General features: G+C 39.2%; 4 protein-coding genes, 1 long non-coding RNA gene and 1 pseudogene across 9 annotated transcripts; 1 reads left to right on the top strand and 5 right to left on the bottom strand.

The window, feature by feature from the left end:
- Nucleotides 1-26,007: 26,007 nt before the first annotated feature.
- LOC133739989 (probable flavin-containing monooxygenase 1) lies at nt 26,008-30,947 on the top strand (annotated as a pseudogene).
- A 1,283-nt stretch (nt 30,948-32,230) lies between these two features.
- LOC133735663 (uncharacterized) lies at nt 32,231-41,527 on the bottom strand. Of its 4 annotated transcripts, XR_009859200.1 has the most exons (9): nt 41,234-41,527; nt 40,880-40,997; nt 40,433-40,572; nt 39,424-40,328; nt 38,227-38,944; nt 37,639-37,809; nt 37,226-37,317; nt 36,546-36,638; nt 36,179-36,302 (listed from the first exon to the last, which is right to left on the bottom strand). It is a non-coding gene; the product is annotated as an uncharacterized LOC133735663 (long non-coding RNA). The 4 variants fall into 4 exon arrangements; XR_009859201.1 differs by lacking the exon at nt 37,639-37,809; XR_009859203.1 differs by lacking the exons at nt 36,179-36,302; nt 36,546-36,638; nt 37,226-37,317; nt 37,639-37,809 and adding an exon at nt 32,231-32,924 and having other exon boundaries at nt 38,543-38,944.
- Nucleotides 41,528-45,827: 4,300 nt separating this feature from the next.
- On the bottom strand, nt 45,828-48,599 carry LOC133735217 (cytochrome P450 CYP736A12-like). The gene is made up of 2 exons (XM_062162627.1): nt 47,871-48,599; nt 45,828-46,956 (listed from the first exon to the last, which is right to left on the bottom strand). Exons 1-2 carry the CDS (start codon nt 48,561-48,563, stop codon nt 46,126-46,128), a joined length of 1,524 nt encoding a protein of 507 aa, XP_062018611.1. The 5' UTR covers nt 48,564-48,599; the 3' UTR covers nt 45,828-46,125.
- Nucleotides 48,600-49,254: 655 nt separating this feature from the next.
- On the bottom strand, nt 49,255-55,860 carry LOC133740177 (protein DETOXIFICATION 45, chloroplastic). Of its 2 annotated transcripts, none has more exons than XM_062168092.1 (15): nt 55,635-55,860; nt 54,855-55,231; nt 54,077-54,219; nt 53,817-53,960; nt 53,557-53,723; nt 53,119-53,254; nt 52,442-52,538; nt 52,253-52,353; nt 51,344-51,507; nt 50,903-50,974; nt 50,676-50,792; nt 50,493-50,588; nt 50,261-50,382; nt 49,890-49,979; nt 49,255-49,658 (listed from the first exon to the last, which is right to left on the bottom strand). In XM_062168092.1, exons 2-15 carry the CDS (start codon nt 55,214-55,216, stop codon nt 49,652-49,654), a joined length of 1,818 nt encoding a protein of 605 aa, XP_062024076.1. In that variant the 5' UTR covers nt 55,217-55,231; nt 55,635-55,860; the 3' UTR covers nt 49,255-49,651. The 2 variants fall into 2 exon arrangements, with proteins under 2 accessions (XP_062024076.1, XP_062024077.1); XM_062168093.1 differs by having other exon boundaries at nt 49,922-49,979; nt 55,635-55,859.
- A 735-nt stretch (nt 55,861-56,595) lies between these two features.
- LOC133736232 (lysM domain-containing GPI-anchored protein 2) lies at nt 56,596-59,997 on the bottom strand. The gene is made up of 4 exons (XM_062163672.1): nt 58,888-59,997; nt 57,781-57,901; nt 57,486-57,679; nt 56,596-56,954 (listed from the first exon to the last, which is right to left on the bottom strand). Exons 1-4 carry the CDS (start codon nt 59,546-59,548, stop codon nt 56,857-56,859), a joined length of 1,074 nt encoding a protein of 357 aa, XP_062019656.1. The 5' UTR covers nt 59,549-59,997; the 3' UTR covers nt 56,596-56,856.
- Nucleotides 59,998-61,052: 1,055 nt separating this feature from the next.
- On the bottom strand, nt 61,053-64,838 carry LOC133736231 (glycerol-3-phosphate acyltransferase 9). The gene is made up of 12 exons (XM_062163671.1): nt 64,557-64,838; nt 64,404-64,461; nt 64,092-64,210; nt 63,802-63,901; nt 63,286-63,381; nt 63,105-63,201; nt 62,503-62,590; nt 62,311-62,407; nt 62,072-62,157; nt 61,615-61,734; nt 61,414-61,512; nt 61,053-61,291 (listed from the first exon to the last, which is right to left on the bottom strand). Exons 1-12 carry the CDS (start codon nt 64,676-64,678, stop codon nt 61,243-61,245), a joined length of 1,131 nt encoding a protein of 376 aa, XP_062019655.1. The 5' UTR covers nt 64,679-64,838; the 3' UTR covers nt 61,053-61,242.
- Nucleotides 64,839-71,169: the final 6,331 nt, after the last annotated feature.

Raw genomic sequence — 71,169 nt, 5'->3', positions numbered from 1 at the left:
GCCTCTAACCTCACAGCATTTGTATATAATGTTTATAATTTATAAATGATTAAATATTGTTTAGTCATTGAGCTTTTGACCGAAAAACACTTCAGTCCCTGACCTTCTAATTTCACACGTTTAGTCCTTATACTCTCAGAATTTGGACCAATAGGTCCATTTCATTAATCTTTGTCCAAAAACTCTGTTATTTTGCTGACGTGGCGATCCATCCGCATCAAAAAGTCTATTATACCTTCACATTCCTTTTTTTTCCTTAATTTCTTTTTTCTCTTTTTTTTTTTTAATTTTTATCTCATTTTAATTTTCTGCTTACCCTCTCTCCAAAACCCCCAATCTCTTCTCTCCACCAACCACCACCTCCCAACCCTCAAAACCCAGAAATTTTTCATCCCCACCGCCACTGCTCCGCCACCCAAAACCATATTCGAAATGAAAATCCCCCATTCCCCCAATGGCAACCTACAAAACCCTAGTCCATATTTCAAATTAAACTTCCAAAATCAACGAACAAAAATTCTAATTCCAGAATTGATAAAAAAACCCAACTTCTAACCAAGATCAAAATTTGATCAATTAAATCACAATCAAACAACTAAACCAAATTACACATTGCACAAGTAGACACCTCTATGAATCTGTTCATTCTAACGAGCGAGTAGCCATATCGGACGAACAGCAGCCGCGAATTAGCCAGCGAAACTATCCTGTCCACAAATGGAAGCTTGGATTTCACGCCCAAAGTCTTGAATATAAATTTTTCCCCATCCTAAATTCCAAAACCCTCAAAGTCATCCGACTGACTGTTGACGGTGAGGTTCAACAACTTGGTGTAGTTCATGGCGTGGAAGTTCTTGGGGTGGATAATTGAGGTGTTGGCCTCGAAGAACTCGCCTGAGATGTTGCTGCAAATCGGGAAGCAAAATACCGCCGTATTTCTAGACCCGATCTAAGCACAAGCCATCAAGTCCCAGCTGGCTGGGTTTCAATCTGGGTTTTTGATCAAGAAGATCGATATGGGTCTCGATCTTCGAGTGCTTATGCAAAAACACCAAATCTACAAATTCCTAAAATCTGGCAATCTCCTGGTAATTTTTTGACTTCTCTGACCTTTCCTTGCATCCATGTTCTTCATCTCACCAATTCGAAATTGTCGGCGTCGAGGAGCCCGAGGTTGAGCTTGAAGGAGGTGGGATCGATGGTGATAAGGTCGAAGCTAGGTAGGTTCCTTGGGCTTCGAGGGGAGGTGAGATCGATGGAGATAAGGTCCAGCTCCATTTCACCTCCCTAATGCCCATGGTGGCTCAGAGTTTGGGGTGGCGAGGTTTGAGGGTGGAGAGATTTGAGGGGCTGGGAGAAAAGTCCAACTTATCGAGTAAGTGAAAGAAAAAAAAATTAAAGATTAAAAAAAAAGAAAAGAAAAGAAATTAAGGAAAAAAGAAAATAATGTGAGGCATAATAGACTTATTGATGCGGAATGATTGTCACATCAGCAACATAACGGATTTTTTGGACGGAGAATAATGGAATTGACCTATTGGTCTAAATTTTGAGAGTATAAAGACTAAACGTGTGAAATTAGGAGGTCAGGGATTAAAGTATTTTTTTAGTCAAAAACTCAAGGACTAAACATTATCTAATCCATTTACAAACGTCAATATGTTAAACAAAAGTGAAGTAGCATGCTTGGTTAGGGGGTGATATTGTGGTTTTGTGTTTGCTCCTTGGCAACCTTTTAATTTTTGTTTATTTTATCTTTTTTTTACCGAGATTTACACCTTTTTTTTTTCGTTTTATCTTCTTCTTTTTTTCCTAGAGTCACGCCTTTTCATTCCTTGGCAAATTTTCTTATTATTTTGGTGATTACAGAATTGTAGTTTTATTTATACAATAGTTTTTTCTCCTTGTTAAACAAGGATAGTTTACAAGGAAAAACCGCTCGGAGATTAGGGAAAGCGATAGCATTCGAATGCAGTAGGCTTCGTTTTTACCTCTAGTTTGCTAGCGGTTTCGGCGGGCGAAGTAGTTGGCTTTCGTAGCAGATGTCTTGGTCGGATCTCTAGAGTTGGGTTGATTTGTTAGGATCGGTGCTTGTAGTTGTTCGGGGTGGTCTTGGGCTATGGAGCTCAGGGTCGGCTCTTGGTTGATTGGTGCTGGAAGGGTTCTTGGCCTTTGATTTGGATACCGCTGTCTAGGTAGTGAAGCTCGGGATCAGCGTGTTAGGGAGGCAGATCGATCGAAGTGCGTCGGGGACAACTCACCATCGGTTTCTGCCAGTTTCATTATGGTGGTGGAGGTGGGTTTTCCGACCTTGGTGGAGAGTTGTTGGATCATGTGGTGCTGGAGAGGGCGCCCGTCGAAGGTGGCGGTAGTGCCAATCTGGCAAATAGTGCGGGATAGCTGTGTTCCTGCTAGCTCGGCTCATGCTTGGGCTTGGGCTTTTGTGCCTAGGCTCAAATTTGATCTATTTGCGCCTCTCTTAGGGGCTTTCAAGGAGCGTGCATTGCCACTCTCACATATCACTTAGTGCTTGGGGTGGCCTGGCTCGCGAGTTGGACCTACTTGGGTAAATTGGTATGATGCCCCGGAAATTCGTATTTATATTCCGAGGATTTTCCGAAATTTAAATTGTGGTTGTTGGAAGGTTTCGTGGCTCGTGGATGGAGCGGAAGTGTTTCGGATGAATTTGTATTCGAAAAGTATGACTTTAGGGGGGTTGCTAAGGTTGACTTTTGATACGTTGAAATTCTTCGAAAACTTCCTTCACGAAAGTTGTAGAGCGCGTCGATACGAGTTCGTGGACATGCGGAACGCGAGAATCGGAGTTCGTATGAAGAAGTTATGGGCTTCGGAAAAACTTTCCATTTTGGTATAAAAGGACAAAGATTCCGGAAATTGCAAAAATGGCCAGGTTTCCATTTTGGGAAACCCAACTCTGTTTTCTCTCTCCCCGAGCCCGAGTCGCCTCTCCATTTTCGCCGGCTTCGGTCTCCCTCCTCCGGCCACCATAGGACGCGATTCAAAGTGGGTTCTCTTCGCCTCAATCCCCTCTTGAGGTCTGTGCAAGAATTGGAGCATGAAACGAGCTGTGGAGGGCGATGCAAGGCCGAGAAGTTTGGTGGCGGAGCTGCGTCGGACCCAGGTGTGAACTTCCGATTCCGGCCACCTTTGCCGGTGATTCTTGAGGGCTTTTGAAGCCCATAGGACGTTGATGCTTCTCCCAAAGCGGCTTGGGACGATTTCACTTGTGGAGGACGAATCGAAGCTTTGAAATTCTAGGGTTTCAATCGGTCCGGTTTGTTCTAAGGTAAAATTAGATCGATTGGTTTATAATTGGACTTTGTTGTAGTTATGAAAGTTGAAATTGGAGTTGAGATGAAGAACTTTGGTGTTGGAAGTTTTGTCAAATTTCGAGTTTGGTTTGGCGGCGGTGCCGCCACTGTGGTGGTGTTTTCCGGCGGTTTCCGGCCACCTCAGGGATAGTTTCTGTTCCTGAGTTCGATCTACTCGTCGATACGAGCATTTCGATATATTGTTTGTAATTTTTGGAGATCGTATGAGCATGTTGTGATTTTTACGGTTTCGGACCGTTCGATGTTTCGATCCGTGAGGATTCGAGCTTCCAATCGACTTGTGGTTTTGGCATATCGATCGTAGAAGTATTCTGGAGACATTGGGTGGTCTCGGATGTGGTTTCGCCTTGATTGGCGTCACCTTGGGAATTTTGGTTCGATTTAGGGTTTCGAACGTTATTCCTTGTGATTCGTTAACTGAATCAGAGTTGTGTTTCCTTAGGTACTTGACGAAGTATTCTTTGGACGGCTATTGTGATTGGCTGCTTTGTTCTGTATTGAAGACGCAGCGGGAGTTTCGATGTGAGTAATCTCACAATGTTCATTTACGAACGGGCTTACCATTATCGTTTTGGCGTTAATTATTTAACTGCAAACTATAGTTGGTATTAGTAGGCATTCCTGAGCGAATAACTACGTATATATATATTTACGTGAAATATATATATATTCTTGTGGATGGTATTTGATGAATAATATGCATGATGATGCTTATATTATTGTTGAATGTGACTTTTCATGGAAACAATATTGTGGAAAAAGATGTTTTCTATTGTTGAAATGTATTGAGTTTGATGTTACATTTTTGAGTCAAGCGTGACTCATTTAAATGTATTGGTCTTTGTACCAAGGGTCACAGATGGTGAGCAGGGATAGGAAAGTCGAAATTAGATATTTGTAACGTTTTAGGTCAGGTGTGACTTACTTAACGTCTGACTTTGAGACCAGACGGGGTCTAAAGATCATATGTCACAGATGGTGACAGGTTGCAGATGGCGACCTTGATGTTGATTTCATGATCAGACGGGGTCTGAAATCATATGTCACAGATGGTGACAGGTTGCAGATGGTGACCAAGGCAGGAAATAGGTAATCACGTCCTTGGTAGGACGAGTGATTACGATTTCAATAGAGCTCTAGTCTGTCCGTCGTGCATTGTTTTCTTGATTGAAACGTGATTTGTGTGGGTTTATCCCGTGATTTGTTTATTGATTTAAACGTGATTTGAGTGAGTTTATCTCGTGATTTGTGTGGGTTTATCCCGTGATTTGTTTATTGATTTAAACGTGATTTGAGTAAGTTTATCTCGTGACTTGTGCGGGCTTTTATCCCATGATTTTGCGTGAGTTGTTTTGAGTTACTCATACGGGTTTGCAAAAGCTTACCGAGTTTGTTGTGTGACAACCCGGTGCACTATTCAAACAGTGTAGGGGTTAACCTTGCAGGTCAGGGTGATCGTGGTTGAAGCTGAGGCGGCTTGTTGGCAGCAGAACGGGTAGGAAGCATATTTGGTTGGCCTTACCATTTTTATGACTTCCGTTGTGTAGTAAACTCTGAGGAGCAGTTACGTTTTATATTGTGTTGGCAATTTAATTCGTAAGCTTATGTAATATATGACTATGTGGTCGGGTCAATATTGACATTGTGGGTTCAGGGCATCAATGTGTATGTAGTTTGAAAAGGAAAAAGTTTTCAGGTATTTTGTATTGATGGCTGAACGATCACGCATGTATAATTATGGGGTTATATATCGATTTTTAATTGTGTTAAAAATCAGGGGCGTGACAATTGGGTCTTTCGGTGGTCTTCCAAGTTCTAGTCTATTCGGATCATGGTTTCTGTGGGAGCTGATAACTATCTTAAATGTGAATGGCGTTTTTCCAAGTCTAATGTGCGTAGGGATAGCATATAGGATCTTTCTGAGATGCTTTAACTAGAACCTAATCTGTCTAATCTAAATCGTTCATGCTTTAATGCAATTTGGCTAAAAAATTTCAGAGATGATCTACTCATATAGACCTAAAAACTAAACGGTTGAGATGTAGAAATGTGATCGAAAAGTTTGTCAAATAAGCAATCCCTTAAAATGGCCAAAAAAAAAAAAATGAATCCCTCATTAGAAGAACCCTACACACACACAAGTTAATTATACACCTTTGATCTCTTCATTAATTATACACCTTTGGCCAGATTAAATGATCGTTGTTTTCAAATTTCAAAACTGAGCCAACGGCTACCTTGCACGTGTACCATCTCGTTCCCTTTACTATCGCTAAGCGACAAAACATGGTCCAGCACGCGTCAGACCTATTTTGGCGATACGCGACAAGCAGATGGCCTCCACGCGCGACGCTACTCTCGTCTGTCAACCCAGACAATTGCTTAACGTCAGCCACGTCTTGGATTGGGCCGAGCTGCCAACCAGTAACCGTGGTTCAGTTTTTTAGTCAAGAATTTGACCTACCAACTGACCTAGGTCAAGGTATGTCAAGATGAGACCGGCTTTGTTTTTGTGGGTGGAAGCAGCAAATGACCCAAGGTTGCTGATATGGCAACCTATCCTTGTTGGAGACTGGCCAAGTTCATTGTCGCTGAACTTGCTCTTAGAGCAGCTGCTTTGTGAGACGCATGTAAGGAGACCGCCTCTTTAACATGTCAGTGGCAATTCAGTAAAACGCCGAACATGCAGGGGTAAAAGCGTCACCACACCGTTCATAAAGAATGTTACTAAGAAATTGGAGCTTTAGAGTTTAGAGTAGAGAATTATCAGAAAGTTAGGGACCAACTCTGATATAGATGCGCATCACCTTCCAAACTTGACCGAAGCCATTTCACTATTCTATCTTGTTATCATTATCAAACTTGTTATGCAGCTTACGCCAGCGCATGCTCTTTAAACCTGAAATTACGGACATGATCATCCATTCATCATTTCTTATATGTGAACGCTGAACCCAAAGAATTGAATACTTGTTATAAAGCTTATATTCAATTGCTAATTATCAGGGGCATAATTATTGATCGATCGAGCTATTTAACACTTTAAATATCAACTTCATTGTTTTTTATTGTGCAAAAAGAAAACATGATTGCTTGTTTTTGGCATTATTATGTTAATTAATACTTATCTACAAAACAAATCTACACGTACCCAACACTAAAGATCGAAATAAACAGAATCTTGTTTAGTTGTTTTGATGTTTTGGTTGCTGATGGTAATTTTTTGCGGGTTGATTTTCTCAGTTCGTCAAGGCTACTGTCTAATATATTGATACATTAAGTATAGTTAGTTTGATATAAAAGTTCGTGGAATCATTTTCCGAATAATCAAACTAATATATTTGATGTATTAGATACATTAATGTACCTATAGAACCCGGTTTTGCTTTGGCTCCCGAAAAGTCGGAGCGAAACCAAAACCTAAACTTAGTTTTCCAAGTAGTGCGGCAGCGTCTCTTGGCTCCAATCTGCAGTAGGACGCTTCGGCGTCGTTTCGATCTCGGGGGAGACGGTGGTGAGTTGGCCGGAAATGAGTCCAGTTTTTGTTCTTTCGGGCTGAGTCGATAGCCGTGGGTTGGTATCAGGCTTGCGAAGGAGGATTTTCCTACGTAAGCGGTGTTTAAATCGGAGTGAATCGGCGTCTTCGGGCTTTGAAGCGGGTCGTGTTTTAGCGGCGACGTCTCCTCCGTAGGCTTAGACCAAAGGTAACTGTTGAGTAAAAATTGCACACAGTGAGCGAAAATGTCACCCAACATAATTTCACTCATATTCATTTAGTGAATAGAGTTTTTATTATTTTTGGTTCAACCCATTCAAAACAGAATGTGTCTCTTAATTACAATCCCTTGTTACAGGGAAACACACTTTGATTCCATTTATGAAGAAACCAATTGATGGGATGTGTGTTTGTTTGTTTTTGCGGCTGCACCCAGATATTTGGATGGGTTGCCTACGTACCCTTGGAGAGGGATCAAGCCACTCGTAGTTCAAGAGTTCCAATGAGTGGATGACTCATTGGAGGGCTTTGATTTTGGAATTAGAGTAGTGTTTGGGACGAATTTGGTTTAAGTGGACCAGGGATTCGATTTTGTGTTTACGACGCGGTTGTATCTAGATTAGTTTGTTTCTAGATTGCCTACATACCCTTTGCGGGATCAAACTACATGTAGTTCCGGCTTTTGAGATTTAAATGGGTAGATGACCCATTTATTTTGAATTTGTGTTTGGGGAAGGGTTTAAAGCCCTTGAATTTGGTTTGGACTTTATTTGTGTGATTTGGAATGGATTTGATTTTTGTGGTATTGGGAGAATTTGACTGGAGTCAGTGATTCATTTGGGTCTGGTTGAATTTGACTGGTGGAGTCAGGGATTCTGTTTGAAGTTGCGGTTGCATCTAGGGGGTCACTAGACTGCCTACATACCCTGTGAAGGGATCAAACCATTATAGTTCATAAAATTTGAATTTTCGGTTTTGTACCGACTTTTTGTTTGACGGATGTGTATACATTTTTTGAACCCGCCAAATGCATTTCTTTTGGATGCCAAATTTGGTAGCGTCCGCTGATTTGATTTGGGCACCTTGTCATACTGAGCTTTGTGATTAGAGATTTGGAGTAGACCTCTATCGACGGGCTTGCTTCCATTTTTTATGGGAGGGCCAGTGATTCCTTTCATTTCGAATGGACACCCATTTTTGGTGAAGCGTTCGACATGTTTTGGAGTCAAACTTGTATCACTTGACGATGAATATTTAATCTGGACACCCATCAAGACGAGCTTTGAGATTGGAGCCGACGATTGACATTCCGCTCCATTTTTTGTAGGAAGACCAGTTTTGTTCGAGAAATGTCTGGCCACCTTAAGTTTTCATGGGAAACTCTTAAATAATGGATATATTTATTCAATCAACAATCCATTGATTTGTTTATTTTTGTCCTCTCTCACCAGTTTTTTTTTCTTTTGGTGTCAATTGGCGAGCAAACTTAAATATACATGTATATGGCTTCAGACTTGTTGTCGTGTTCAAATGAAGACCAACACTGTAATTCAAGTGGCCTATTTTTATATGGGATTCATAATTCCCATTAATTCTTTTTTTTTTTTTTTTTTTGAGAATGTAGAATTACCATTGATAACAAACAATCAACATACAACAGAAGTTACAGTATGAGATAGCCATGAGGATTATCATTGACCCAAACATGAAAGTCAGGAGCCATAAGCGCATTCCTTGCTAGAAAGTATGCTGCCCGAATACAATCACGTGGGACATAAGTATAAATTAAGAACTGACCAAAAGATGCACCAAAACGACACAAACAGAATTTGGTACTAACTGTCCTTCTTAACCACCCGCAAACCAGATAACAACTTGGAAACAAGTTACCAACAATTTTGGGTAACTGCTCAGAAGTTGTAACCGCTACTGCACTACCACTCGAACACGTGTCACACCCACCCCCAGCGCCATGGAGAGCAGAAGCACCCACGCTAGCCAAACCAGTAACCGCTCCGGCGAAGCATGCAGACCACCGGTAGAGGATGAAAAAGGCGTTTCGTCAGTTCAAAATTCCCATCAATGCTGCTAGGAAGAGAAAATCACTGAGCATAAATGCAAAAACAAAGAGATACAACCAAGAAATATAAATATATAATGAAAACGTTGGTTACTTCCCCTTAAATCCAGACGAGAAGGAAGGCGGCCAGAGGCATTGAACAGTCCATACTGATCTTTGTATGTGCAGACAGATCTCAAACACTCAAATAACAACACACAGGAAACAAAACTGTCTAGTGGAACTAGACACTATCTCTCTGGATCTAGCGATCCATAAAGGAGAGAACATGGGGAGGGGGAAAACATCACCATGACGACATGGAGGGAGCAGGAAGAGAGAGAGAGAGGAGAGGAATAACAGTTGCGTTCTTTAAAACACTTGATCTTCATTCACCGATTTACTGTTCAATCCAAGATCCCCAAACTTCATTTGCCATTGTTGAGAATGAAGAGCAGATTTTGGTCAGAACAGCAAATTTCTACAGTGGAGTCTTGCACGCCGGCGGTGGTGTAGTAGAATCCAAAATCACGTGTGGCGTTAGATTTCAATTCAGTTGCTTCGCAAGATTCAGACGACATGGCGAGAGTCTTCGGCAGATCGACGGCGTCGATGAAGTGAAAATAGGCGAGGAGGCTGATGTGAAACCGGGCGAGGAGGTCGATTGTTGCTCCGTTTTGCGTGCTAGTTGCTTTTTGGGATTCTTTTCCAAACTATTAACAGAATTTAAATATTGATCCCATTAATTCATATTTGACACATGTTTTGAAGCGGTGGAGTTTGTCTCTAATTTGCATCCTCCCTTCTTCAATTTGTTTCCACTTTAGCTAAAGAATTCATCCTTCTTTCTTGGTGGAGCGGTGGAGCTTCCGTATTAAGGGTCCGTGTCCCATCATTTAGGTGGTGGAGCAGTGGAGCGTCGCTATTAAGAGATGGGTTGCCACACAACCATGTAGTGCAATAGTTTATTTTTCATTTGCAGGCCTCTCACTCATTGATACAAAAGATGGCTTTGTACTTCTTAGCTGGCTTCACGGTTTCACCAAAACATAGAAGATGACAACTTGTGGTGTGTCTTTGGGCAGCATGTATTGACTTCTGATCTGCAGAGCCCGATTATAATAATCATCCAAGTCATTCTTGCATAATGATTATGATCGGTTGTTCACAGAGACACATTCATGATCATCCAAGCCAACCTTGCATAATGATCATGCCCGATGTCTGAAGAACAAAAAGGGAGCCATCAACTGCAAGCAGGTTTACAGCTCGTCGATATTAGAGGGTGTCGAAAACGAGTTTTTGATACAGAGCCACACCAACTTTGTTGCAGCGACATTCATCTTGTGGCTGATCATGAATTATCAAGCCCCTGAGCTTGCAGACCACCATGTTGCTCATGTGATTTGACGTGCTTGGAAGAATGACACAACCATGTTTGTCTTGACTCACTTTGTTTTCGCCGCCTATACGCAGGACGCACCGCTTTGACATAGGCCAGAAGGACTACTATGGGCAGCAACTTGACTCCTCCATTGTTGCTGATGTGGTAATTGCCTTGGTCACTAGCAGGAAATTATGAGGGTGAGAGCAACAACAAACGCTCCAGTGACGACGTTAAAGAAACACCTTAGTAACGTCTGCACCATGAAAGAGAAAGCTCAATAATTTTAGGTGATAACTTTAATTATATACCTGTGATTTATGAAGCTTCTTCTACAGCAACGTGATTCTCCGTCTCCTCTCTCTTGAGTGCCTAGTGTTGCAGGCTTTTGTTCTTTAATGTTTGCAGAGCCTTCCTCTTTTTTTTTTGCTCTGTAGTCTTTCTACTTTCCTCCCTCTGGTGCCTCCTCGTCTGTTGCTTATGTTCTCTAGCCTTTTCTGCTGCCCCCCGTTTGATGTAGAGAATGTGCCTTTTTATAGGCAACAGTACTGGATCAGCTGAGATTAGAATTGTTATCAATTCAAATTCAAATTGCGGTTATAATCGCATCCGTGAATTTGAATTGAAATGATATTTGCAGCAACCAACTTCCACGTTTGAAGCCTCTGGTGGGTTTTGTAAATTCAAACCTCATTTGCCTTGACCAGATCTTTCGTCTGTAGGAGGTGAAGAGTATCTAAAACTCTTGTTTTGAATTTGAACTCCACGTGAAGCATGAGAAATATGATTGCCTGAAGTAACTAGGGAACTAATATCACTCTTTTGCATGTATTTGAAACTGCATATTAATTCCCCTAGGGCTGATCACCTTATAGATAATCCAAGGCTTTTTTTTGAAACTTTTAAATGACTTGATCACTTTTGGAATTGCATGGTCAGTAAGTCCCCATGCAAGAAGAAGTCTATCCAAGCTTGGGGTCTTTTTTTCTAACAACGCAGCAATCTTTTTTATTGTTTTCTTTAGGAGTTTTGTACTTCCTTTTGGATAAACACCATGCCTTCTAGATGAAATACCTTCAAGGAGAAAAAGTCTGAATATTTATGCTTCAACAGTAACACTACAACAAAATTAGTCTTTTACGGCACACATTTTACGGCACACGTCAATCATTTACGGCGCACATTTCATGTGTGCCGTCAGAATGTCTTTATTCGGGTCATTTACGGCATGCATCTTATGTGTGCCGTAAATTTAGAAGGTTATTAACGGCATGCACAATACGTGTGCCGTAAATGAGTTATTTCTTAGATCTGGGGAAGTTAGAGAGTTGGTCATGTGGATTAAAGTCTTATATCTTTTAAATTCACCTTGAAATTTGGATTATTTGTTTTGACTTTTATGGATTATTCATTTGAACTTATTCATTTGAACTTATTGAAGGGCCAACTTCACTAATGCTTGTCATTGCTTGTCTTTGTAGGCTCTATGATGTACGATTTCTTTATGGGAAATGGTTGGCATGTGACATCATATCAAGCTATCATCAGCCCCTTCAAGTACGTATGTAATCAATCTGAAGACAATTCTAATATAGCTAGCATGTTCTATATTTGAAAACTATTTTAATTAATTATACTATGATTTTGTAATATGAAGTTATTTAATTGATATAATTTACTACATGAATGCTTTTGTTTATGCTTGAATGAAAGGGTTTAATTGAAAGTATTGTCTATTAAGAGAGTGAATGAAGACATTTTTTACTACATGCAAAATGATCTTTTACGGCACACAATCAAAGTTGTAAAACATCTTTCACGACGCACAAAATAGTGTTTTACGACGCGCAAAAAATGTTTTTTACGGCGCACATTTTGTGTGCCACAAGAGAAATTTGTCTTTTACGACACGCTTCTTTGTGCCGTAAAGTTGTCTTTTATGGCGAGCATTGTGTGTTGTAAAAGACCAGTTTTGTTGTAGTGTAAGGTCTTTTCTAACTCTCCTAATGGGGGAAGGCCACTGGCGGCCACTTGAGCGATGATGGGCGGAGGCTGCCTCTCAGAAGGGTCAGAACTTGGTCAATTTGGGTGTGGGAGATGAAGGGTTAGGTAGTGGGCTTATGGGCCTCTGTCGATCTGGCCGGCAGATGCAATTTGGAGAACTGGGCCAGCTGGTTCAGTCCCCTTTTCTTTAACATTTGGGGTGGGCTCGGGTTTGGGCTTTTTGGGATGTGACATGTCTTGCTCTTTACCCTGTACTTGTTCCTGCAATGTTGCTATGGCTGGATTGAGTGTGGCGCGTACACTAAGAATGTCTTAGGCGTCAAGAAGTTCAAACCAGTGGTTCCATTTTAGGACAGTGTAGGGCTAGGGAGTTTTTTCAATTTTGTATTTTGTTTTCTGCAATTTCTTTAGGATTTCAGTCTTTTGGGAGTTTTCGTTTTGGATTTTAGTCGTTGCATTCGAGCATCGATCTGTAATATGAGGGGTCTTTGGACCTCTCAAGCTTCCACATCGAATAAAATAAAATCATGCTCCCCCAAATTCATTACATAAGGATAATCTCCAACAACCAAAAGATGTAACTGTTTACTATCGCTTTCCATTATCTTTATCTTATAACGACACTGACTTAGGTATCGGAGCGTCGAAGGTCGGCACACCCGGTCTTCCCTCTGACATTTGCTTATTTTACAGATAAACGAGACCGATAGCGATAGTGACATAACAAGACATCCCGTGATTCGGCTGGCTTAGACATCTCTCTACATAGCTTAAACATATAGAAATTTATTTTTTCCTGAGTGCTTAATTGGAAGGTTTTTTTTTTTTTTTTTTCGATCGAAGGTGGTTCAAAACTAGTAATTAATTGCATCAATGCATGTTTGGATTGTGGCTTGACATATGAAAATAATGACCATTCGTGATAGTCAAATGGTAGTTTTAAGGTGTTTTTTTTTTTTCGAAGTTGTGTTGCTAAATACAGACTAAAGATTGACATGTCTAATTAGCCAGATATGCCACCTGACAGTATGACCAAAAACAGATTCGCAAGTCTAGCTTATCTCATCAGAGGAAATTACCCCGATCTCATCCTTTATCGTGCCTCTTTATTCTTCATGGTAGAGTGCAGGCCTCTAAACGAAACACCTCCAACTGTTATAGGAAACCTCCTTAATGACATGTGCTTTGGTTATCATACTCTTGCAAGAGAAACACTTTGTTTCTTGCTGGTTATGAGTTATATCATTAGGTCGTGTCGAAAATGACAACTGTAATTAACTTCAATGTCAGCGTCATCAACAAGGTAAGTGCCAACGTTGGCGAGCATATTAAAGCTTTTTACCACATGGATAATTTGAGTGTTCTTTTCAATTTTTATTTTGAAAATGAAATTCATTAATTCCAAATAAGTAGGAATATAAGTATTCACAACCTATTCTTGGTGGATAGGGGAGGCAGGGCCGGCCCTGAGCCTAGGCGAAGCAGGCCCAGGCCTAGGGCCTCAGATTTTGGAGGCCTCAAAAACAAAAAAAATTATGTAGGCCTGCAGATAAAAAAAAGAAGGAAGTTAACGAAACAATCTAGAGTAAGAGGCTTTAGCGTCTTCCTAGACGCAACACCAACACTGACGCTCTGTTATGTTCGATACTTCAAGATTGACTCCCTCCGTCGCCCCAGACGCCGCCGCCATCGCCGAGTCCACCAAACGCCGACTTGCTACTTGTTATGAATCTAAGTATTGGTTCCCAGGTTTGAGTAGGAGTTATATTGTTAGAGTGGATACGCACCGTTTTAATTAGTCAAGTGACATCATTTTGTTGGTAGGGTGCTGCACACTGCACGTGTCTTGCTACTGCTCTATATAACCATTTGTAATCATAGTGAGAGGCATCAATGAAAAATCAGTCTTTATCTTCTTAGTTTCTTTAGCTTTCTCTTAATTCCTTGCCTCTGCGATGTCGTTCCATGGCTACGATCCCGGGGATCGTAACAACTGGTATCAGAGCCCGCAACTGGGCCTATTTCCAGTGAGTCCGGCGGTGGGATCTCCAGCGCTTGTTACAGCACGCATTCTTCTCACCCTTATGGTAGCCCTAGCTACCCACCTCCTCAATTTCCGTTCCAACCAAGTTACCCACCTCCACCACCACCTTCCCAAACAATCATCAATGGGTATGTTTTTCCTCACCAATTTCCTTTTCCCAACCCAACATATATGTCCACCCGCCACCCTATTTGCTCACAAGCTCAATCTGTGGTCGAACCAGCCTACCCGAATTTTCGCTCATTTCAGCCTGAGTATGACATGAATCCATCGATTCCAACATTTCAGTCACCATCAGTCCCCACCTTTTTACCCCATCTCCAATTTCCCAACCCATTTCAATCATTCGGAGTCGGATCTCCCACTACACCAACCACCACCACCGCAGCTTCGACACCTGCCTTCGGCTCAACTCTATCACAGCCTATGTTAAGCTCAACCCCATCTCAGTCCCTATTTGGCTCTTCCTCGTCACCGACGCCAATTTCCGATATTCCAGAGCAGAATGAGGTGCTCAACTCCAAGCCTGCCGTCCCCGCCATCATGGACGAGCTCGAGAAGCTTCGCCAGCCTCTCTCTGTCACCGTGGATGAGGAGGTCAGCCTCGCCTCACTGGGCCGGAATCGTGATGCAGATCGCGAACGCGACGACGTCGTCCCCTCCAAGGGCGTCGACCTGGCGGTCTTGGTTGAGAACTTGACCGCCGTTCAGTTGCTCCAGGACTTGACCGACGAGGATAGTGTGGATGAGAATGACGAGCCCGCTCCAATCCTAGTGGATGCGCTTGTCGACAACAACGAGCCTGACGGCACCACTTATCGCCAGTCTCCACCTCAAATTGGAGGAGCGTATTATATGAGCTTGAGGTCAGTGGAGGTATTTGCTTCTCTATTTGATAATTGTGACTTTTGGAGAGCAGTCTCTACTTTGCTTTCGAAACATAGGGAGCATTACAATCATCTTTCCAAATCTGTAAGTTACCGTCTTTCACAAGATGTCTGGGAGCATGATAGTGCATTCAATATACTGGGCTATAGTCTTTTGTTCAATTTAGGGTGTGGGCTAACAAATTCGGCTTACTGGCAAATGAGTTTGCCTCTTGTTGCTTGGCTTGAGAAAATTCAAAGGGATGCAGTTTTGCCTCAAGTGGCTCAGCTCAAGCTGCCTCAATTTTCCCTGAGCATCGAGAAACTTGTGCTCTTGGCTGGTGCTTTACAACCTGTTATTGATTTACTGAGTTCACCTTGTTTGGAAAGCCAAAGAGAAACTGCTCTATTACTTGGTCAGTTAGTTACTGCTGATTTAGATTACAAGGCACACATTGTTCAGAAGAGTGCGGTACAACCATCAATTAAGATGCTCCAGTCACCTGATTCACAAGTCAGGGTGATGTCGGCCTTTGCAATTGGGAGGTTGGCACTAGACACAAATAACCAAGCTGGCATTGCTCATTATGGTCGCATAGTGCCTCTAGTCAAGTTACTTAATTTGAAAAATGAATCTCTGCAAAACAATGTTGCATTTGCTCTATATGGTCTTGCAGATAAAGAGGACAACATTGTAGCTCTTATTACATTTGGAATTGTTCAGAATTTTGAAGATGGAGAATTCCTTGTTCAGCGAACTAAGGATTGTGTTGAAAAGACATTGCAACGATTAGAGGGGAAGATTTCTAGACGAGTGCTGATATCACTTATATTACATACTGCCAAGCATAATCAACGACCTCATAGGTGGGCCCCGCGGCATGGCTAGCCCCGCCTATGGCATGCATCCGGTAGGCCGACACCCGAGCTACGTTGCCATGGTGGAGGTCGGCCGGTATCTAGTCAGGAGGCCACCCTCCCATGCTCTCCAAGAGGCTTCAAGAGAAGCAATATATGTATTATAGTCCCATATCGAGGATATGTAAATAGAGTGGGACTTCCCTTAGCTATAAAGGGAAGTCCTCCCCTTCTTAGAGATGGATGGATCCATGATCCCTATACTTGTATCACTACAAAGGCTACTTGGCCTCACTACTAGTGGAATCTCTAAGTGGACGTAGCCTTGCCTCAAGGGCAAGGTGAACCACTATACATGCTTGTGTCCCTTTCTCTCTCTCCCTCCCCATCATGATCCACACTTAGTTCCCGTTCCGTATTCTTCAGTAGAAACATTGGCGCTAGAAGGAGGGGCCCTATGTTTGGGTATGAACCTCCAACCTTGAGCAAGAGTCATGTACGGGTACCACAAGTGTGCGGGTACGTGCAGGACCCCGCACCATCACAGCTCATCACCGTACTCATGTCATTTCTTCCACCAAGGTCCAATTTCAGTAGTACCCGACCGGGATTGTCATCATAATTACCCCGCTCCTGGTACCTCACTCCACCGGGATTCAAAAAAGGCAGCGTGCAACTCATCACCCACTCCCGGATTCCCGCCCGGTAGCTTCCAGCATTAACAAATCCCGGAGACCAGGATTAGGAGCAAATACTGGACACAGCGAGCTCAATCTGTCCAAAGGTGGACCTGTACCTGATTCCCGAACGGGACCCCCATCATATTTATCTCCGGGCACACCTACGCTTCTGTCAGCATATCCGGCACTTCTAGAATTCGCATACCGCCCGGGATCGCAGGCTCGTAATCAAAATTCAATAGGGCCTAGTCTCATTTCGAAAAAAAAAGAGGTGGAGACTCGACAGTAGCTCCATGTACCAATGGATAGTCCCGGTCGCTGGCAGTCACTCCAAGTTCACTTCTTATCTCTGCCCTCCTCATCTCCCGGCAGCACCTGCACTTCCTCGTAGTAGTTTCGCTCCCCAGCATTTCATCTCCCAGTTGCCCATACATTTGCAGCGGTACTTTGCTTAATGCATACTCAGCGGTATCTCCCAGCATTTCAGGTCTCGCTACCTCTCTCCCGGCAGACTCAACGTCTCGGTGGCAACCCAACCTCTCGCTGACTTTGATTATGGTACCGGCAGCATCGATTAATTTCTAGCTGGTCTTGCTTCCGGTGTTCTTCTGGAGTCTCGGCGATCCTTCACTCGAGCAAAACTTTGCCTCATTCCTCATCTTGGGCATGGGCACAGCAACAACTCTTGCTCATCACGTGTCATGCTGCTATGCAACACCACTACCAATCAAAGAGCCAAGGTCCAGCTGCATATAGTCCCGTACGTCAACCCACCCCGGTGACTCACTGCCTTTCTCCATCCGGGAACCACTTACGGCAAATCTCAGCGATCCGCTTTATAATCCACCGGTACCACTCAGACCCGTCGGGTCTCGGCCATGGCCAATCACTTGTGGCAGCAATCAAACAGAAAAAGGAAGCAGAAGAATCCTCCGGCATCAAAAAAAAAAAAAAAAAAAATCATATATATTTGCTTCGGGCACCAGTGGAGGTCGGACTCATCTACAGTCCACTCCCAGGGATGTCTTCCCGGTCTCTCTCATAATGGGAACCTTGAAATCCATCATCATGGAAATTACTGATCCCATCGGTAATGAGGTCTTCACTTATCTGAACAAAAAAAATTCTGGGCACCGAGATATCTACTCTGTGCACCTGCTCGGCCACTTTCCTGGAGATAAGTCTTTCATTCTGCTATCCTTTATAAAAAGCTCAAAACATGCTTCAGTTATATATGATGTCTCTCAGCATGTTCACTTCGATTCTGAATTTCTGATACACAAGCTTACTAAAGCATACGATAACTTCCAGACATATATATGCATGCAAACAATACAGTTCTACTACAGATACTTGTCATGTATTCCTTACAGACACGATTTGCTAGTCTACTAATGTGTTCCTACGTAGCAATAGCATTATCACACTTGTCTTCCCATGCACAAGTCATTCCATTACTTCATCCAATCTCTTATAGAAGTATGCATATGATTCAATGTGCCACCTTGAATCATGAACTTATATTTATCGATCTATTTTTGTAGTATATAAAGGATTGAGCTTTTGCCACTGAAATATACTTGCACAGCTCACTCTATTTCTCTCACTAAACACATGGCTGCCATTCACTTGCTCGCTGACCAAGTTCAGAGCACAGACTCAATTCATGCATGATTATCAACTTCGAGACACACATGTAAAGCATGACCGACTCTATGGCACAAGTCACACATGTCAACTATCTCAAGTTCTCAACGATACACTTGTCAAGCATGATCCCACACATGCACACAGTCACACATACATTTGCATAACTCATCTGTTGCACAACAATCAAGCATACACTTTGTTTTATTTATATGTGGTCTGGCCACACTATGCAAACACAAATTCAAATTCAGCACCTTCACTTTATTTCTATATTTTACTTCTTTAGGTTTCACTTTGAAAATTGTTACTAAATTACCTACCATGGCTACCCATGATTACTGTTGCCATGCTTGTCATGCACCAACCATGATCATTGTTATACAATCAATTCCTAATTTCTTTTTAGCATCCTTATTTAATCTCCTCACGTAAGATTAATCATATATTTTCATAATTACATGGGCAATTTGATCCTTCATGCTATTTAAATGGATTTAAATTGTCACTATATCTCTCAAACTATATCAAAGCATACAAGCAAATTATATGTGCTTCATCAATTCAATCATATGAATAGCTTGCTAATCACTTATTTTGTTTCGCCTTCGGAGGAAGCAAAATCATTCTAAATCAGGCATCTTCTTGTGCATACAAAGCCAAAGAAACTATCGACGATCATTTGTCGATTACATGGAGCATTATACTTGGACGACTCCAACATGGTTTGATATTTGGGTCAATCCCAAATTTTCAACCTCCCCAATCGGCAAAAGATAAGTTCTCATTTACACTTTTACATTTGAGCTAATGCAATTATTTACATGCTTCAAATAACGGTTTCTATAATCTAAGCATGCCTACGATATGTGATAGTCTCGCTATCATATCTATTACGACTATGTATTAATGTCAAGCTTTAATTTAATTGCAATCCAATTAAATTGCTACATATACACATGTGACACTCACTAAAATAAATGCAACATGCATCTCATAAATCCTCGCCCCGACGCGGTACCCCCAAGGGGTAAGTCAAGGTCATATCATTACACAAATCCTCTCCAATCGGCGAGGTACCCCAACGGGGTTACAAGGCCAATGCCATCATTCTTCCCGGGGCCACGCCACTGGGTACCGGAGGCGAAATCTACCGGATACCCCAATAGGGTTACAAGGCTCAATCTCTGATTCTACCCGGGGCCACGCCACCGGGTAAAGGAGGCCTACAGGCCCTCATTCAACCCCATTGGGTTAAGGAGGCTCAAGCCCTCACGTGACCCCACCGGGCCACGCTGTACAAGCCCTCACTCTACCCTTCCGGGTATCAGAGGCATCAAGCCCTCATGCTACCCCATCGGGTACGAGAGGCATCAAGCCCTCATGCTACCCCATCGGGTACGAGAGGCATCAAGCCCTCAATTTACCCTTTCGGGTACTAGAGGCATCAAGCCCTCACTCTACCCTTCCGGGTATCAGAGGCATCAAGCCCTCACTCTACCCTTCCGGGTATCAGAGGCATCAAGCCCTCATGCTACCCCATCGGGTACGAGAGGCATCAAGTCCTCATGCTACCCCATCGGGTACGAGAGGCATCAAGCCCTCATTCTACCCTTTCGGGTACTAGAGGCACCAAGTCCTCATTCTACCCTTCCGGGTACCAGAGGCACCAAGTCCTCAATCTACTCTTCCGGGTATCAGAGACCCAACACCCGGCCCCAGTCCTCATTCTACCATTCCGGGTATCAGAGGCCCAAGTCCTCATTCTACCCTTCCGGGTATCAGAGGCCCAAGTCCTCATTCTACCCTTCCGGGTATCAGAGGCTCAAGTCCTCATTCTACCCTTTCGGGTATCAGAGGCCCAAGTCCTCATTCTACCCTTCCGGGTATCAGAGGCTCAAGTCCTCAATCTACCCTTCCGGGTATCAGAGACCCAAATCCTCATTCTACCCCATCGGGAACCATAGGCTCAAGCCCTCACCTCCCGAGGATTCTTTATACTTGGGGGACTTATTCATACCACTTATCACACGTGGAGGTAGTACCCGACCGGGACTATCATTGAGCTTTACGCTCATACTTTCGTGTTATGGTCTATTAATGGAAATATTGAAAATTTTCACCTATTGTTGATCGCAACAATTAAATTTCTTTTACATCCCATTAATAAGACCATAGGACAAAACTCTCACAACCTATCATCCGCTCAACATGAGCAAGCTCAACTCTTACATTCCCGTTACACATGAGCCAAACAATCGGGTTATGGCTTATACGTTCGGGTTAAGTAAGTTAGAGATCCTTCCTCTAACCTATACTTGGGGGACTATCATGGTCACGCCATAGTCTCGCTAGTCAATATATACTACGATGCCGGAACTCTTTGCTCAACCTCACCGGTATCATCGAACATAACTCAAGTCCTAAACTTCGACTGTACTAACTACGTGACTTGGGGGACTCGGCGAGTAACTACACTCCCGATCCTAACACATATGTATCACGTGCATACAACATATACATATCATTATGTACGCGTCATCGCGTTCATCACACATCTTTGCATCATATGCACTTTGAATGCTATCACAATCACATACATTTTCGACTTATACGTCGTATGTCAACATTACATAATACGTGCATACACACATTGTGTAACATGCATCTCACATAAACATTCATGCACCTCGATGCATTTGACTCAAATGTCACTTAGATTGCCCTAGCGCAATCTATATGTATTTTGTACACTCTTATCTTATTTGCATGTACTAGCGTGATGAGGGCCCCGTGGCACCAACATACCCGTAGAGTCCCTTCTTACTTACGGAGTTGGGGGACTAGTATGGGTATAGCGTTCAACGAGGTCATCACTCATACTTGGCGGCATCACATTTAAACTCCCCAACCAAGAAGCGCCTCTTACTCGGGGACTTGGGGGACTTGTTGATATCACTTATATTACATACCGCCAAGCATAATCAACGACCTCATAGGTGGGCCCCGCGGCATGGCTAGCCCCGCCTATGGCATGCATCCGGTAGGCCGACACCCGAGCTACGTTGCCATGGTGGAGGTCGGCCGGTATCTAGTCAGGAGGCCACCCTCCCATGCTCTCCAAGAGGCTTCAAGAGAAGCAATATATGTATTATAGTCCCATATCGAGGATATGTAAATAGAGTGGGACTTCCCTTAGCTATAAAGGGAAGTCCTCCCCTTCTTAGAGATGGATGGATCCATGATCCCTATACTTGTATCACTACAAAGGCTACTTGGCCTCACTACTAGTGGAATCTCTAAGTGGACGTAGCCTTGCCTCAAGGGCAAGGTGAACCACTATACATGCTTGTGTCCCTTTCTCTCTCTCCCTCCCCATCATGATCCACACTTAGTTCCCGTTCCGTATTCTTCAGTAGAAACAACGAGTATCGAACAATCTATTATATCTGATGCGGGTTACTGATAAGGCTGTTCAAAGTCGAGTGGCTTTGGCTTTTGCTCATCTTTGTAAGCTTGGTGATCCGCATGTCATTTTCATTGAACACAAAGGAAAGAAGCTGCTGTTGGGGCTTCTTGAGTCCAAAAGTCTGAAGCAGCAACATGATGGTTCATTAGCCCTGCACAAATTGGCTACAAAAGCCACTCCACTCTCTCTTGATGTGCTTGCGGAATCTCTCACGACGGTAGCCCAAGCTTTGTGCACTGGACTACATATAATTTTGGCTTACACGTTTTATCAGCACTGTTCTATGTTTGTGGAAGCTTCTATAATATTGCGGTATTTTTCTCTTCTAGATTCTTCATTGGATAGTGTTGATTTCAGGTCTGCAATGCTCAATTTTATTCATTACTGGGTTTGCCTTGTTCATGCACTAGACTATTTACTCATGACCTATTCTGTCCATGCACTCTCTCTCCTTGTGGCTACAATGTTTCTCACAGATGTTACTGGAGGTAACCCCTATGTATTTGACGTGGCTGTACTTCATTTCCTTTGCCAAACTAAAGCTATCTGCCACCCAAGGAGGTTTTTGGTTGATGAAGTTATTGACTTTCTCAAAAGCAATTTAAAGTTATCTTTTCAGAGGTACTATTTTGATCCACTTCGTCCAAGATATAATTGTGGGTGCTTTGTGACTAATATGCACAAGTTTTTTCAATACATGGTGGGACATATTCATAAGGATGAGCTTTTCATGGCAACATGCTCTTCCACTTTTTATACTCCATTCCATGCACTTGTGAGGAAACTGTTTCTCTTATCACCTATGGTAGCTGTCCATTCATTACAACTGCTTTTGGCTGACATATTGCTAGAAGATGCACAGTTTATCCTTAGAATTATGATGGTTCTCTCTATGAATGAGCTGATGTTATTGAACTCGAAGAAACAAGGCCTTGAAATTGGTGAATGTCCATTAGAAGCAATGTGGTTGTCTGTAGACGTCATTGAGCTGCATATGAATTTTCTTGAAAACCATATGAAGCTAGATGAGAAGTGCTTGGGATATGTTATGTCTGCCTTGGATGCACCTTATACAATGCAGAAGTTGGGATTCAATTTCAATTATCAGAATTTGCTTCAGTTGCTCTCATCTTATGTTAGTGGGTTTGCTATGGGAGAAGAATTTAGAAGTGATATATTTTACATGCAACCTGCTGGACTTGGTAAGAAAATGTGCAGACTTGGACATGGGAAAGCACATAATTTTTGCAGTTTAAGTGATGATGCACATACACTAGGCTTGCTGATAATTAACAGAGCTAGTGCATTTCTTCTGCTTAGAGTCACACAAATTGTCCAAATTACCAGAGTAGCGAACATTTGTCTTGAGCACTGCACAATTTTCTTGAGAAAAGAGGTATAGAGAATGTGCACAAATGGGGTTGGTACAAACTCCGAATTGTAGCAAATGCTATAGTGGGAGTTGATTACTTTTTTCAAGCTGCAACTCTAAAAGAATTCAGACAAGAGGATGTAGGAAATGGTATTCCACTAGTCTTTGCACCTAGTATACAAGACAATGAAGAAGTTGGTGGACTTACTGTAAATGATGAAGATGTGAGAGCTGGTGTTGTTTTACATGATGATGGAATGATGATTGTGGAAGATGATATTACTGATGGGGACAAGGAACCTACTATTCCATTGCTTTGGAATATGTTTGGTCATTTGCAGCTGTCTCTTTTGGTCAAGAAAACAACATTAGCTGATGGAACATGCAAAATTCAGGAAACTATGGATGGCTCCATTAATGATGATTCTCCTCCAATATTTTCAGGCTTTCTTGATCAAGCTCTAATCATGATTTTGTACTCCTTGCGGTTGATTAGAGCCTGGCACAAGAGCATGGATTACTTGCCATTTGAAGACTTTGATTATCCAACAACACCTAGGTACATGCACGTTTTTCTTGGCTTTGGGGTTACTCTCTGTGTGATCACATGTTCAGGACTTATTGTTGCAGACACTGCCAATGGTTGTGGGTTTCAAATGACATCTTGCAGCGGTGCCCAGAGTGTATTTCAGAATGTGAAACTTGAGGACAAGTTTGTTTAAAGGGGGATGGATTGTTATGAATCTAAGTATTGGTTCCCAGGTTTGAGTAGGAGTTATATTGTTAGAGTGGATACGCACCGTTTTAATTAGTCAAGTGACGTCGTTTTGTTGGTAGGGTGCTGCACACTGCACGTGTCTTGCTACTGCTCTATATAACCATTTGTAATCATAGTGAGAGGCATCAATGAAAAATCAGTCTTTATCTTCTTAGTTTCTTTAACTTTCTCTTAATTCCTTGCCTCTGCGATGTCGTTCCATGGCTACGATCCCGGGGATCGTAACACTACTCAAGGTAAGTCCTCCCAAGCCCTAACTTTCGCCGACCTTTATACTAAGTTCGCATCCAAAACCGGCCCCGGAAGTGTAAATAACAAGTGGGCGGTTCTTTATTTGCTTAAGATTATATCGGAGGATCGAAAGAGTGTGAATTCCTAGTTGGATCCTTTGGTTTTGTTGCCCAATTTGGGTTTAAACAACGCCGGATCGGGCGGCGAGTCGAGGGTTTTGGAGGGAAAGGGAAGTGGGGAAAAGGGCTGGAGCAATGGGGTTTTGTTAGTTTCCAAGGATCCGAAGAATCTCCGGGAAATTGCGTTTAGGGAGTTTGTGAATTTGGTTGAGGAAGAGAATGAAGTTTCCGAAGAGGCTTTGGCGACAGATGTGTTGTATGCTTTTAAGGGAATTGATAGGAAGTATGTAAATTTATTAGTACCTTTGCGACTAATTTGATTAGCATATGATATAGGTAATCTGATAGGAAATGGAATTGGTTTTTCAGTCTGAAGTTTTCGCTGTTGCATTTGCTGTACTTGCTGCTGGTGCTGTCATTTTGACATTGAATGTACTGCTACGTACTGGTAATAACTCCTCTCTCTTTACTCCTATTGATTTGTTTCTGTTGGGGTTTGCATGTCGAGATTTTAATGGCGCTAGGAGATCCATAAAATGTTGTGTGAAGCTGTATAGCATCGTATATAGGCTGTGAAACTGTAAATCATGATCATTATCAGCGTGTGGAATTACGAATCATGGTAGTTGATTGGTTATTATAACAGAATGTATACTAGCGCTATTGTGATTCTCTATTTTTCTTCTATCACCTAATGATGTTGTGGGATCGGCTTAGTGGCGAATGAGTATAGGCAGTGGATATGTACCATAAGTGGATCACAAGATAGCTAGTTGTGTTCTTTGCTAGTGTGAAAAAGATTTGGTAAACAAATTGGTAAGTGCGGCAACACATGAATATCTAGAGCTGATTAAATTGTTGTATGCTAGATATGTTAATATGAGATTGTTCTCCCATAAAATAAGAAGCTTAACAAAGTGGTCTTGTTCAGGGTGGACACTCAGAGCCTAAGTCTTCTTGGTTATTGCTTATTCCCTCTGGATGTTGCAACTTTAATCTGTATGGTGAAGGACAATGTGATATTGAAGGTTGTTGTAGTAAGCATTACACTGGCTTGGAGTTCTTGGTCTGGATATCCTTTCATGAGTTCAGCAGTCAACCCCGGGAGAAAAGCTCTAGCACTTTACCCAGTTTTGAGCATTTGTTTTGGGGCCTCGAATTTTTTTCGCCTTGAGCCTCCAAACTCACAGGGCCGGCCTTGAGGGGAAAGGAAGCGTTCTGACATGATCCCCCGGCACGAATTAATATCTAGAACTAGGAAGTCTTTCAGAAACTGTGTGATCTCGATCAAAAAAGTATGCACAACTTAAGGTGAAAGCCGAAATAAAAAAATACCTGAAAACTAGGCTAGCTCTCTGCAACAGTCGCAAAAACTTACTGATAAATTAATTAAAAAGAAAAAGTAAAAAATAGTGGTCTTTCAATTTGAAAAAAGCCGAAAAAGGCAGGAGGTTTTGATATGTGTCATATGTCCATAACAGCCACAATTAAAACGTATCGTAGAGACACCTTTATACACGGCACCATAGCCACTCCTTCAACTTCAACAAAAGGTATTAATGACTATTTTGAAGATGAGTTTATCGAATCTAACAGAGTAATTGCAGGTATAAAACGATAATAATAAACAATCTATGCAGCCAATAGAATAATAGAAATTACATGCCTTTAAATCCTTGCTATTGATACGAATAGAGAACGTACAACTTAAGGTCTTTCCCATCCAAGACCAATGGGGAAGAAGAGTCTGTCAGAGAGACTGATAATAAGTTCTTCAAAGTCACATGTAACATCATTGAAGAAAATTGTTCCAGACAAGTCATAGAATTTTCTGAGAAAGCAGATTTGTTCATATGAATAGGGTGTTCCCAAGATGACACAGATACAGATATTCTTGACCAATCAAGTATTAAATGGGAAGAGTGGTCAAAAGACTACCTTCAAACTCTGGGAAACACACCTATTTTTGAAGTAACAATTGTTTTGTCCTCATCAACTGAAAATTTCAAATCCACCTGTAGCTATTAGCTATTTGGGCACTGGACTACTGGTGTGTGCGGACGTCTCAATTTTTAACACTCATGGCACTTTGTTTTCACTGAGAGGATTCCAAAAAGTTAAAATTTACTCATAGTGCTTTATTAGTAATTGTACCTCATACTGCAGTTAGTTTACTTTCTAAGTGATTGCCCTGTTTCTTTGCTTTTTGTGTTTTCTACACGTTAAGGCATCGGATATTTAGGAAAAGAAATACACTGCAATTCTGACAGCTTCTGGAAATCTCAAATGTTTTGAATCCACATCCACTTAATCTTGATAGAGTTTAGTGTTTTTGCCTACAATTTGATTTTTTTAATGTTCTTTTATTAATAAAAAACACAACTAAGTTAAGTTATTATTTCTCATCTAACAAGGATTGTAGCCTCCAGTTCAACAGATGGCTACTTTGCTCTGTAGGATATGACTGCAACTCAGCCTTCAAAAACACTCTCACAGCTCTGTCATAAATTTTAATATTTTGATGCGTTGAGTAAGTTACATCTTTATGCCAAAGTGATTTTATTTCAAGAGATTTCATTCTCCTAAAGTTTAAAAGTTAATTTATGTAGACCAGCTGCTGTGGTTAAAGAGGCTCATCTTACCCCACGAGCAAAGCATTCAATGCATAGAAAGGTATGTTTCTAATTATAATTATTATTCAGTTCTTCTCTACTCTTCATTCAGATTTTACCCTCATTTTTTTTTTTTCATTTGCAGGCTACTCCAAGCAACATCCTACATCAGTTCTTAATATTAAAGATGAGATTGCAGCTGTGCACAGGTATATACATGTAATAGCACCGATGATAGACATTTTTGCTAAATGTTTTTGCAATCGTAAATTATGAAACATCTAGAATAACAGTTGAACATGAACAAGCAATATCTGATTGCACAACTTCCCAAACAAAGAAAGGTATTGACACCTTTTGAAATGAAATAATTACATTCTGGAGCTACTGTCAACTCAGACAAGGTTTATATTTACCTTTCCTGTGTTGGCAGGATCATCAGTTGATACCAATTTTCATTGCTTTACTACACTGGAACTTGCTAGATTCACTGGAATTTTTTTTTTCCTATATTGGCGCATTAAAGAGGAGTATTTGTCCATTACTGGTAATCATTTTCTAGACTTCCATGGCTTACATTCATTATTAATTAGATTTCGTATTCATTATTAATTTCACAAGAATTAATTCAATTAGTAGTAACAACAACTAAACCATTTTAGTTCTTAGCGAAATATCTTTAAAACAATATAATCAAACAATTAACCTAAAAGTTTTTCTGCTCTTACTTTTGCAGGGAGCTAAAAATTTGCATTTGGTGACAACAAGATTAAATGTCCAGCCGTCCTTCACACCATTGTTTTCATCAATGGTACTATCTCCAAGCCAGCCAGCAAAATTGTGGTAAGACTCATTTCTAGAACAATTGATCAAAACAATAAAAACAATGAAAATATACTGACATTATATCACTCCTACCATCGAATACTCTACCAGTGTGTGTCATATATCCTACACATATTTTTTAGTTAACTACATATTTTTTTAGTCAACTACATTCTGCAATTTGACGATCATGTGTTTTACGTTGCAGGGCTTAAAGCATAATCTGCATCAATTTGACATTCTGATTAAGGTTGATTTGAAAATTATTGATTCTGATGAGAAATTCGTATACCATGTTCTAATCACGCAGCTGAAAAATTCATGTATCAGACTTCAAACGCTATCCTAAAGACAATTACAGCAGAATGAGCTTGAGATTTAATTAGGATATAATTTCAACCTGTTTGTTTGTTTGTTTTTTTTTTTTTCGATGCAGCTTGAGATTTAATTAGGATATAACTTCAACCTGTGTTATAACCAATTGAATCTCAGCCTCATTCTACTGTAAGCGTCTTTACGGTAGTGTTTGAACTCAGAAACATGAATTTTTCAGCTGCATGATTAAAACATGTTACACGAATTTCTCCTCCAGATTTAGTAAGCTCAAATCAAACCAAATCTGTAAATTTTGACAAAAACAATTTTGTATTCAATGTTTTTTTTTTTTTAAGTTGGTTTACATAAAAATTGTGCTATGTAATATCATAAGATCAATCGTATCAAACTTCAGTTATCCTAATAACATACAACATTAGTTTCCGCAGCAAGGCGCGGGCAGACTTTCTAGTATACACTAGTCACTCAAAGCACAAAAGCATACAAAACACTACTAGCAAAGATCAGAATGGAGAAGCAGGTAGCCATTGTAGGAGCTGGAATTAGTGGCCTTCTTGCCTGCAAGTACATGCTTTCAAAAGGCTTTCGTCCCATCTTTTTCGAAGCCTCAAATGGTGTTGGAGGCGTATGGACCAAAACTGTTGAGACTACCAAGATACAGACTCCTAGAGTATACTACCAGTTTTCAGATTTTCCATGGCCATCTTCAGTTACTGAGGACCATCCTACCCAGAATCAGGTTTTGGATTACGTCCAATCATATGCTCGACATTTCGACTGTCTCAAGCACATTAAATTCAATACCAAAGTCTGTGGTATAGAGTATGAAGGACCATCTGGGGAGGAGATGCGATCTTGGAGTTTATGGGGTGGCACCGGAGAGCCATTCAACTCCAATGGGAAATGGAAAGTTACAGTAGAAGATAAACAAAGTCTTTCAACTGAGGTATATACTCGCACACATACATAACATCATGTTAGTAGCTTTTGAGTTTAACTATGTTATGTTGTCACACTGTTAGTGATTTTGTCATATTGATATTGAGTGTGACAAACAGGTTTATGTAGTAGACTTTGTGATCCTCTGCATTGGACGATTTAGCGATGTTCCAAACATCCCTGAGTTCCCACCAAACAAGGGTCCGGAAGCATTTCAGGGCAAGGTTATACACTCGATGGACTATGCCGACATGGATTATGAAAGCGCTGCTAAGTTTGTGACAGGAAAGCAAGTAACAGTTGTCGGGTTTCAGAAATTTGCAATGGACATTGCAATGGAGTGTTCAAACGCAAATGGGAATTAATTATATGATCATTGAATGGTAATTAATTATATGATCATTAACTTTAAAGTCTGTTCTTAACTTTTCTGATCTTGTTTCATTCTTTGATTTAATTTGCAGGGGTTGAAAATCCATGCACAGTGTTGTACAAGACAGAACACTGGAATGTTCCCGACTATCATCCATGGGGTGTGCCTCTGGCATATCTATACTTCAATCGGTTCTCAGAGCTCTTGGTTCATAAGCCTGGTGAAGGCTTCCTACTCAGTCTCCTTCCAACACTTCTTGCACCTTTGGTATACTTCATACACTTCACAAAACCTAACACTAATCAATTTGCAAACACTTCAATGTTATTAACTAATCTGCAAGTATTGAACAGAGATGGGCATTTTCAAAATTTGTGGAAACCCACATAAGTAAGAAGCTGGGGTTAGCCAAGTATGGGATGGTACCGAAGCACAATTTCCTTAGGGAAATCAGCTCTTGCCTGATCGCGACAGTGCCCGAAAAGTTCTTTGAACGAGTTGGGGAGGGAAGCATCATACTGAAAAAATCGCCCGGCAGCTTCGGATTTTGTCAAGAAGGCATTTTGGTTGGACAGGAAGTCACCCCTCTGAAGACGAAACTGGTCATATTGGCTACAGGGTTTAGAGGTGAAAAGAAGCTCAAAGACGTTTTTGTGTCTCCCACCTTTCAGGACTACATAGTTGGATCTCAAGATGCCATCTTACCCCTCTACAGGTTAACTAGCTCCTTTCAAAACTTATTACAAAATTATGTATAAAGTATTGTTCTCTTGTCCGATGCCGAACATCTTTCTTTGATCAATGGTCAAACTGATAATCTATCAGCATAACATGTCAATACAAGAGAAAAATTTCACATATATAACCATGTGTATATGCTTATGTTAACCAGGGAATGCATACAGGACGAATTCCACAACTAGCTGTAATTGGATTCTCTGAGAGTATCTCAAACTTGTACACCTCTGAGATGAGATGCAGATGGCTAGCGGAGCTCCTTGCAGGCACGTTTAAGGTACCAAGCATAAAAGAGATGGAGAAAGATGTGAAGAAATGGGACGAATACGCAAAGCAGTACGCTGGAGAGTACTACCGGAGATCTTGCATTGGAGCCCTTCATCTATGGTACAATGACCAATTGTGCAAGGACATGGGATGGAACCACAAAAGGAAGAACGGAATGTTTGCTGAACTATTTGAGCCCTATGGTCCAATGGATTATGCTATCCCTCAAATTGAGCAAAAGTGACATAATAACTAGATTCCTTTCCTTTGTTCAATATTTTCCCTTTCTGTATTTAGTTTCATAGAGATCATGCTTGAAATGTTCAAATAATGAAAGAAAGATGGTCAATGTATGCCATTATTATCAGTTTTTCACTTTATCCCCAAGAAGGATATAGCTGTTAATGTATGCCATTATCTTCGGCTTTAAGCCTTGAAGAAGGATGTAGCTTTTTGGTTTCTTTCTAATTTAATGCTGTTTGATCTTGGCTTGCTGAGTGCTTGATTGCATCTTGTTTTGGTTATATTGGCTACTGGATTCCCAAATTTCACGGGTGAATAAGCATAAGGATATTGACTTGATCAAGCACATCACGTAAAATACCAAAGTTTGTGGTATAGACTATAGAGTACGAAGGACCATCGTGGGGTGAGATGCAATCTTGGAGTCTGTGAGTTGGAACTGGAGAGCCATTCAGCTCAAAAGGGAAATAGAAAGTTATAGTAGAAGATGATCCTCTTTCAACTAAGGTATAATCTACAGTTTAACTATAGTATGTTGCCCGACTGTGACACACACACAATCAGAGTGTTCCAAACATTCCCGAATTCCCACCCCACAAGGGCCCAGAAGCATTTTCATGTGAAGGTTATACACTCAATGGATTATATTGCAATGGGCTATGAACTGCTCGTAAATTTGTGAAAGTCAAGTCTTTGGGCTTCATTCAAGAATCTACATTCTACAATATTTTTTTGTATTTTAAAAGTCTATAGGAATTCAATTAAGATTTTAAACAGTTCTTTAAAATCTTGATGTATTCAATTAAGATTTAAAATTATCCACTCAAATTTGCTGATATTCAAAAGTATACGAATTTTTAAAAATTTCATTAAATGCTGGATTTTGGAGGATTTTATAATTTATAGTGTTTTTTTTTATACATTTTAAAACTCAAAAACAATCTAACCACTTCCCAAGAGATTTTGATGGATTTTATCTCACTCCAAAAATGAAGAAGTTCTTCACCAAAAAAAAAAATGAAGAAGCAGCCCTCAATAGGTGACACTCATCCATTTTGCCTTAGACCTATTTTCCCACTATCATCCTCGGCCTCTGCTCTCATCTAATAATTTTTTTTTCCATCACTATAGCTCTAGAAGCCCTAATCCTTCTAGTTAATTAAGCTCACTTCCAATAGTATTGTTAAGATGATACATACACACATGTTTCTTGTAAATTAGAAATGAAATAAATTATATCATTAGTTTATTACTTTATTTTTTGTGTAACATTTTGGCTGGTTAGTTTTCTCTTATTGTTCATATATCATTATACACAACATAAATAATGGTAGATTGCCATACTTTTTTGTCATTGATATAGTATTATAGTTAGATCCATACACCCATTGCTTAAATATTAAAGAAGAAAAAAAAATAACCTACCAAAAACATCATAAGGACTTTTAAATTCTAAACAAATACTACTAAATCAATCCATTAGAATCAATCAGAGTCCATATAGAATTTAAACAATCCGTGGATTAAATAAATAGAAAATTACATAATAGCACATGACTAAATATGTAAACACAGAAAACTCACTTTCAAAAAGATTTATACAAATAAGGACATGAGTTCAGGCTAAAAAGTCAAATGATGCAAGCCTGACTCATAATTTTAATGAAAAATGACCAAAATGCTTAATTTGATGAAATATTTACGCACATGCCACTGACCAAAATCTCTATTTTTCTCTCCGCCGTTTTACCCGTTCGCAGCCTAATCCAAGTCCGACCCGCCGAATCCCCGACTCGCCTTTGCAAAATGGACGGAACTCTGGTTGCTCTCATTCCGAACCCAACGCCTCCGAGCCCGGCCCGCTCCACGACAAAGGCTCTGGTCAGTACTCCCTTGCCGACGCCGAGTCGATTCTCAGCCCTATCATCAGCACCGCCGCATCGGGAGTGGTGAAGATCACCGATCCCACCGTCGTTACATCCAAAAGCTAATCGCGCATGGCTACCTGCACGGCGAAGCGAAGTTGCTGATCGAGTCTGTTTGTAAATGCCACGATTTGGAGGACGATTAGATGGAGCTGCTGGTGCTGAAGACGCTGCTGTCAGCAGTGACGTCAATTTCGCTGTGGATTCACGGCGATTGCTTGCTTCAGATAGTGAGGACTTGCTATGATATCTATTTGGGGAGTAATTAAGAATATAGTGAATCAGACGACGGCCGAGCGGTCAGTCCTCTCTCTCTTCCTATTTCACCTACATTGCCCCGTCGCTTACTTGCTTAGTGCTTCTTGTCCTGGTTTTTAATTTTGATTATTGCTTTTTGAGAGGTTGTGTTAGTGTTTTGTGCTATGGGCTTGGCTATGTTGGATGTTAATTTTGATGAGGAGGTGTATTTGAATGTGCTTGCATTTTGCATCTGGTGACTGAGGAACTGTAGAATTAAGGGAAAGATAGATTCTTTTGGTTGAAATGTTGTTTGTTTATCTTTGTAACTTTGGTGATTTTGATTGGATGATGCTTTGGTGAAGTAGTTGCAGTTATATGATTATCGAGTTTGTAATGGTCTTTGACTGATGCAAACCAAGTTCTTTAGAGGTAGGATGAAGGAATGTTGTTTTCATTGCATTGATTTCGTGCAAGGAGTATTTTGGTTTATGGGGTTGCATTATTGTCTTTAGTAACAGATTATTGATCTTTTAGTTGATGAGAAGTTATACACAGAGTGCTTCAAGGAAATCAGTTGTTAAATATTCAAAAACTTGACCCTTCAATGCCAATGTGTCTGTCATTGCATTGTGTGAAAGGTATGATGCATAACCACGCCAATTTGCCGCACTAATTTCTGTCGGTGTATTTTATTTTTATTTTTTATGATTGTCAGTGTATTTATTGAAATTGTTTTAATATGCACATTGTAGATGCAAGACAAAACACAAGTACGAGGGCAGTAGCAGAACATGAGTACGAGGGCAGTAGCAAGAACTAGATGAATATGACTACAGCAAGTGCAGTAGCAGGATTGGACGAGTGCAGTAGCAAAACACGAGTACGAGTGTAGTAGCAGAATTGGATAAGTATGAATGCAGTAGCTGGATTGGACAAGTGCAGTAGCAGGACTAGGCGATGACGAGTGCAGTAGCAGAACACAAGTACAAGTACAGTAGCAGAACTGAACGAATATGAGTGCTGCGAGGGCAGTAGCAGGATTGGACGAGTGTAGTAGCAGAACATTAGTAGCAGAACTAGACGAGTATGAGTGCAGTGAGTACAGTAGCAGGATTAGGCGATGACGAGTACAGTAGCAGGATTAGGAGATGACGAGTGCAGTAGCAGAAAACGAGTACAAGTATAGTAGCCGAATTGGACGAGTATGAGTGCAGTAGCAAGATTAGGCGACGAGATAAGAGTCGTAGGAGAGTGAGGTTTTGTGAAGTAACATAAATGAATTATTCTCAAGGAAAAAAAAAAGTAACTGGAGGGGGCAATTTGATCGGAGTTGTACGGTAGTGGATATTCATGGGTAAGGACCCAAAACTTTGCCCATTTGTCTGAGTTAGCGAAGACTAGGCCCAGCAAACTTCGAAGGATTAAAAATCCTAGGAAGGTTGCTGTTGTGTTCTTCCCGGCAGCTCCTTGTATATGCACGGCAGTGAATTGATCATTTCAAAAGAGGCTTGGCAAGATGCATGTGGCGTGGGAGCTAGAAAAGCATGATTTGTAGTGAAGATGAGAGATTTGCAGCAGCAGCCATGAAGCTTGGATTCAAATTGTGGCTGATGAGTTTTTGGATTGGAAATGGGTTTTTAGGATAGGTGTTGGGGGAAACTGCTTGGTTTTGTTTCTGGGTTTGCCTGCATATTTCTGGGATAAGTATTGGGGAATTGCTTGGGTTTGCTTTACATGTGGGTTTCTTTGGGGTTGTTTCTGAATGCCCCTTCACAATGGTAAGAACTCTTAATTTATAGGAGAGTTGATGTGTGATGCAGCATTAAGCTTGCTGCCTTGTCTTTGGCGTGTAGCTGTGATCATAATCCCAGAAATCCTGCTGCTGGGATTACCTTTCCAGGATTCCCGCTGCTGAAATCTGCTACTGGGACTGCAATCCCAGGATTTCTGCTGCGCTGCTAGGATTTTGTTATGTTGCTGGGATCAAGGTTTTGGACGTGGTGAGTTTAAGATGGTTTCAATGGGCTTTGGGTGAGAGGATTATTTCAATGGGCTTTGGGTTTCTTAGCTTGTTGGTTGGCTTTATCCCCATTAATGAGATATTGGGCTTGAATTGTGCTATCTCTCTTCTTCACTTACCCGTATTAAGAGTTAGGCCGTTGGGCACGAATTTTGGTCCCAAGTCCAAAATTATCAACGAGCCTAAAACTAATAACGGGCCTCATGCAATTCCGTTACCTTCCACACCACACCCATTCTTGTAAGCCCCAAGTGCGTGAATGTGGCTTGGGTCCACGTGCGTGGCGTGATGTTTGCGGGTGTAATTTGCTTCGAAATATGAATTGGGCTTGTTAGCTAGATTTTTGGGTGTCAACAGTAACATAAATGGATTATTCTCAGAAGAAGAAAAAAAAAGTAACATAAACAGATTATTTTCACGAAAAAAAAAAGTAACATAAATGGATTATTTTCACACACAAAAAAGTAACATAAACGGATTATTCTGAAGAAAAAAAAGTAACATAAAGGGATTTTTTTTTTTAAAAAAAGTAACATAAAAGGATTATATTTAGAAAAAAAAACAACATAAAGGGATTTGAAGTCAAAAGAAGTAGCTAAGGGTAAAAAAGTAAATTAACTGATGACATGTGGCAAGTGGAGAGTAGATTGTCCTTATTTGTAAAATTTAATCCTTATAAAGGGATTAAAAGTCAAAAGAAGTAGTTAAGGATAAGAAAAAGTAAATTAATCTATGACATGTGGCAAGTGGAGAGGACATTGTCCTTATTTGTAAGATTTAGTCCTTATATGTTTAATTCAATCTTTAAAGAATGTATTTGTTAAGTCATCTTTTGTTAATAACTTATATGTAATTTGTTATTTTATTTATACTTTCAATTCACCTGTTGACATATAATAGGCTTAATATTCCTTCAGCATAAGTTTGTCATCAGCAGTGTTTTGATTTGGAAATGCCTTTTAGTAATAATGCTAAACAACCTACAGGTTCTTGTTCCTTGTAATAAACTAACAATTATGAAACAGAAATAATATGCACTGTACAATCTAAAACATCAGAAAGCAATTGTACTACAGGACTGTTTAAATTTTAAGATATCAGGAAGATCAAGTGTGCTTATTATGGCATGTGGAACAGAATAGGAAGCATGCTTTCTGAGGACTTACCATCAAATAACAAATTCATGACAATAACATGTGTAGCTACTTCATAGGATGACTTTTCAAGGGAGCATCGTATCCGTGCAAAAGGATGAGTATGTGATGCCTATTGTGTAAAAAAAAAAAAAACAGAGACAAAAAAAAAATTTGTCCACTTCAACTTTACCTGAATTGGTTCTTTCTCAAACGGCTCTGTAGTTCAAAGAGTGTCCAAATTGTAGGAAGCTCTAGCATTTTCTTCAGGAGCACGAACTATCACTTTCCCTGAAAAAGTGAAGATGACTATTACAAACCCAAAAACCCATAAAAAGAAAATCTATCGTCCCACATCAATGAAGGGCTTGATCACTGTGCACACACTGTGAACATTGTAACATATGAAAGATTTCAAAGTAGTTTCAAAAATTTACAACAGAAAATACAAAAATAGAATTCATTATCCCTAAAGCTGAACTGACAAAAAAAATATCAAACAAATTTGAACTGGCTAAACACCTGTTCACTTACCATAAGATACCATTCAAAACAATTGATAGCATAATTCAAAGGTGATCACAAACTTGAGCAAAAATATCCTAACCGACCATAAAGCAAAGGGTCCTGCAATCCAAAATGCAGCAAATGGTAAGAATGCAGCTCTCTTTTCTGCCACCTAGTTTGAGAAAATATTGCTTTTTGAGGCAGAAAGCCAGGTTAAACAATAGACTAACTGACCAGCCATGTCATATGCTACTACCAACTCACCAAGTTACATCAAAAACAACTAATTTCAATTCAGTTAATCAAGAAATGAACTTCAATATTCTAAACTTTCCAACTTTGACTACAATAAACAAACAGACAATTTCTGGAATTCTCACCATGTTAGCTCATCGGACTGCTGAATTAATCTGCAATTCTGCTAACTAACCACAGAATGAAAAAAAATAATGGACCTGGAAGTATCAAGAAATCATAGATATACATAAATCTATTGCTAGTAGCAGCAGTATAAATCTTTTCCTCAAACCTAACAGTAATTTATCCACTCAGCTGTGTAATCATAAGCTTCATATACTGACTGTTCTGAGCCTCTAATTGCTTTTTACCATTTGTGTACAGATCACATTCATGACTTGTATGCAATAGCAAAACATCGTATAACTTTTGATAGTTCAAACATAGTCGGAGAAGGAAAAAAAAGCTACCTTACATAAGCATACAACGTCCAAGAGTTGAGCAATTTTTACAATCCAGCAGTTCTAGGAGCTTTGTATCACAACTTCCTATTATGAACTTCCTGCAAAGCACAAAATTGACAATATCAAGCATTCAAAACGGAAAACACTGCCTTAACCAAATCCGACTCAATTTGGTCAATAATTGAATCAATCGTTATCAAGGTAACGACAGAAACAGTAAAACTTTATTCTCAAGACAGTAAAGAAATTCAAATTAAAAAAGATCGGTGGCTGTAATCTTTGATTTCTGAACAGGATATCTTGAAATAAAAGGAAAACTCTAAAAGGGATTTTTATTGAAGATAGAAATAAAAAGACACAAAACCTAATATGCAAACTATCACACATGCATAAACGTGAAATTCTTTAGAAACCAGTACCCTAGCATTCCATAATGCCAATTTTTCTTTGTTGACCGTGATTTCACTACAGGAGGAGACGCTTGATCTAAACATCATCAGCATTGGGATATTTATATGATGCCAATGTTATGGGAGCCAGGATTTGATAACTATTACGGCTATCAAGACACCAACTGTACAAACCGAAGCCTGCAACAACAATCACAACGTTTGTGATCAGTGATAGGGTGATGGGGAGTACAATCACACGTACATAGTTCAATACGTAAAAGATATTTCACTAATGCACAACATGGTTATCAGCCAAAAAGGAATTAAGCATAAGAAATAAGGCCAGTCCCTAAGACAGTGAGTGATGCTACATGGTGCTTTAAACTAATTAAAAGTATGCCATCCTCACTACACTGAAGATGTGAATTACTGAAGGGTGTCTCTTTCTCACTTATGATCATGGATGTAGACACATAAGCAAGGGAAGCAAACCCTAAACGTCCCACCACAATCTTGAATCCCTCCTCTTCTCTTTCCCACCCCCCAGCAACCTACGACGACTTCAAATCAAAAATCTCAAATCTCAAATCTGACAAATAAGCATAGAAAACCAACCTCTCCTACTCGTCCTACGTATCTCAAATCCTGATTGATGCGGTCGATACTCGCTTCTATCGGACAGCTTGATGGCCGCCACGCCTGTATCTCAGAGCCTCTCTCTCTCTCTCGCTACATTCTTCGGGGGCAAAACCGTCATTCCGCTGCTGATATGAACTGTTCCTAAGAACAGTACAGTTACAGGAGCTCTAGTATATAGTAAATAAACTAGCGATATAGCCCGCGCGATGCCGTGGGTTTGTTTGCTTGATGCAGCACTTCTAATTTAACATTAACATTTCTGGGCCAATATTTGTTGTCAAAATAATCTCACTTTTGAAGAATTCATTCAATTTACTCCAAATTAGAAATTCCTAGTAACTATTATCGCAACTTAATGCTCAGCACACATTACCTTCTTTGCGGCAGATAGGAGAGGTTCTCATTCAAAATGTACTAACAAAGAAACAGAGATAGGACAAATACAGAATCACATAAATCAACATTCCAAAGGCAGGCCATCCTAAATTGGCATTCAAAGTAAGGCAGGACTGCACACAACTGTGCAACCACAACTTTTGGGTCGAATAAACATAATTGGAACATTAGAAGATACTTTTTTTTTTTTTTTTTGCGCATTCTAAAACACTCACTCTAGCCAACAATATAACAAACATATATAGTTTTGTTCAAATAATCTTTTGCTTGATTCATCAAGTCTGGTGCAATGTTAAACCTGAAAAGAAAAGAACAAACGGATTTAAAAAGAGAAGTAAATGAAGTTTATATTGAACTTATGTCGAAAGACTGTTATACACAATACAAAGGGTCAAGAGGATCTTCATCTTTTTTTTTGAAATGTAGTAAAGAGCTTCAATTGGCATGACAAAAACGTCTAAAAGTGCCAAGTAAAGCAACCCAAACCATTCTTCAAGCTCTATTCTTCTCTAGTATAGTAACTATAGAATTCATTCAAACTTGTGACCCTAAAAATTTGCGCACAAATAGAGCAGAATAGCATAAGTGGAATACGAAATAGCTAATCAATGAAGCGTTTTGTTATCTAACTCCTCATAGAATACTGATCCATGCACTCTCACTCAGGTAAATAGTGAACCAAACTATAATAGAGATTCAAAATAATGTGGTTTTGAAATGAAAGCTTTAACCAAATGGTCTTTTCCATCTTTCAATAGGTGAACAGATTTTGTTTACCTTGTTACAGGATCAGGGTAATGGCAGACCTGCTTGCATACAGAATCTGCATAAACAAATACAATCATTGTAGAGAGTGCACCTCTGTGGAGTCAAAACCTCTGATCCTCTAGTTTTTGTTCACTCAAACTAAGACGTTGACTAAAGATAACAGGAAAAGAAAGTATCCATACGTTCAGGCTTGATGTTCAAAAGCCCATATTCCAGCTTGTGAGGGAAAGGAAAAGGGAAGAAACCTCACTATTAAAACTGGAAAGGAAAAGGGAATAACCTTTTTAGGGCAATGTATTACAGTTTAGAAACTCTACATGACTGATTCAAATAAACAGAGCTACAGAAATTACGTATTGAACAACGTGAAGTTGATAAGACATACAGATCATTAACATTGAATAGAAATCACTGTGGAAAAGCAATTTGATCGTGCAAAAATAATTGAGATAGTTAAGTACAATTCAAACAACGGGAAAGAATAAGAAACGAACAATAGCAAGTGCACCCTTACTAAGCAATTCCGATACGGTTACTCCAACTACAACTAACCATTTAAACTGATGTAATCATTAAACAATACTATATCATACAGATCACGTATGAATTACATTGGCATATATAAGAGATCATATAAATCACCTGAGCCAATTACTGTTAAGTGGGTGTGAGCCAGAGAATGCAAGGAGTTGTACACAAACAAATGAAGACAGGTTTTAGTAAAAAGAAGAGAACGGGGAAAAACTAAAAACAAATCAAAATTTGAGAACCTCATCTGGAATGGATTCAACCCTCCGATCTTTTGTGTACACATGATCTTCTCCCATGGCTTTTAGACTATGTCAAGCCCTAAATCTCTTCTGGCTTTTGGGAATATAAAGTTGCAAACTTGAAAATTAGGTCCAACCCTGAAACTGAATCAAACATACAAAATCCGCATCAGTAACAATTTTCTTCAATACGAAAATGTATTAAGCAAAAAACCAACAAATGTTCTTTCCCAAATCAAAACACATACCAGAAATCCAGAACATGAACTCTGAGAGGGAAAGTTATTGTTGCATTTTCTCCTCACAAAATTTATCAATAAATGTGTCTGCTCCTTAGGAACCACTCATTTGCAAACTCCCACCAGTTTGGATCAACCTTCCTAAATCCCTGAACATTGATTCAATGATTTTGGAGACCGAAATTAAATCTCTACAGACTTTCCTCTCAATTAGAAAACTTCATGGGGGTCCAAAAATTCAAAACATATACCCAATCACAATTCACAATTGACTGGAAATCCTATTCTACTGAAAATTGTTTTTACTTCGACAACAACACTTGGTTTGCTTAAGGGTGTTTGTGACTCATTATTTGACCATATAGCAAAGAACACTCGTATCAGTACTCAGTAGTTACAGTGAGCTCCAGTAAATAATGCAATTAATTTATTTTTTTTTGTTCAAAATGAACATACCTTCGGGCTTCAGGGCTTGGCATTACATTTACTCCCTGCATGAGTTATGATTGCAACGCCTCATACTCTTCCCACTTGACATAACGGCAGCATTTCTGAACTCAAGATGTATGGTGTCCTACATTCATAAAATTGTTAGGGTTTATTGGAATCTATCAAAGATAAATTACAAAAAAAAACCAAAAACGGCTAACAACAGATTTGGTAAATACATAAATGTCTAATATGGTGATTAAACTTACAATTCCTCAATGAATATTTTTCTGCACAACAACAATACCCAGAAAGAATACGCATCCAAAAAATTGAGCAATCCAAAACAAAAACCCAGAATCAGACAAAAGAAAAACTTACATGCGCAATCCAAAACAAACCCAGACCCAATCCTTCTTCTCCTTCTTTCTCGTGATTCCACTCTGCCATTTTAATATGGCCATTGAAATCACAAACATCCATTCCGCTCATATAAATTGGGGATTTGAATGCCATGATTATAAAAGCGCACCGGTAAAGTTAGTGGCTTGTCAAACCGAAATTGGAATGGAGCGACTGATGTTGATAGAGGCTGAAGTTCGTGGGAGATTGTTGATTTTGATGCTGCGAAACAGTGAATATGGATGTTGATAGAGGCTTCCCGAAGAAACTAAGAATTTGGGATTTTTGCTTATATAATGAGGGGACATGGCAGAGCCGTATGTCAAAGCAAAAACAGAGGACAAAACCGTCATTTTCGCTTCCCAGTGAACAGTTAGGAATAGTAAACTTAGCTTTAGATATATGTATAATATAATATGGACCCTCTTCCTTTTTATTTTGACACCAAACGCCCAATTCCACCCCCCCCCCCCCCAATATTTTTTTTTTGTTTCTACACCTCCTCCTCCTCCTCCTCCTCTTCCAACCTTGTCCTTACCAATAACTTGACAATGATATCCAATACCTCTGCTACTCTCTCTGGAACAACAATGACTACCCTCGCTGCCCAACTCTATATCCAAACCATTTTCCTAGACAGCTAGACGGATTAAAGTAACATGGTTATATAAGTTTATTAAGATACTGATGACCATTTCATGGTTTTAGAGGAAAACGTACGTAGGCTTGCCAAGGTTATATAACACTTTGAGGTTGGAGCTGCATCTCGTTAACCTCGGCTCTTGCTAACTTTTGTTTGAATAAGATTTGTGTCAGAAAGATTAGTATGGAGTATGTTAGGGGTTTAATATATCTTGTCAAACATTCAACTTCTCACCTCTCTCACCACCACCACGATGGCTACGTTCACTGCTTCTCTCTCTCCTTTTCTGTCATGGCTGCTAGGAATTTAGATCCTAATTTTTTTATCAGCATTTTGTAGAGGGGTAAAATTGAACTTAAAAATATTCAAAGAAATTGAGAGGTCCATATATTAAATTTGTAGGAATGATTAGAATCACCATTCTTTGATTACATGCTGTACGTACAGTTTTATTTCACAGAAGGTGAATGGAAACCAGGCTTCAGCATTGCTAGCAGTGTCAACTGCTATGCACTTTGTAAATACTACTGCAAAATTATAAGTGGTAGGAATGCAGTGATTAATGAAAAGATTAATTATATATCTCAAAATTGCTGAGATTACTTTTTTAAGGAAATGGGCAGGAACTCACTCTAAGAACATAGAAAATCCATTGGGCCGTAAGTAGAGCACTATGCGTGGATGTTGCATCCTTCAAAGTAAACCAGCCGTTAATAGATGTTCATTAGCATAATTGCTAGGAACTCGGTTTTAAAATTACCATTCATGTATGAACACTCCATTGCAGTATCAATAAGGGGGGTGTATTCAATTCAGATTTAAAAAAATTTTGTTTGAGTTTTTTATAATCCATGGATTTATTTAATAACAAATTACATATAAGTTATTAACAAAATATGACTTAACAAATACATCCTTTAAAGATTGAATTAAACATATAATGACTAAATCTTACAAATAAGGACAATGTCCTCTCCACTTGCCACATGTCATGGATTAATTTACTTTTTTATCCTTAACTACTTCTTTTGACTTTTAATCCCTTTATAAAGATTAAATTTTACAAATAAGGACAATCTGCTCTCCACTTGCCACATGTCATCAGTTAATTTACTTTTTTACCCTTAGCTACTTCTTTTGACTTCAAATCCCTTTATGTTGCTTTTTTTTTTCTAAATATAATCCTTTTATGTTACTTTTTTTTTTTAGAATAATCCCTTTATGTTACTTTTTTTCTTCAGAATAATCCGTTTATGTTACTTTTTTGTGTGTGAGAATAATCCATTTATGTTACTTTTTTTTTTTCCTGAAAATAATCCGTTTATGTTACTTTTTTTTCTTCTTCTGAGAATAATCCGTTTATGTTACTTTTTTTTTTCCTTGAGAATAATTCATTTATGTTACTTCACAAAACCTCACTCTCCTACGACTCTTATCTCGTCGTCTAATCTTGCTACTGCACTCATACTCGTCCAATTCGGCTACTACACTTGTACTCGTTTTCTGCTACTGCACTCGTCATCTCCTAATCCTGCTACTGTACTCGTCATCGCCTAATCCTGCTACTGCACTCATACTCGTCTAGTTCTGCTACTGCACTCGTCCAATCCTGCTACTGCCCTCGCTGTACTCATATTCGTTCAGTTCTGCTACTGTACTTGTACTCGTGTTCTGCTACTGCACTCGTCATCGCCTAGTCCTGCTACTGCACTTGTCCAATCCAGCTACTACATTCATACTTATCCAGTTCTGTTCCTGCACTCATACTCGTGTTTTGCTACTGCACTCGTCATCGCCTAATCCTGCTACTGCACTCGTCCAATCCTGCTACTGCACTCGCTGTAGTCATATTCATCTAGTTCTTGCTACTGCCCTCGTACTCATGTTCTGCTACTGCCCTCGTACTTGTGTTTTGTCTTGCATCTACAATGTGCATATTAAAACAATTTCAATAAATACACTGACAATCATAAAAAATAAAAATAAAATACACCGACAGAAATTAGTGCGGCAAATTGGCGTGGTTATGCATCATACCTTTCACACAATGCAATGACAGACACATTGGCATTGAAGGGTCAAGTTTTTGAATATTTAACAGCTGATTTCCTTGAAGCACTCTGTGTATAACTTCTCATCAACTAAAAGATCAATAATCTGTTACTAAAGACAATAATGCAACCCCATAAACCAAAATACTCCTTCCACGAAATCAATGCAATGAAAACAACATTCCTTCATCCTACCTCTAAAGAACTTGATTTGCATCAGTCAAAGACCATTACAAACTCGATAATCATATAACTGCAACTACTTCACCAAAGCTACAAAGATAAACAAACAACATTTCAACCAAAAGAATCTATCTTTCCCTTAATTCTACAGTTCCTCAGTCATCAGATGCAAAATGCAAGCACATTCAAATACACCTCCTCATCAAAATTAACATCCAACATAGCCATGCCCATAGCACAAAACACTAACACAACCTCTCAAAAAGCAATAATCAAAATCAAAAACCAGGACAAGAAGCACTAAACAAGTAAGCGACGGGGCAATGTAGGTGAAATAGGAAGAGAGAGAGGACTGACCGCTCGGCCGTCGTCTGATTCACTATATTCTTAATTACTCCCCAAATAGATATCATAGCAAGTCCTCACTATCTGAAGCAAGCAATCGCCATGAATCCGCAGCGAAATCGACATCAGTGCTGACAGCAGCGTCTTCAGCACCAGCAGCTCCATCTGATCGTCCTCCAAATCGTGGCATTTACAAACGGACTCGATCAGCAACTTCGCTTCTCCGTGCAGGTAGCCATGCGTGATTAGCTTTTGGATGCAACGACGGCGGGATCGGTGATCTTCACCACTCCCGATGCGGCGGTGCTGATGATAGGGCTGAGAATCGACTCGACGTCGGCGAGGGAGTACTGACCAGAGCCTTCGTCGTGGAGCGGGCCGGGCTTGGAGGCGTTGGGTTTGGAATGAGAGCAACCACAGTTCCGTCCATTTTGCAAAGGCGAGTCGGGGATTCGGCGGGTCGGGCTTGGATTAGGCTGCGAACGGGTAAAACAGCGGAGAGAAAAATAGAGATTTTGGTCAGTGGCATATGCGTAAATATTTCATCAAATTAAGCATTTTGGTCATTTTTCATTAAAATTATGAGTCAGGCTTGCATCATTTGACTTTTTGGCCTGAACTCATGTCCTTATTTGTATAAATCTTTTTTAAAGTGAGTTTTCTGTGTTTACATCTTTGGTCATGTGCTACTATGTAATTTTCTATAAATAGAACTGCATTTGTTCCTTTTATTTAGGCTGAGTTAAATGGAGCACTTGAAACCCCGTGTTCGCAAGGATTTAGTGCATGGTCATATAGAATGTTGGGATTTTATCTGCAAGCCTTTTCCATCATATCTGCTTTCCTTATTCTACATAGTACATCATTCCAGGGTTGTATACAGAATTACAGATCAAATTAAAATATGTTCATGAACACAAGAAGTCAAACAAGTCAGAGATAATAATCTGTGCCATTAAGTAACCTCAATGCAATATCTCTGTAACCTAAATGTACTAATACATATTATAACTTTTCCAGATGCTGATGAAAAAAGTTGATGCATTGATGGAAGCCGTAGCTAAAGATAAAGAAGCTGCAGCAGCTAAGGTGGATGCTAACAAAAAGAACATAATTATAAACTCATCTAGGAGGTTGTAATTACTTTTCAACAGCCTCAATACCATTCTTTCCTTTTGCATTTTGCTTCTGTAGCAGCATCCCTTTCAAACATTAAAAATTTTCAAATCTGATCACCTGAATATATGATTGATTTTATGATTTACTTCTAATTGCTGGGGTTAACAAAAGCATCTTGAATGTTTGCTTACACGAAATTTATTGAAGATCATGTGGAGATTTAGTCTTTATGAGCAATGTGTCCTATTTTTTATATTAAGAACAATCCAACTGTTGTATACCACTACAGCTAAATTAATCAACTACAAAACCCGCAGCAAAGCGCGGGCACATTACCTAGTATTGATTCATGATGCAAACAATATTACTGATGAAATCATTTTACCAATTACATTCCGCACATTTCTTGAAGCTGCAGAATGATAGATGGATGAATGCTTGTTGAGATCCAACAAACTATGGATGAATGTTTGTTGAGATCCAACACACTACATAAGATTCCATAATCAAAAGGACATTGAAAAAGTAACCTACATAAGACGGTACGTTGGCTTTGCAAGCAAGTGTTTGGCTTTTGACAGTGATAAGCCGAAATCCTCGGACATGTCCAAGTCTTGAGGTACCAAGCCATTTGGGAGCTCCCAGTTAAAGCAGTGCACCAGCTGTGCCAGAACTAGCTGAACTGTGGTTAGTCCTAATTGCATACCCGGACACCGTCTGCGCCCAGACCCAAATGGGATGAGCTGAAAGTCATGTCCCCGGAGGTCTATATTTTTGTTCATGAACCTTTCAGGATAAAATTCCTCAACATTTTCGGACCAAACATTAGGATCTCTTCCAATGCTCCAGATGTTTACTATGATCCGCGACTTCTTGGGAATGTCATATCCATCGATTGTAATGTCCTCGATGGATTCATGTGGGATTAGTAACGGTGCAACTGGGTGTAGTCTGAAGCTCTCCTTCACCACCATACTCAAGTAATCCAGCTTGGGCAAATCAGATTCTTCCACCATTCGGTCCATACCAACCACACTTTGGAGCTCTTCTTGCAGATTCTTCATGATCCTTGGATGCCTCAAGAGCTCGGCAAGGCTCCAAACAATCGATGTGGCCGAAGTATCAAAAGCCGCCGAGATCATGTCTAGTAAGATGGCTTTCACATTTGTTCGATCAAGAAAGTGTACTTGCTCATCATTCGGGTTCAACGGTTGGTTCGTTAACGAAAGCAACACGTCTACAAAGTCCTCATGGCCTTGTTTCCCACTCCTAGTGTTGGCAACTTGTTCATGCTCGTCTATTATCTTCTCCAGGAGTTGATCGATCGTCTTGCTAACTTTCTTTAAGCGCTTGGTCAATCCCTGGGAGAAAGGAATTATTGCATCATTAAGATTCCAGAGTACTATGCATATGCATGTTATTCTATTATGTTATCTACTCTAAGATCCAGATCACCAGAAAAAGGCTTCCCTGCTAAACTTTATAGCTGGAAGGATGTGCACCGAGTAATTGAACATGTGTGAACAAAATTTCCATTCCCGCATCAGTTTATTAATTAATTGAGGGACAAGACTACAGAACAAATTATAAGATTCGTTGCACTAGAGCAAAAAAGGCTGATCGCTCTAGCTCTTGATCTAATTAATTTACTTAATAGTTAATACATGTCATATACTACTGCTCTACCTCTGATAACGAAAACGTGCAATATTGGGGAGTCGTTTTAGGTTTAGGTCTGTGTGATTCTTCCAACATCTCAATTTGAGCAAATTGGGGAAATTAATCGACCACAGATCAAGTTACTAAAGCATCTTTAATATATTTTTAACTTTCAAACAAATCCTCATAGTCTAATACCATGGTGCTTTTTTCTACTGTGATTCGAGAAGTGAAATTTTAATTTATCCACACATCTTCAATCACTCAATGCTTACTAGCTCCGAACTGATTACTACTGGCTAGCTGCTGGTTACTCTCCCAAAACTAGTTCGTTATGTTGACGTCTACTTTGTTAATCAAGTAGTTCGTAGAGACAAAGAACTGAAGAAGTGCCCTCACCTGTACTGCTATACAACCGGGTTCCGGTTTAAAATTTCAAATCGTTTAGTGTATGGTATATGTAATGGTAAACCAGCTCCATATATACATGAAAACAATAATGTAGAATTAAGAAGATTTGGCCGGACTTGTCTACCATTGCATCGGTTCGGATATTAATTAACCATCAAAGAGAACTGCCTATGGGAAAAGAGTAAGGAACTTGGGATTAGCATACCTGAATATCCAGTGCGGCAAGGGAAGGAACAAAATCAGATATATTGAAAGCCCCAGTCAAGAAAAGCGTTTCCTCAACAATGGCTTTCAAATCAAACCTATCATCCCTTTTACAGCCCAACACCATCCTATACGTTATGTCCTCATTCATCACACCAATCTCCTCACTAACATCCACGACTCCACCTTCCTCTGTAGCTCTCTTCAGCTTTCTTACCAGCAGTCCCAGTTCCTCCTTTCGCAGCGGCCTGAAAGCCTCCATTTTTGCTGGACAGAAGAGATGAAGCGTGCAGAGCTTCCTCATATGGCGCCAATAGGGACCGTACTGGGAAAAGGCCATGCCCTTTGTGCCGTAGGACAGGTACTCTGAGGCTTGGATTTTGGGCCGGCTGGCGAAATTGGTGTCATGAGTTTTGAGGAATAGCTCTGCGGCTTGTGGGGAGGAGACTACTATGGTAGAAACATTGCCTAGACGAATGGACATGATGTGTCCATATTTTTTGGCCAATTGTTGGAGGCTTCGATGGGGGAGGTTGCCTAGCATATGGAGGTTTCCCGTTATTGGCAGTGACCGAGGGCCGGGTGGTAGTTTTCTGTGCTTTGATTTTGGGGAGGCAGAGATGAGTGACCAAAGGCATGTGAGGAGAACCAAGAGGATGGTCATTATTGTTGAAGGACTCATTCTTTCTGGCATTCTGGATTTTGTGAAGTTGAGAGAGAGAATGGGATATATGAGTCATGACAAGCTCAGTGACTCATTTATATCAACGGACCAACCCTCGGCTCAACAGTAAATGGACCTTTCAGCTGGGCGTTGGATCTCATAAAGAAATTAGGTGATATTGAATTCTTTGGAGGTGGACAGTAGGCACAAGTCCCACCCTCGATCTCAAAAAATGGGTTTGTCACACTGCGTACAACTAAATTAGTTCAAAACCCAAATAAAATATCTAATGCATGCCCATGATTGTGGTAATGTAATATAAATTGTTGATTTTTTTTTTTATATCTAAAAATAATCAATGCAGTATATGGATTCCAATAGCATATTCTGTCAATTTTCTGTCAAGGCGTAGTTAAAAAATATGTATGTCGTGCATATGAGAAGGATGACCATTGTTGAAGATTCCATTGTATTATGAAACTAGATAGATATATGCTTGCAAAACAATCAACGTTATATTAGGAAGGACAATAGCAGGTAAATAATAAAGATGAAGGGAGCCTAAGGACCTTCAAATTGTGATCCTTCTCTAAGTTATTGTTGTGTACTTTACTTTGAAGTAAATTAGATTTTGATTACGAAGAAAAGTGTGTGGGTGGCTGGGATGAAAATTTTGACTGTAAATAGAAGAACGTAGCTTCAAATGGAAAACTTTAAGAGGTCTGACTAGCCGCACCCAGAATCAGTATTAGTTTCCTCAAGAGGACAAGAATTACTTTCTGTTCGCACCAATGGAAACCCTAGGCTCAATCTTATACAGTGTACACAGATAGAACCACCTGCCAGATGCTCTAATTTGTTGCAAGAATAGGGAAAACTCTACTGAACCGAGTGATATGATTACATAAACGTTAAAACAATTAACAAAGATCTTACTTTTTATATATACAATAAAAGAATATTGCCAGATGTTGCCAATGAATCAAAAATTGTTTAATCAGCTGATATGACTAGGGAATCCAAAGCTGCAATACAGCTCCAACCTCTCGCCAGTTTATGAAAGGTACTCAGCCTAGGATGTCATTCAACCAAATCCAGATTTTGCTAATATCCGCTCGTTACAAGCTAACCGAAAAAAAAAAAAAAAAGGATCAAACATTCTAAAATCTGCAAAACATGTCCATATGAAAGCCCCTTCTCTAAAATTTAGGCTTGTAAGAAGAATTCCATGAAAAAAGAAGGTAACTGAGATAACAGCTACACATCATGCATAATTTGAGAAGAAGAAAAGTCAATAGACCAACATGAAATCCATTCTTGAAGACATGCATACATTTGCGATCATTAGAGACTCACCTAAAACACACAAAATTTATGAATGCACTGACCTGAGGTGTCTCAGTGTCCCTATGCAGGAACCACCATGGACCTGATTTTGAAAGCAATCTGAAAGGAAAGAAGATATGTAAAAGAGGGTAAAAAAAAATACAAAAGCAATAATTGCAATGATAAATGGATAAATCATATAAAATTCAAATATGTTCGATTAGTAGAGAGATAATGTGCATACTGGTTATCCCAGACAAAAGGCTGATACTGTAGTAGACATACAATTAGCAACAGGTAATTTATTTCCATCAGAGCCATAAACGAGAAACCTAGTTAAAAGGTAGGACGGGTATCTAAAAGAGTATAACAGCCAAAATTTGATAGTATTAGAAAGTCACCTGACAAATCCAGCCACAGCACGCAAGCCCATGAAGAGAGTCAAACCCAACCAAACCCCAGAAAGACCGATAACAGAAGGAGCATATAGCAGAAATACAGATGATATTGCACCCACGACCATCTATTGTAAAACAAAAAAATTGTCAAAAGATAATAAAGAGAAACGTATACAACTATCGAAACACCATAATGCAGCACCAAATAGTTCTGGATTTCTTTCAAGCAGCTTACCATGGCACGAGCTGCATATGCAAAATCTGAAACACCATAATGGAGACCATCGAAAACATAAGCTAAAGAAGTCAAAGGTTGACTAGCACTGACAAACTGTGGCAAATTTGACAACATCAGCATTGTTATAAAAGACTAACTGCAGTTTCTGTAAAATCACTAAGCATAAATTTTCATACATACCAATACCCCAGATCTAAGGATCTCCAATACTGCAGCATCCTTGGTGAACAAGGTCGCTATAGAACCAAAAGATGTTCCCAGAATTACAGCCAATGAAACACCTATAAACAATCCTATCTGGAAAAACATCCACAATAAGCAACATGAATAAACGATAAAATAAGATCAGTAAAATCTGGGAGCATCCATCTACTAAATAGGTTATAAACCATACAATTAAAGTTTACCTTCAGCATGAAGTCAGTAATCTCTTTAACAATTTTGTATTCGCCTTTTGATGAATAACTCGCAATCAGGGCCTACAGATAGAAATTTAGCTTTATAAGTTTGATGTGATATGCACCAAAGGCACATATTTTTCACGAAAGACCCATAAAGTATATTTGGAAAGTCTAGTACAAAGCTTCTGAGTTCCTCAACTTAGAACCTTTCTAAAAAAAAACTAGAGGTGTTTAGATCGTTTAATATACTTAAATCCATCAGCACTTTGACTCCTAAATTATTCCTCCAAAACCAAATGTGTAAATGTAGGCAGGAAAGCACTTTAAATCGTTACCCAATTTAGATCAACAAAAATCTATGAAACTCGGATCAAGTGAAAAGAGGAAAACAATGATTGAACTACATCAAATGGGAACGAATTATGATGATGAATATGAAGCTAATACCTGACCAGATGTAGCGAGTGCATCAGTTAGAAGGGATACAGCCAACCATACTTGTATACATATCTGATGAGCAGCCATAGCTACTGGACCTTGACGAGCAGCCATTGATGTTCCTAATGTCATGGTCGTGAGAACAGCAAGAGTTCTTCCCAGAAGAAAACCACCTATGTCATCCCAGAGTTCCAAATTAAGGCAATTAGGTAAAGAATTTTGAAAAAGGAACGTAACCGAGAAGATTATTTACGAAGAAAAGAAACAGTTTTACATGTACTTCAACCACAATACAATGAGAAGTGAAACATCAAAATATAACAATCGGATTACTCAATCCACAATCGAATTCAACTACTATAATAATTTTGTATTGCTATTTATCCAATGATATAATTGAAACAGCACTGGAAAAGGTGGTATTTTCCTATATGAGTTTTGATACTGGATAAATGAAAAGACAGATATCAAATTTTTTAGTTTTGCTTTGCACGAATAAGTTCATGGATTACCTTTGAATACAATTTCAGTTGTTCTGCATGAATGAAGTCATAGTCTTCTATTGAATTATATTTCCTTCTTTACTTCAAGCATTTTGTTCAAAAGTTCTTCTCATCTAAATTGTATGGTGGTAAAGTAAAATGACTGCTATAATCATTTTCACAGTTGCAGATGGTTGTGGTGAACTCAACAAAACCAAGCCTTCTAAAACCAAAACATCTTCCTGTATGCCATACGAAAACCCCTACCTCGCCCCCGGGAAGACCAAATTCCATAATTTATATACCCAAGGCCCCAAACCTAAACCCTAAAACAGCTCTCTTACCTGCCTATATGAGTCATGGCCAAGATAATACAGCAGAGTTTTATGTCTAAACTTCAAGGGGAGGGTTTATCAGCATGAGTGACAGAACTTACCAGATTTTATGTATCCACCAAATTGCAATGATCCCATCTTTGGAGGCAATAGTACTGCTTTCTTATTTAAAAACCAGATCATTAAAAATGTGACGGTGTATCTGAAACCAAAAATTCAAGACTGTTCACTTGCCAAGTAAAGCCAAAATAAAAGGGTATAATATGAGAAAACTATCAAGAATCACATACTGAGATATAACAGTAGACATTGCTGCACCAGTTACACCCAAACGAAAATAATATATTAGTGTTGGTAACAAGAACGCAGCTAAAAGATTACCAATACCTGCACATGGAACAAACAAACATCAATTAACAGGAAAGACGAAAAAGCAAAAATAAATTAACAACATGGAGACGGAACTATATAGAGTTTGTCAAGGGAACATGCATAGTGGGTTTGCAGATATGATAGAAAGCTGACTTCCCATAACTGTACACTTTTTTACTACTAAATCAAAGATGGTAACAGCCATTTGGTTACTTATTACATATATATAGCATTGAACAGTGTTACTCACTACCCCTTCCCAAAAGAAAGAATGTGAGACTACTCAAGATGCTGGTGATAAACTGATAATAGAATAATGTTTATACATTTCATCAGTAGCACGATGGCATCGATATAATCAAGTTATTGATCGTCCAATCAGAACAAAAGAGAGTTATGACAAGCCAATACAATAGAAGTATACAAACTTGGAAATGTTGAATCCCAAGGCAACACGTTAAAGTATTTAACTGCAGTGAAATGAATGTCTGACTATTATGGCAAGGAATCTATGCATAATGCTATCTACAGAGGATTTTGTCAGTTAGATGCACACGCCCACACACACACACACATATACATAATAAACACTTACCTAGACATAGTACTGGAGTTGTTGTATCCTTAAAACCACGGAAAACTCCTTGAAGAGCCAAAGATGCTACAACTGCAGGAGCACCAAATGCTCTTATTATGAGAAACCTTTTTGCCGGAATGTGCATAGGAGAGTTCTGTAATATTAGAAAAGGAAAACACTTACTTAGAATTAAACACTCACGTGCTCAGAAGTATATTAAAAAAAAACTAATAATAATAAAAACCAGACCACTTTTGAACTCCCCCTCAGCCAATAAAAAAGTAACAAAATCTTCCCCATATTATACCATCAGATTGTTATTCAAACTGTGCATAAACTAGACCTTCGATATGATATCGTAGATTCACAAAAAAGATTTTATGTAAACACTAAAAAGGGATAAGAAATGGCAGATAATTAATCATGATAGATGTAAGTTTAGATCAGAGAACCTACTGATGATATCCCCATCATATTCAGAAACAAACCAGATCCCAAAGACAAGGCTAGCGCCTCAAACAAGCCGATGCCAAGTGCTAAAAGTAAGGCTGTTGACACTGAAGATAATTGCTTTCTCTCAGCAGGTACAGATTTTCCATTAGTAATGTCTTCATAAGCATTTTCTGTACACAGGAAGCCTAAATCAGTTACTAACACTCAACCAAATTTATGTATGACAAAGATGGCCAAAGAGTTAACCAAAAATTCAACTTCACCTATAGTAGAAGCTTTACTTGCAGACTTTGCAATGTCTTCAGCCACAAAAGATGTAGCAACACTGAGGAGAGGGATATTAAATAGTTTTGATATATAATTAAAGATGTTCATTGATACACCAGCTGAGGCCAACTCCACAGAGCCTATGGGAAGAAGAAGAAGAAGAAGAAAATTATACGCAAAAAGAAAAAGAAAAAAAGTGAGAGCTCCGAATTAATATAAGTTTAGATTCAAACTTGTTTCAAGGAGTGAAGCATACCCAGTCTACCAATATAAGCAGTCTCCATCAGCATTGCTATGGGATCAATTGCCTGACCCACAATTGCAGGTAAGGAAAGCATCAGCAGCTCGCGTTTCACATTTGGAGAATATGCTTCAGGGACAGGAATGTCTCTCAACTCACTGTGATTCATGGAGGGGGAAACAAGAGACATACAAAAGAATCATACACATAAAACAAGCAAATCAAGGATGTCATAAGAAGGCAGCAAAGTCCAAATCCTGTATCACCTAACACTACTTGAGGATTTCAGAAACTATCTGAAGTAGACCAACCCCCAAAAGCTTTTGCTAGTAATGGTTTCCAGATCAACTTCATATAAAACTAGCTTCCATGCCCAGATAATATCAGAACGGAGGGGAAGTGGAAAAGAGCAACTGGCAGATAAAGTGAGGGAGAGGCTTCCACTAAATTAGAGAAAAAATTTCAAAATCTATAAATTTTCAAAATATAGCAAGCTCATATTTACCATTCCCTACAAAAAAAAAAAAAAAATCAGAGATTTTACAGATGCATCTAGTGAATTTGAAAGAAGAATAAGAATTTCTTTGTATGGGAAAGAGTAATTCAGTCGAAAATGTATGCCAATCTTATGTCCAAATTGTGCATAGTAACAATATATTAGAAAAAGTGAAGCAAACTAATAAATTGAAAGCATCAAAGAAGAAAAATAAAATAGAAGCAAAATGATAAAAGCAGCATTTTCAGGAAAGAGAATCAAGCAAAAATTTACACATAACAAAAGTTAAGGTCTTACGGTTCATCACGATCAGCAGTTAGGGGAGCATGCATTTCCTTAAGAATCACCTTTTCCTCAACCTCAGAGCAACCGACACCAAACTCCGAACTCAATTGATTAGCCACCACCGGAAAACGGGTCCTTCTGCGATGAGTAACTAGCGGCGAGTACTGTGATCTATGCTTAGATGACAGATTGCTGCCCCCCACAGCACTGTCATTGCTCAAATCCTTTCTATTACTTAGTGCCACAAACTTAGCTTCCGTTTGGCGCAATGAATACACCCTAACTTTCTTAGTTACTGAATTGTAGTCACTGGTTCTATTCCTCAACCCGGTAGAAGATGTACCACCTCTAAATTGGGTAGCCGTCATTTTCATCAATTCTTGAAATTTCTTCAAAACCACATAGCAGATTCAAAATAACATGTCAGAATTTCCCAATATTAAGAATTCAACAATCATAATTCATTAACATCATACCCAATTCCACACATTCAAACATTATTACCACAAAAAAGAAGAAAATGAAGGAACTTTACACATTAAAATGATCATTTCCGACACCAAACACTGAATAGTGAATACTATACACAATAAATAAATGTCTATAAACTCCCTCTCGGAAACAGAACGGTAATACATTCGAAAACAGAGCATAACTGCAAAACCTCTATCGCAATGCTTACGAACAACGCAAAACGAGAAAGTGGCAACCAGAAATGAGAGCGCAGAGCCTCTTTTTGATTCCCATGAAAACTTATTCGACAAGAACGAAAGGATAAGATAAAGTTTTCACCTTTTTGCAGAGGGAGGGACTGACACAGAGAGAGAGAGGCTGAGAGAGTGTTAGGGTCGTGGTGAGTGAGAGAGATAGATGAAGTGATGAAGAGGAAAGAGGGTTGGAAATTGAGAATTCTCAACCGCTAATTCTCCGACTGCAAAAAAGTTGGCGACCGCTGGTGGTAGTTCGAACGCGAGAGAGAAGAGCCCAAGTTTTTGGGTTTACTTTATAATTGCAGTTTACACAGGGTGGTTTTGTATTCTACTGCAAACAGAGACGCGAGGACTTGCAGTTGCAAATTTACAGTTTTGCATTTCGGATTTTACTTGGGTCCGAAATTTCACTCTCAATCGGGTCACATCTTCATTATGAGTGAACTGTCACACAATTTTCATACTTTTTATAGAATGGGTTTGTTTAGCAAATTGAGAGAGTTCTACACAATTTTGAGTTCATTTTTTTTACATTATAACCTCTTCCGCTTCACTAACACTTTGCGGATTCAAGTGAAGTTCCAAACCGAGCACCGTGTGAGGAGGTAATTTCGTTTTTTTTACTCCGATCAATTTTTTCTAATACCTTAGGGCATCTCCAACCCTTTAGTCAAAAGTCATAACCATTTCATGAATTTGACACTCCTAATGTCATTACTATTCATTCAGATTGTAGATCTCTAACCCTCTTTAATTAAAAGTCATAGCAAAATCTCAATAGACCATGGAACCCACCTCCTCTCCCTTCTCCATTTTGGCTTTTGTTCTACAAAACTTGGTCAAAATGACTAAGCTTTCGACTCAGAGTCATTTTGACTCCCTTTTCTATTGGGATGGAGATGCTGGACTTGGAATGGAGAAGCCAAAATGACTTTTGACACTAGAGTTGGAGATGCCCCTAGTTTGTAGATAGTTGCATAAACTAGTTCCATAGTTTAAATTTAGACCTAATTTTTGCCTACAAGAACAGTGTGATCCACACAGAACAGAATGTATGATAACATTTAAAAATGGCATTGCTACAAGATGAGTCCAAAGCATGGTTGAATCAAGGTTGTATTTGATTCCTAACAAAAGGAAATCTACTCTCCACAAGGCATGATCATGCATGCTTGGTCACAAATTTGATATATACTCGTACATTAAGGATGTACAGAAGAATTGCACCATATGAGTCTGCTTCATCATCCTCCTAACACAAGCAAAAACTGGACAATCTCGTACAAACTTACACAGACATTTCATCATAGAAGATGAAGACAAAGAAGAGCCAGGTGAATTGAGACGAAAACGAAGCTCCAACTCCAGCTGTGTAATCCCATCTTTGAAGCGATGCTAGGAGCTGTTGGCCAATGAAAGGCACAGATATCAGTTTGAATTGATGAACACAGTTATTACAGGTGTCCAACTAAATTAATGTTTAGCTGAACAAGTAATCATCGACAAAATTAGGGTAATGCAAGTGTGGAGATATAGAGGACGGATCAGCTTCTTGTAGTCATCTAGTGTTGGTGAATTAATATCAACATTGATCGAAAAGGTAATGACGAATTCAAATCAGTCTAAATGCAAAGTAACCAATATGATGCCTAGTGAAAAGATATCTGCCCGGCTGGCCCTGAGAATAATTTGATGAGATGTTTTATGGTGACAATGCCATGGCTGAGAGAATGGCCCAGGACCATATGCAATTATGCTCAGAACTACTGTCCAAACTGATGAAATTTTCCTTCTTGCTGGGGCCAAACTCGTGAATTTGTCTAATGCATTTATGCAGAGGATGGCCCAAGAATTTGGTTAACAGCTCAGAACATAAATATGCATTATGCAATGGCAATTCTCGTTATCAAGAAACAGGTTAAGGTGCACTTACTTGAACAGTTAGACTGAGCTACCAGATTTGTAAGAATGGTTTTGGCATTGTAACCCCCATAGGCACAAGTCGTTTGATTGCAGGTGGAGGAAGCTGTGGTGTTGCCAATGTATAATTGATTTGAATCTTGGCATTGCATCGAAGGGCATGTCGTCCAGAGAGTTGAATTAAGATTTGATGGCGCGCATTGTAATCTGGCCACAAAACAAAAATTACAGTTACTTGAAACTTGATGAGAATTCTCCAATGGGGTAAAACCCAAAAAAAAAAAAAAAGTAGTCCGAGATGCACTCACGTCCAGTTGTTCGCAGAACTACATTGGCACTTCACACAATTGTAAGCAGTGAAGACATAGGTGTTATTAGGAACAAGTAACGGGGAATCTATCGAGTCATTTCGTACTGACGATGCACAAGCTGCCAAATCCACATTTGAAACATCAGTCATTTTTCCCCCAAAAAAAAAAATGATACTGCAAAGAGGTGACTCACAACCTGATCTAACTGTTAAACAGTCAAATGCAGTACTATCTTGTATCAAACAAAACCTGATCAATTTGAAGCCAGCAATAAAGTTCACACAAATTATTTGCGACAGTACATATCACCAGCAATAAACACCCTGTTTGATTTAGCTGTGTCTATAATGTAGCTATTGGAGTCCCCACAAAACAATTATAGACACGAATAATAAGGTTAGCTAACTTTCTACAGAATATCTCTGACTATACCTCCTGATTATCCTTCCACAGTTTCACCTACCAAACAATTCTAGTACTGTGTCTACAATTTTCTATCCCTCCTAACAAAATAGTCAAAGTCAGTACTGCCATTACAGGATGGCAATGGGAATTTTCCAGAGAAGGACAACTCAATCTATTAAACCAACTCTTCCTAATTAGTCCTAATTATCTTAATTAATTCTATATCAAAATCACTACTATAACAACAATTTCTGCAATCACTTAGTGTGGTAAGGTTGGGTCGAGCGGCTTAGCATATAACCCGTGTCTAGCGTTCGAGTCTCAACTGCCACCAATTTATGGCCAACTCCCACTAGTTTGTGACCAGCAAGTGAGAACGTAAACGAGGTGACACCCGGATCAAATAAAAAAACATTATCTGCTGTTATTAATTAATTTGCAGCCTCTTTAATTGAAGTCATCTAATTGATGCAACATGCAACCCTATCGAGATTATCTAATGGCACTAGGGTAGAAAACAAAGCTTGCTTACTAATATCTGAAGCCCAAATTCAATAACCTGCCAAAGAAGCCCCTAAAGTTTGAGTCACTATGATAGTGATGTAACTCCATTTTAAATTTTAATCATAGTACATTACTAATAAATAATGGGGTTGCAAAAGTAGAAAATGAGAGGTGAAAAGTGAAAAAGGTTTTTACCTTTGAGAGGAACATCAAGGACCTGACCAGCCTTGAGTTCATTGGGGTCAGGCATCCCATTGATCCGAAGGAGCGTCTCTTGGGTGACCCCATACTCTTCGGCGATCCCCTGTACCGAGCTCCCAGGGTCCACCACGTGTCCGTAATGCACTACTTCCTCGCCGTCCACTTTGTCGCAGCTACACGGCAGTGGGATCCACAGCTCCTGCCCGACCTCGATCTTATCCGGGTCGGGTATGCCATTGACCTGGGCGATCTCCTGGAACGTGACCAGGCGCGAGAACAAGCTGGCTATGTAGTCGAGGCCGTCGCGGGCCTTGACGATGTACTGGGGGCGGCGGTAGGAGACGCCGGAGCCGTTGAAGCAGCGGCAGGAGAAGGGGATTCGGAGCTTCTGGTTGGCGGCGACGGGTTCGTCGGGTCGGGTCGAGAGGGGGAGGTTGTTGGCTCCGAGTAAGGTGCGGAGGTGGGTGATGTTGAAGAGGGTCTTGACGGCGTTGAGAGTGGTGGCGTTTGTGGGGGCGAAGTCGATGAGGGATTGGCAGGTGGAATTGGCGGAGGGGGTAGTAGTGCAGTTGAGGGTGGCGGCGGAGGAGGGGGCGGTGAGGGTTGAGATGAGGAGGGTGAGGGTGAGGAGCAGGGTGAGGTTAGAGAAACTCATTTTGGGTTTTGGGTTTAAGGACTGAGTGGGGGAGGGGTTTAATAATAATGGGAAATCAGTGGGAGCAGAAAGGTACTATGGATTGTGGAAGGAAGGAAGGAAGAAGGTGGAAAAGTACAACGCAGTGGAGTCTTGAGTGGAGCAAGGTGCGGGTCAGAACTGGGAGAGGAGACGACCTTGACTGCAGTGAAGGGTGTGGGAAGACTTCGGGGTTGTGCTCTGTTCCTCTCGTGGCCTATGTCGCTATGTAGTGTGTGGGGTAATGTGCGTTTGTTTATTTTGGCGCCTATGTTTGGAGGTGTTCATTACGTTCACAGAAATGGACAACTGTATCTGTTCTTTGTGTTTTAGGGGGTGTGTTCTCTAGTATGGACTGTGTGGAACCATGTTAGCACGGCTCTGGAATTTGGATGATACCATATAGTTCCTCGACGTATTCAACACGGATGTTAGAACAACAAAGCTGTATGTTAAATGATCAGTTCTGTGATTTCGTTTATTTTGAAAATTGGGTAACGGATTTTATTTATTTATTTCAGACAAACACCATTATTATTGATGTTGAAATAGCGAATATTCACAAATAGACTCTCGGTCTACCCAAGTCATCACCTGATGGTAAAGGCCGATCTCCGCCATTATTGTGGTCTTTCTTGGTGGCTTTTCCTTCGAATGAACCAAAATTGCAATCTGATATAAACACATGGAACCAAAAATGCATATGCACTTTCACAATATTGTTTAATCACTAAACTGTTAAAAATAGACGCCAACTTGTTATTTTGATATGATTACATAACTTTCAATATGTTTGATAATCTTCTTTTTCTAAATCTAAAAGATAATAATTCTCTCATAATAAGATCATATACTTCAAATAATTGATCAACGTTGTATTAACTATCACTTTACAACTAAGTTATTGTTTGACGATTCCTTATACATCTGCAAAAACTCGTGCCCATTATTATAAAGTGCAAAACGAAAACAAACAAGGCATGCCTAACCACGACCAATTAAATAAATGACAACGTTGGTTAGCAAGAAGAAAAAAAAATTGAATAAAATGATAGATAAGTAAAGACCGCTATTGGAAGGTGTTTGTGATTATGGTATGAAATGGAGAAGTCAATCACTGCAGTCTGCGTCATGTGACTACACTTCTCAAATATGAAAAGGAGCTTTTATTCCTTGGTTCTCAAATATGAAAAGGAACTTGGTTCTCAAATATGAAAAGGAGCTTTTATTCCTTGGTTTTAAATGATCAGCAAGAAAATTCAATTTTCTGGAATTGCTTCTATCAAGTGCCAAACAGAAGGGGCCTCAAAGTCAAGTCCCCATTAGTGAGTCAAGCTCTCATTCTAATGGAAGATGGCTGTGTTTATACAAAGAAAACCTAAATTGGTGGTTTCATTAGGAGCTCAAATCTATTCGAATGCTCAACCGAAACAAACCAAATGACACGTAAGGAGAACTTTCTACAAAATTCTGAGCAAACCGACACTACCGAAATTTATAAGCTTTGCATATTCATGAAAATAACTGGGCAAGGGGTGATAATTATATCAACATTTACGTGTTTTCTCAATGACAGCTATATCTTTAGGCTCCAAAACCAGTTACTCAATTGAAGAGTATGGAGTGTAGTACATGCAAGTTTAAAATGAACTAAGATTAAAAACAAAGAAACAATATCACTTATCCTCGAGGCGTCGGAGCATAGACTCGGCAAAGCTCTGTTGCCTGCAAACAGAAGATTACTAATAAGCTCCATGATGATATGCGGCGTCTGTATATAAGATGCAAGTAAAGATTGCAAATGAAAATAGTTGGTCTAAGAATTTTCTTTTCATTCTTCTACTTACTTCCTCTCTCTATGCTTTGGGCTAGGGCGAGAGTATTTCAGATACCCATCCCACGGGACCTTCTTCAGTCCTGCTCGAACAGAAATTATGTCCCTGACCCTGCAATGAAGTATCCAAAATGGTGGAGATAAAACAAGATCAGACCAAAATGGGGCAAGGCACTTTGTTCTTAATACAAGCCCAGGAAAGACTAGTTGTTACCTCTCTGCAAATTCAATGGCAGTCTCCCCAGGCTTCATATTTTCGGGCTCCAAATACCACACATCACAAACAACAGCCCATGATGTCATAAGCTGTAGCAGATGCATTGTGAAGGACTGCCTGCAACAAAACCATATTATATAAACCCTTACGGTACCATGGACAGCATAACAACAGCCCAAGCATTGCTAAAGGCTTCCAAATCATGGATCTAAAGCAAAAAAAATTAAAAAACAGAGCACCATCAATGGCCAGCTCACAAGGATCGGACTATAACGATTATGTTTACTGGCATTGAAACACTTCATGCTTTCCATTATACTAGTTTCAGAGTAGATATGAGTAGACAACTTTCTTGATCATAATAAGAAAGATATGTCAAGGACCAAACCCATTCTCCAAGTAAATAAATAAGTCTGAGTGCATATTATATTAGTCTGTCAGAATTCAAGCTTACTTTCTGCTGTTCCAGAATGCATCAACGAAAATTTTATTGTACTTGATTGCAACAGGGCAAACTGAGCAGCCAAGCTCAAATGCACCCTAAACATATAAACAAATAAAAGAAAAAGTTAGATCAAACGACAAAGACCAAGAACTTCTTAATAGAAACAAATTCAGTACACATATGTCCTACAGTGAAACACGAATATTAACACACTAAAACCTGAGCAAAACAAAAACTCAGATACAGACCTTCTTAAACATAACAGTGTAGTGATTGTTTACACAAGTTCCTTCGGGAAATATAAGGAGAGGGTTATTGTCAGGCCCCACCACATGATCCCTTAATCTGAAAAAGAGATATAACTGTACAAGTTCATATACCAACAACATGGGCAACAACTTAATACAGAAATCCAGCATGCTCTTTCTATTTATACTTACTTCTTCGCAACAATTTCCCGATCCTTTGATTCTGAACGATTGAACCAGATACATCCCACACTCTCCAAAATAGTTTTTTGCAACAATCCTTCATGTGAGGCATAAACAGAGATAATAATCAGTTTGATTTCATCTTTCTCCAAGAAAATAAAAATCATAAGGACTCCATTTATTATATGCAAAATGCGAACTTAGATTTTTCCCATTCCTGACTGTTATTATTTGTGGTAAACAAAAATAGAACAGATCCAAAAGGCCAAAACGTGGCTCTTCACTTGGCCACTTTTACAAAAGATTCATTGATGTACAAGAAAAAATATGGTAACACTACTAAATTCATTTTCTAAACCATGAAAATAAAATAAAATCACACAAAGCCAGAAAACTTCACTTCCATCAAAGGCCTGAGGAACTTACATGTAAGATGGATAATTGTAGTAATTACACTACATAAATCGGGCAAATCTAACCTGACGTTTCAATGATACAGACAAGTATAGAACTCTGTGCATGAAAGTGACTCAAGTTTCCTTTTAGGTTTTGGCAGAAACACTTTCAAAAATGGAATTCCAATAAATAACAATATTAGCAATAACGCTTACCAACCCATCCAGGATGCTTTTGCATAATTACAGCAAATGCCGTCATTTGTTCCAGGATGATGAAATCAATCATAGAAGTATGATTGGCCACAAAAACCTGCTCAAACCAGGAAAGAAAATATAAGGACAGGAGCAAATGAATATGGTTATTTAAAAAAAGGAACATTAAAGTTAAAACTACCTGCTTTGGCCGCATACTAGGCTTTGGTCCATGGTACTTCACAACCCCAGTCCAAGATGCAACAAAGAAGCTACACATTAACTCCACCAAACATCTCTGAAGGAAAAAGAAACAACAGGGCATAATAAGTACAGGATGTTCAATGTAGAAAGCAAGACCAGATGAAGGAGCATCAAGAATATAAGTGTATTATGCCCTATGCTATAATAGACTAGAACTACCACCCTTAGGATTATTCACATGTATCACTTGCTAGACAAAGACTAGAGAAAAAGGCAAATACCTTATGTTGAGAACAATGGCAAAATACAGTTCAACTATTTTTTAGAGTGCATAAAAAGATAATATATGTATAACCCAAACTATATTGTAGCAGTCTGTGAAAGATTATGCAATACTACTTCATTTAACCTGATTCCTATAAAAGGCAATCACAAAAATCCAACCTTGTTTTCAGACAATAGGAAAAAAATGCAATACATGATAAGTATAGAAATGTAATAAAACAATCTGCACCTCTAAATTTTTTCTCCATTTTTCATGGCCTTTGAGTAGGAAGTGCACAGGAATGAATGCCGAAAGGAAAATTATCCATCCAATAGTCAAGACCAGTACCCTGCACAATAAGTTAAGCCCCTCAATAGCTAAACAGACAACAACAAGAACGACAATGGCGAGCACCATCAACTAATAATCAGCGAGACAATGTCCTGTTATACCAGTAACCTCATACCAGCACATTTCGTAGCTTGATGGCATAAATGCATGGAAGTTTGAATATGTAAGCAGAAGATAGAGGCTCTAACCTTGCCGGAAATAGAACAAAGTATCGAATCACCACTCCGAAACACCACAAAGGGAACAAATAGATATTCCAATTCCACGGCTCCGGAGGATTCGACTTAAAGCACCGCGTGAACGAGTCCTGTTCATCCAACATTCACAATCAATCAGCAAAAATTCGATCAAAACTTGAATCTCTAATGAAATTGGTGAGATTACAGAACACTTGGCTAGCAAGCTTACAGTCAAAACAATCGATTATTAACTTTGTCTCCCTAGTCCCTACCAAAGAATCAGAGCTTGAACAAAAATGAGAAACTGAGCAAGCAACTCACATCGATAATGGCACCGGCGGCCTCGGCGAGGGCGGGAGAGATATCAAGCAAATCACGCCTGAGATTTCAACAGAGTGAAATGAGTTGAGGACAATTAAAAATCTCGGAGGAGAAGAAGAAGAAGAAGAAGAAAAGAGGGTTGAGGGGTTTTACAGGCGAAGGTTGCCGTCGGGTTCTTGCTGGATGGAGGCTCCGGAAGGGAGGTAGTCCTCGAGGTTGGGCCGATCCAGGTCCAATTCGGAGCTCGAGGATTTCAGCTTTCCGGGGACGCTCATGCTTCTATAACACACACACACTGAGATTTGCTTTGGTATTTTTTCGGTTTTGGTGTTGCTGGTTCTCTTATGTCATCTAATTATCTCGCAATCCAAAGCAGGTCACTTCTTCTTGATGTGATGGTGATTGATTCTCTACTCGTTTTTATTTTGGGGCTGCCATTTTGAGAAAATGGGAATAATCCTGATTTTTGTTTCCTTCACAGTTCACTTCATTTTAACATTCAAGTCTTTTTCTTTTTTTTTTCTTTTTTTTTTTTTAATCGAATGTGGGCCGAGTCAAAACTTTAGATACAGTAAAATCTCGATAAATAAAAGTTTGATAAATTAATAATTTTAGTTAAATAATATATTTTTTGGTTTCAATTTGGGTCAGTGTATTTCTTTTTAGTAAAAAATAGTCTTTTATTAAAAAAAAATAGCTAATTATAAAATTGAACCACGCACAACCCCAGAACAACCATGGGTTATCATTTGAAATAGCTTTCATGAGCCAAGGAGGCCAACCACGAACTACTAAAAACACTCATCTTCCCGAGCTACAAAACTCGCAATAGAGTGAGCTACCTGCTTAGCCTTTTTAGGAATATAATCGACAATGGGAACATGAAGCAACCCATTAAGCTTCTAATCTGCTTGACAGTAATACCTTCTCTACTAAGCATTCTTTACAATCATTCGTCAGACAAGTTGCATCCATGGAATCCGTTTCAATTGAAAGAGAAACAAGTCTTCATGTCACAGCTTCCTTCAAACCAGCTCTTAAAGCCATTAGAGCATCTCCAACAGTAGAAATTATTTTGTAGTTAAATATAGCTAAAATTGTGAAATATAGTTATTGATTTAGCAATGTTGCTCTAGCAGTAGTATCTATTTATAAATAATATACTATATTTTATCCAATCATTAACTGACATGTGGATAAAAGAGAAGAGAGAAATATAACTTTTGCTTTAGCTATGCATGATTCTCTAGCTAAATATAGCTAGCCAATTTAGCTAAAGCTAAATTTAACTTAGCAATAGCTAGTCTGTTGGAGATGCCCTTAACTCAACAACCAAAGGTAATAAGAGAAAACATAATCTCTTTCCCAGCGCTCCAGACCCCATACGCAGCACTACACTCACACCCACCCTATCTTCGCTATGCACTACTGCTACATCATAATTGAGTTTCAAGATTGAGAAGGTGGAGCATGTCACCTATGTTGTCGATCTACTCCCTGTACAACCTCCAAATTTCCATAATTTCTTCTGTGTTCACGACTCTAAGTTGCTAACAAGTCTGTCCAAACAACCACTACCACATTGTAGATCACCTCAGAGTGTCAAAACATACCACTATGGAGAACCTCAATGTGTTCCTTCCAGTTAAACCAAAGAATAATCACCATCAATTTTAGCTCATCCATCGTCAATTTATCCATTGACATCTGAAAAAACTAGGTGAAACTCGAAAACTTCTTTGAGACTAAATTGGAGTAAATATTCACCCTTTCTAAGACCGTAGCTTCATGACAACACTCCAACATGAATGCAAGGGACGCTCCGTCGCCTGCCAACACCAAAAACACCCAGCTTCCATTGTACCAAAGCTTTCTTACACAACATGAGATAATAACCTTGCTAAATGCAATTGTACTCCTTGAAATGCCTCTTTTGGAGAAACACTTGGTAGAACACAACTATCATCAGGATCTGCTAGATCATCTTTGGTAGACATACTCATTACTCCTTCAATGATCTTCTCAACAGTAGACGATTCCATCATTGTATCATCTTGAGTTGTTTTCTAATTTTTTGCATTTATGATGGTAGAATTAGGTAAGCTTACTCTGTTGCGCCAATGAAACGCAGGTAATTATTGCAATTTTCCTCTTATCATTAAAATATGTTGAATCCACTAAAAATTCTCACATATTTTAAGGGGGGTGAACTCCTTGCAGATGGTTTGGCAATATCAGAGTTATTCTCAAACTCAAGCAGTTGTTAGTTTGTTACCATTCTCTATGCATTAGCTTTGTTGTATAATTCAACTTAGTATCAAATCATCAATGATCATTCAAAGGTCAAAATACTTGAACACCAACATATATGAGCATTATCCATACAAAAATCATCAATCCAAGCCTTATAGCTTTACAGCACTCGAAAGAAGCTCAAATAAGTTCAAGCTCATTGAGTAGTTGCCAAATATAAATATTAAAAATTATCACAAACAACCTATAAAAAAATTTAATTTAATTTATAAATACAAATATTTAGGAATGAGATTGGATCAACTCGAGATTTAAATTACAATGTCATTCGAATCCTGAATACTTCGGAACGGGACCATCCCGATCACTAAAAAAAAATGATCCCGTCTTATATCGCCTGGGATGGGATTAGACGGGTTCAAGTTCAGGTTTAGGTTCAGAATTTCGAGTTCAAATGCCTACCCCTAGAAAAAATAAAAATCGGTCTACTAATTTGTTTAATGCGTCTATGCAATTCTCTCTCTCTGTCTCTGTGTAAACTAAAAAGAGATAAGATCTACATAGTAACCTTTATTTACCCAATTTTGGGATTAATTAACCCCACTTACCCAAACACTCTAAGAGATTGCCCATTTACACAAAATATTTTATATATATTTTGCCCTAATACCCAATTAAGTATTTTTTTTTATTACTTTTTATTTATTTTTAGGACAATTTTGCCCTCTCCTTCTTTGTCACTTAGAAAGAGAAGTCATCGGAGACCTTGTCGGACTCCCGTGACCAGCGCTAGGCTTCGGTCACCGCCGACGGAGTCCCATCACCGGTCATCGGTAGCCGAAATCCAGTCACAAGTCACCGGAAGATCTCAAAAAGCTCGTATGAGATCTCATAAGTCACGAGAGAATAGTATTGTTCCCCAATAATATTATTATTGACCCCCAGTAGCCCCCAATAATATGATTATTGCCCTCCAGTAGAAACATTACTGCCCCCTAATAATATGATTATTGCCCCCCAGTAGAAACATTACTGGCCCCTAATAATATGATTATTGCCCCCAGTAGAAACATTATTGGCCCTCAATAATGTTATTATTGCCAAGTCAATTTTGAAAAAGTTTGCTGGGCAAGTCAAAAAAATTACCAAACCAAGCATATAACAAGTATTTATATATTAGAGGAACATAACACCAATGATCTTCTACCACATATGTTAATGACTCAATGGCCCACTGGGTTTTCTTCTCTGTGAATTTCCAACTCCACCGTCTTCATCTCACCGCGACGACTCTCCGTCAAAACCCTACCCTACCTCCACCGCGGCACCCAAATCCAGACTCTGCTCCCCAATTACTCACTCACCGTGACTTCGTCTCCGGCTTCCGAAGGCTATTATTCGTCGGTCAACGACGTTCGGGTCGACCCGAATTCGGTTATGGACGACAAGTCGGTGATCATATACGCCATCGATCAGTTTTTTAACTTGACTTTCTTGGAGGTTGAAGAAGCTCCGGCACCGGCTCCGATTGCTGCAATTTCGGGTCAGCCACACTAGCGTTCGCGTCGGTTGTGGATCTGTTGAGGAACGACGAAGCCTCCATGGATGGACGCCACCGTCCAGTCCCCAACGCCTAGCTCCTGAAGAACCGTCGTCCAATCCTTGTCCGGCGAAGACAGTAGTGAACTTGGCTTCTTCGAGTCAACAGAGATGGTGGTCACTCGCTTAGTCGACGTGACAGGGGAAGAGAGAAAGAGAGAGAGAGAAGTTTGTAGTTTATTAATTAGATTGGGGGTAAAAATGTCACTTGCATTTAAATTGGGTAAATGGGAGTAAAATTTTCTTAGTGGAGTAAGTGGGAGTAACTTGACTCAAAATTGGGCATTGGGTCAATATCCTAAATGTAAAAACCAAGAAAGCCCAATGGTCAGGTTCAAACAAAGGGAACAAATGTATCATCAAAGGAAGTTAAGCGGTAATGTTATATGTCACAATTTTTCACTCTTATACTCTATAGTCTCGAACAACTGCATATCACGTTCATCGCTGAGAAAAGTCCTAATGTTACTTCAAGATGAATTGTTGAACGCGACTGATGGTTAGCATCTTTATAGACAATAACTCTAGTGATAATGATATCATAATCGTCCTCATCTTATTTACCGACCAATAATACATAAACAAATTCAATTTCTTGTGATTCACTCTCAAAAAAAAATTTGTTGAAGTGTTGTTCAATACTAAGCTAGTATGGAGTCCCATGGCTGGTAAGAATCAGTAAGTTTGAGAAATAACGTTGCACCATCTCATAATTTTCTTTCAATATTTGCAACAAATGTTTTCTGTTGTTGCATAATGTTGTTCCCTTGTTTTTCTGAACAGCCCTTAGGAGGATATAACACCTACTATATATTGGAGTAATTCAAAGCAGCAATAGCGACTGATAAACTCAACAACTTACTATACTCATTTACAACGGATTCTCTCTTAGTTACTTGTCATCGGTTCTTTAATTGTTCACATAAATACTCTGCAGCCAAGTCCCAACCATAACCACTCTTAAAGATTGCTCCAACATCACTTTTTTCATACTTGTCCATAGTAGCTGAATATATATATATGAGTTTTCTTTTCTTTATAACCATATATCTGAACCGTCCATGGAAATACTTCATCCTTGTTATGATGACACTTACAATTGGTCATATACTCCTTGCATTTACTCTCAACCACAATCATAATCACTTTGTTTTCATCATTAAGCATAAATGCGTCTCTAGCCGTGTCTATCAATTTCTTACACTCACCAACATTACCCAAAAAGCTAGCCAAAATGTGATTGCTGATATCAATCATTTTTTCATAAGCTCATGTTAATATTATTAGATCCTTAATTAATATATTCCCGTTCGAAGCAGGTCTTCATTCGAATGAAATAAAGTTTACTTCTCAACCAACAATTCCTATAATTTTCTCCCTATCATCAGCCTTTATTGCATCCCTTTCCATAGCTAGTTAGAAAATTGCGCACATTATTATGAATATATTTTATCAAATTGCAGGATGTGGAAGAAAAAAAAAGAACGTGCATATAGATATCTCATCCTTATTAAGAATTATTCAATCAACCATATGAAGTAGCTCATCCTAAAGAATTAAGTGTTCGGCGTCTTTTTTTCACTCACTATAACTCCATTCACATAGTGACATGGTGCGTATTTGGACTCACAATTGTCACGTATGTCTTTACCGTTTTAAGTCAATCAAGCTAATGGAAATTTCAGCCGAATGTATGTATATAAAAAATAAAAAATAAAAAAACAATCGTCTATATTTTTCTTCCTAATGAAAATTTCAAATAATGTTCATAAAGAAACTTTGAAACAAATAATCAAAACCAACTCTGAAACAAAAATTAAAACCATAAAATGATGGAGTAAAATGCTTGCCTAGTAAGAAAAGGATAACGGAATCTAGGCCGATTCTTGAATTTTTGATTAAGAGTAAGTTTCCTGTCATTTTTTTATATTCTGAATGCCTTACAAGAATTGTAAAAACTCCATATTTCTTCTCCTTTTTTTGGTTAAAAAAAAAAAAAAAAAAACTCCATATGTCTACAAACCATATCAATATTCTTTGTGGTTTAAATTTGATCCGATTTTATCTTCTTCTTTTAAAAAAAAAAAAATCGCTTGATTTTTCTAATTTGTTAAAGAACAATGAATAATAACTGGGGAGAAGTATGACATTTTTATTTTTTTGGCCTAACTTTTTGCACTTATGATGGTAGAATTAGGCAAGCTTACTTTGTTGCACCTATGAAATATGGGTACTTATGTGCAATTTTCCTCTTATCATTAAAATATGTTGAATCCGCTAAAAATTATCACATATTTTACGGGAGGTGAACTCCTTGTAGATGGTTTGGCAATATCAGAGTTATTCTCAAACTCAAGCAGTTGTTACCATTCTCTATGCGTTAACTTTGTTTGTACTGTGAGAGTTAGACCTTTAGTCAAATTAATTCTATTTTTACGTAAAAAATCCCCATGGACAAATTATAGTATTGATCTCACTTATAGACTGTTCCAACTGTTAGGATTGCGGCTCAATATCTAATTCCTTGTCTGTTTTGAATTCTTTACTTCTAAAGGCTTTGGGTAAGCAATTCTAGTGTATCTAGGATTTATGGAGTTTTTCCTTAGAAGTAAAGGTTTAGGATTGAAGATCCTATTGAGAGTTGGACTAATCGTGAGCCTATAAATAGTCATTCAGGGTTATTGGTTTGGTGTGTGCTTTCGGAGATTGAAAGACACCATTTAGAGAAGATGTGAGTTGAAAGAGACTCATTCTAGGAGGTACCGTTGTGGGTTGAAAGAGACTCATTCTGGAGGGTGCCATTGAGACATCGTTTAGAGAGATCCGTGTGTGGATCAATTGAGAGTTCTGATAATTTGAGAGATTTTAGAGAGTTGCAAGCTTTGAGAGATCGAGTGTATTTGGGAATTCTCTA

The sequence above is a fragment of the Rosa rugosa genome, chromosome 3, assembly GCF_958449725.1.
Source record: "Rosa rugosa chromosome 3, drRosRugo1.1, whole genome shotgun sequence".
Taxonomy (NCBI): domain Eukaryota; kingdom Viridiplantae; phylum Streptophyta; class Magnoliopsida; order Rosales; family Rosaceae; genus Rosa; species Rosa rugosa.
The sequence above is the reverse complement of the archived record's forward strand: the minus strand, read 5'-3'. Positions and strand labels throughout refer to the sequence as shown.

What these genes read in the sequence shown, in the direction of transcription:
- LOC133736232 (XM_062163672.1), bottom strand. Translation starts at nt 59,548, where the DNA reads ATGAGTTTCTCTAACCTCACCCTGCTCCTCACCCTCACCCTCCTCATC. An exon ending in CCTTGATGTTCCTCTCAAAG is followed by an intron (nt 57,902 to 58,887) that starts GTAAAAACCTTT and finishes TGGATTTGGCAG; the next exon opens with CTTGTGCATCGTCAGTACGA. An exon ending in AGTTCTGCGAACAACTGGAC is followed by an intron (nt 57,680 to 57,780) that starts GTGAGTGCATCT and finishes TTTTGTGGCCAG; the next exon opens with ATTACAATGCGCGCCATCAA.
- LOC133740177 (XM_062168092.1), bottom strand. Translation starts at nt 55,216, where the DNA reads ATGAAAATGACGGCTACCCAATTTAGAGGTGGTACATCTTCTACCGGG. An exon ending in TGGTGGATACATAAAATCTG is followed by an intron (nt 51,508 to 52,252) that starts GTAAGTTCTGTC and finishes GGGATGACATAG; the next exon opens with GTGGTTTTCTTCTGGGAAGA. An exon ending in TCCTTAGATCTGGGGTATTG is followed by an intron (nt 50,589 to 50,675) that starts GTATGTATGAAA and finishes AATTTGCCACAG; the next exon opens with TTTGTCAGTGCTAGTCAACC.
- LOC133735217 (XM_062162627.1), bottom strand. Translation starts at nt 48,563, where the DNA reads ATGCCAGAAAGAATGAGTCCTTCAACAATAATGACCATCCTCTTGGTT. An exon ending in TTGCCGCACTGGATATTCAG is followed by an intron (nt 46,957 to 47,870) that starts GTATGCTAATCC and finishes CCTTTCTCCCAG; the next exon opens with GGATTGACCAAGCGCTTAAA.
- LOC133736231 (XM_062163671.1), bottom strand. Translation starts at nt 64,678, where the DNA reads ATGAGCGTCCCCGGAAAGCTGAAATCCTCGAGCTCCGAATTGGACCTG. An exon ending in CCGCCGGTGCCATTATCGAT is followed by an intron (nt 64,211 to 64,403) that starts GTGAGTTGCTTG and finishes TTGGATGAACAG; the next exon opens with GACTCGTTCACGCGGTGCTT. An exon ending in CCAAAGCATAGAGAGAGGAA is followed by an intron (nt 61,292 to 61,413) that starts GTAAGTAGAAGA and finishes TTCTGTTTGCAG; the next exon opens with GCAACAGAGCTTTGCCGAGT.